This window comes from Pristiophorus japonicus, chromosome 1 (assembly GCF_044704955.1).
Source record: "Pristiophorus japonicus isolate sPriJap1 chromosome 1, sPriJap1.hap1, whole genome shotgun sequence".
NCBI classification, from domain to species: domain Eukaryota; kingdom Metazoa; phylum Chordata; class Chondrichthyes; family Pristiophoridae; genus Pristiophorus; species Pristiophorus japonicus.
In genome coordinates this window covers 194,474,698-194,546,786 of record NC_091977.1, presented here as the reverse complement: position 1 = coordinate 194,546,786, position 72,089 = coordinate 194,474,698, and the positions used below count along the sequence as shown (strand labels likewise).

Here is a 72,089-nt window from a genome sequence, read left to right as displayed (position 1 = left end):
AATATATTTATAGAACATCTTAGGGTTTTCCTTAATTTTACTAGCCAAGAATTTTCGTGCTCTCTCTAATCATTTCTAATATCCTTTTTAATTTTGCCTCTTAATCTGGTGGTCCTCTTCCTTGAAGGGGGATTTGCAGCAGCCATTTCACCTCTTTCTTGGACTCCACAGATCAGTGAATGAGTTGAGCAATGCTGAAAACTAGGCTCAGCAGGTTCAAATGAGAATCCCTTTAAGAGCCTGATGGAAGTGGAATTAAGGATTGAAGGCTGATTGATGAATGGAACTCAGCTGAAATTGGGTAAGTGGAGTGAGTAGCGCCCCTGCAGTGCCCAGCTGAGACCATTAGTGCCTCATTTACCACCCGCCCCTGCTTCACACCTGGGGCGAAAACACCCAATTTGGCACAATTTGCAACCCATCTCACTGGGCGCTAAATTTTCTCTGAGAAAAAAATTACTGATCCAAATGGGGCACTGGCCAATTTCGTCCCCATAGTATCATAGAAGTTTATGGCACAGAAGGAGGCCATTAGGCTCTTCGTATCTGTGACTGAAATTGTTTTCATTGGGGGGGGGAAATAAACTGACAGGTGGCATGACCCAGGTCTTTAAAATTAGAAAAGGAACGAATAATAGTGATCAAACTAATTTGTTTTTATCTTTGACTATGAGACTAGAGGAAATATGTATAAATTGCATAGGAATTAGTTAGTTCTACACAAGGTTCTAAATTTGATAGTGTTACGTCAGACTATTCTTTTAAAAAAGGAGTTGGACGATTAGCTAGAAATGGGATTGAGGGTTATAAAGACATATTTAAAGAAAGACTTATATTTTTCATCCTAAGGATATTCCAAAGCATTTCACAGGCAACGAATTGTAGTTGCTGTTATTTTTGTAGGCAAATGTGGCAGCCAATGTTCACATAGAAATTAAATAAATGACCAGTTAATTGTTGTGAATTTGCGTGGGGTTCTCCTGATTGGCCATCGTAATTTTAGCGTATAGCTTATAGTGGTGAAAATTCCATTTATTTGATTTATCTGGGGTTTTCACTGACCTTCTGCCAAAATTATGTTGGACCATCAGCAGCTACCCCTGAGGAAATTCCTGCAGAATTGTTGAGATGGTGTTGATTGGGGGAATTAATGTTGACTGGGGCACACAGGGTGCTAAATAGTTTATGAAGCACTTGAAGAGGAGCTATTCTTTTACACAGAGTTGTTATGATCCGGATTGCACTGCCTAAAAGGATGGAGGAAGCAGATTCAATAGTAACTTTCAAAATGGAATTTGCTATAAACTTAAAAAGGAAAAATTTGCAGATCTATGGGGTAAAAGCAGACACGTGGCTCTTACAGGAAGTTGGCACAGGCACAATGGCCTCCTTCTGCACTGTACAATTCTATGATTCTATGATAACTGTAGCATTGGTGCAAAATGGGTCACAGTATAGTGTAAATACAGTTAAAATCCAGAATGAAGACACAATCTGAAACTGCAACAAAGCAGAGTGGCACTCCATTCACTCTGCAGTCAGTTGGGGACTAATTTCATATTTATACTACACAAGGTTAGCATTGCTGCAAGGTGAAAACAACTTTGAACTGACACGAAACATGCAGTGTTAATATACCGTAGGCAGCACATTATTCAGGACATGATAATATCTAGAGGAAGCTCATAGTTTTCATTTCTTGGAAATCTTACCTGTGTTTGATTGTCGTTCTCTGACAATTTAAATAAGTTAAGGGGCCTCAACAGTGTAAAATAATTTGTAATTCATGGGCTTGATGGGCTAAATGGCCTTTTGCATTCTGTTCTTAAAAAAGCTAAAGGTGGAAAACATATTAGAGCAGATTTATTGATCCTATGCATACTGGAGGAAGCTGTGCACAAAGGCAATGCAGGTCAGAAAACTAGCAGAACAGTGTTGTAATGCTAGCTCCAACCCTACTCCCTTTGAGTGTGCTTCCCTGCTACGAGTAAGGGCTGGGTGAATTTACACGAATAAACTGACAATTCCCAAATGTTGATGACAGCTGAGATTACAGAACATCCATTGGCTACTAATGCGAAATGTGAAAAATGATAGATTAAAAAAAAATTAAATCATTTCAAACCACCCAAATTCACAAATCCTTCTACGCTCAGAGCACATGTTAAGAATGTATTTAACATATCAGCTATTTTCCTGATTTGCATATGATAGTCTGCCCATCTTTTACACAATGTTTTTGCTCAAAAGTAAAGTTATATAATGCAGAAACTCTTCAGAATAAATTGATGTCAATGTTAATTTATATGACTAATGACAAAATAGCACAATTTATATTTTATCAATGTTTGTCTGTACAGGGATAGATCAGATTCCTTATTACGCTCTACAAGACATATCCTTAATCTAAGTCAGTGAGGCATCCGATCATTACTTGCTGAATAACATCATCTTTTCATTTATAGATTGAAGACATCTGCTACCTAATCCTAATCCTTCTTTATACTGACCCATCAGGTGATGTCTTTAATCCTATCTCTTTTGATATGAACTAATGCATTTTTTTTCTCATTTGGCTGACACTGGTTCAGTTGCTGTAGGTACGTAACTCTTTGCGATTGTCAAAACTACAACAGTTTTCATTTACATTGTGCCTCTAACGTAGTAAAACATCCCAAGTCACTTCACAGGAGTGTTTTTAAACAAAATATGACAGCAAGCCACATAAGGAGATAATAAGACAGAGGACCAAAAGCTTGGTCAAAGAGATGGGTTTTAAGGAGCGTCTTAAAGGAGGAGAGAGGACGAGAGGTTTAGGAAGCAGTTGTGACATAATTGTTCCATTAATTATTTATGATGTGATGCATTAGAATAACATTTTTTTTAAGTGTTACTTTTTTCAAGACTATAGCCATGATTTTAACCCCACATGCCCAACAAGTTTGGGATGTGCGGGGCGGTGAAGGGGCTGGTAGTTACAATCCTTGCTGTGTGATAATCACCTCTTTTACACTGGCCTCAGAATGTGTGCCATTTTAACAGCTGCGCTCTAGCCATCCAGTTAAACCCGCGCCTCAGACAGGCGAGAGGCTCATTGAAATTCAAAGGTCAGGGTCTGATGCAGTCACTTAGACCCAGACTATATTTTAATCAATGGCAACCAAGTTCAGTGCCTGGAGTCTAATTCGCCAATAGCATCAAGCATGAAGGGGAAAGAAGACCCAGTAGACATCCGAAAAGATAAGTTTTTACAAAGGTTTCCTTGTGGGACAGGAATAGCAGAATTGTTGACACCACAATTATCTGACTGCCATTCCCATGCTCTCATAAAGTCATCGGCGCCATGTTCTGGCAGGAGTTGGGCCCGCTTGATGCAAGTGAGGCCTGGGAGTTAATATTTTCCAGGCCTCATGTCGGCAAGCCGGGGTGAGAATGACATTTGGTCCATCGGCCCCATGCTTGTCGCATGCCCTGCGTTAAAAACAGCGCTTATTATTCTTATTTTGGAGTACTGAAATATGATGTCACATAAATAAACAGTGCACTTTTTTCTAATCTAGTCCTCCTCACAACTTATTTTCCTACCCAACTGTATCGTCAGCAAACTTGGATACATTACATTACACTTGGTCCCCTCTTCTAAGTCATTGATATAGATTATAAATAGCTGTGGCCCAACCACTGAGCCTTGCGGTACCCGACTAGTTACAGCTTGCCAATCCAAAAATGACCCGTTTATTCCTACTTTCTGTTTTCTGCCCATTAACCAATCCTCAATCCATGCTAATAGAATCATAGAATCATAGAATAGAATCATAGAATGGTTACAGCACAACGGGAGGCTATTCAGCCCGTAAAGCCCATGCCGGCTCTCTGCAAGAGCACTTCAGCGAGTCCCACTCTCCCATCCTTTCTCTGGAGCCTGGCACATTTTTTTCTTCAGTACTTATCCAATTCCCTTTTGAAAGCCATGATTGAATCTGCCTCCACCACCCTTTCAGGCAGTGCATTCCAGATCCTGACCACTCACTGCGTAAAAAAGGTTTTCTTGATGTCGCCTTTGGTTCTTCTGTCAATCAGCTTAGATTTGTATCCTCTGGTTCTCGATTCTTCCTCTGATGGGAATAGTTTCTCTCTATCTACTCTGTCCAGACCCCTCATGATTTTGAACATCTCTATCAAATCTCCTCTCAATCTTCTCTTCTCGAAGGAGAACATCCCCAGCTTCTATCCACGTAACTGAAGTCCTTCATCCCTGGAACCATTCTTGTAAATCTTTTCTGCACCCTCTCTAAGGCCTTCACATCCTTCCTAAAGTGCGGAGCTCAGATTTGGACACCGTACTCCAGTTGATGCTGAACCAGTGTTTTATAAAGGTTCATCATAACTTCCTTGCTTGGGTATTTGAATTTAGGCCTGAAATGCACGCGTAGATATTGGGGTAGCATTACCACTTTGGGCGTAATTGACAATACGGACGCAAATTGTAGCCACAATTACGGTAGTTTTGGGAAGTGTTTTTTTTTCGAGTTTCTGCTCAAACTCATTTGCATATTGCTGAATGTAAAATCTGCCATGAGCCAGTGCAATTGGGCAGCATTTCAGAATGTAATTTTTTGTTAAATTTTGCTTTAAAAATATTCCTTGATATATTTAAGAGTGGTAACTTGGTGCAGTTTGATTAGTACAGCTGAAAATGTGATTAACACAAAAAATACGCATTTTTAATCAGAGTACCCAGTCCGCCACCTGTGAGTAACCTGATTTTAAATAACTGGAAATGATAAAAAATATATACAGAACTGTTTGCTACTTATATTGGTGTACAGCTCTCAGTTTCTATGTAAATTAAAAAAAATTATATTCAAAAGCTTTTAAAACATACTTATTAGTGAAGGTTGAGGGGTGACCTAATAGAAAAATTATGAAAGGCTTTGATAGAGTAGATACAGAGAGAGTGTTTCCACTTGTGGGGAAAAGCATAACTAGAAGCCATCAATATAAGATAGTCACCAAGAAATCAAATAGGGAATTCAGAAGAAACTTCTTTACCTGGAGAGTGATGAGAATGTGGAACTCGCTACCACAGGGAGTGGTTGAAGTGAGAAGTATTGATGCATTTAAGGGGAGGCTAGACAAGCATATGAGGGAGAAGGGAAAAGAAGGTTATGCTGATAGATTTAGATGAGGAAAGACAGGAGGAGGCTCGAGTGGAGCATAAACGCTGGCATAAACACTCGTGAAGAAACCAGATCAACAGTGGGAAAACATCAGAATATTGCATTCAAGGTGCAGCAGGAGATCTTGACGGAGGTGCGGCAAATGTTTTTGTGGCGGAGGAGCAGCAAGAAATCTTGGCGGAGGTGCGGCGAATGTGGGTACGGGGCCCAGAAGAGCCGAGGGCCCAGGGGCAGCACGGGCCAGCCCACACTGCGATACGTGTGCGCACTACGTCCGTGCAGCAGAGCAAGTCTCCAATCGTCCTGGTTAACCCTTGCCACTGGATAAAGGCCTAGCTCTGTCAAGGTCGTGTGGTGGCTGATGTGCAATGGTCACCACGCGTTAAAAAAATCCACGCACAGGCATCTTCCACCCCCTCAACTGGAGTTCAGGACTGGAACATTGGGTCCTTCATTGAAACATCTGTGAACTCATGTGGAAGCAAGTCATCCTCGTTCGAGGGACCGCCTATGATGATGATAATGATTAGTGTCCTTGTACCTAAAAAAACGCTTAATTTTTTAGAGCCTCCTCGAAGACCCGCAAACGGATGCAATCAGAGGAAACTCGCAAAGGTCATTAATTCTATCGAGGAGTGTGGCCAGTTTTGGGGACGGGGCCAGCTTTGAGTGCAATGTTTTTTAAATCAGCGCAAAAGATCGTGGAAACTAGATTTGCACTGAACGTAATTTTCACTTAAAATTCTGTGATCTTTTGCGCTGGTTTTGCCGATTTTTGGGTGAATTGTGCCAGAAAAACCAACGCAACTGAGTGGAAACTCCAGGCGGTTGTGTTAAATCATGTGCAGCTTTGGAGTGTAATAAATGGCCACTTTATACTGCTGCATGGCTGCCATCAGTACCACTGCCTTTGCCAGGAAATAAGGAGGCACTAATGCTACTCAAGCACAACAGAACTTTCTCAAGAGGTGATATTCACCTGGTTGTCCAGAGACAAATGCAATTGTTTTCTGATAGGTGAACACTGACCATTTTTTCTGGTCATGTGTAGCTTTCTACAAATTTCCCCCAGACATTTGGGTGGGGGGTGCGAGGGGTTGGGGGGGGGGCAGGGAGGTGGTGGTGAGGGGCTAGGGGGCTTGTGGCCAATAATTTGAATTTATATAGAAAAGCAACCCAAGTCACTTCACAGAGATGTGAAGAAAAAGTACACTGAGCCAAAGAAGATATTAGGAGGGTTTATTGAACGCTTGGCCCAAGGGATATGTCTAATGAGAGACCTTAAAATAGGAGATGGAGGCAGAGTGGTTTAGGGAAGGAATTCCAGAGAGTGAAACCTAAGCAGCAGCAGGCATGGCCACCAATTGTGAGTAAGCTGAAGAGGAGTCAAATGAACGGACAGTTTAGGGAGGTTACAGAGAAAAGGAAAGGTGAGGCCATGCTTCTAAATTTGAGGGGATTGATGGTTCCTCCATGGAGACTAATCTTCCATTAATTTACCTGCATCCCCTGGAGTCAGAATTTGTTGAAAAGAACTAAATGTATTTCAGATTGTATTTTTTCTTGTTTTTAAATAAAGGGACTCAGTGTAAAAATTGGATTTGTTTCCAAAACAAGCGGCACCTCAACAGAGTGATCACTCCATGCTGGTCCATGCTGGTGAGAGGGTCATGCCAAATTCAGCACCGGGCATCATTTTCATATAATCGGCGAGCTGCGGACGCTAATTGGCATCCTGACGCAACTCACTAGTGTGCAGGTCTCCAATTTGGGTGGCTGCAACACTGGCAACAGCCCTCAAAGCAAGCACTGGGAAAGAAGCTGAGTGGTTTTTACTGGTTAGCTGAACAAGCTAACCTGCCCACAATTTTTCAAACATTGTTAAGTTCCTCCTGTGTCCTGCATTTGACTGAGGCCAGGCAAATGATCTATATTCTGGCCTTTACCAATGCTCCTCTTGAAGCAGCCATCAGTACGTTTGAAACAGAATAATAGAGAAAGAACTTGCATTTATGTAGTGTCTTATCACACCTCTGAGGACATTTCAAAGTCCTTCACATAGAATGATTTACTTTGAACTGCAGTAGCTGTTGTTATGTTGGTGATGACATGTAGATTGATTCTCCCCTATGGATTGGTTGCTGTATTAGGAAAACTGTCTTTCGATTTCTACCAAATGTATTTTGTAAATGAATTTTTTATGCTTATCTAGGTGAGGGACATCAAGAAAAACATTTACTTAATTTCACTTTTTGCACAAAGTGTCAGCATCAACTACTCCTAGGTCAAGAATTACACAATTTAGATGCAGAGTAAAGTTTAATTTACTTAGTCCCAACAAAGTACATGAACCCATCAAAGACTATCTTCTGCTACACAGTGTGACATTTTCATTTTTTACACTAGCCAACATTGCGTCAGCTCTGAGTCAGGCTGCACATTTGGTGGCAAATTATGAGCAATATTGCATCGAAGAAAATATTACCCATACCATAAATGTTATTACCATTAATAAGGTCACACAGTCTACCAGGTCACCCTGATGGCATCAGTTACAAGGAGTATTCCAGAGTAGTTCCATTGAAAACATCAGGAGGCACCACTTCAAACTAAGCTGAAATCTGCATGAGCCCAGAAAACCACACTCCAAGCTGAAAATTCAGCATTCTGTACTTTTTAAGTAACTTCTGTTCATCGGGTATGAAACTCCGATCACAAATACATTGGGGGGGGGGGGGGGGGGGGGGGGTGGGTGGGTGTAATATCTTCAGAGAGCACACAACACACAACCTGTAAGATGGCTGCAAGTTCCGGAAACTTCTGACCTGTTGGTCAGGTGACCTGCTCTTTATTAAACAGCACTAGCTGCAGTAACGCAGGCGTCCACAGCGTGGAGCTACAAACATTACAGGGGGAATTTTAACCCCAAAAAACGGATGGGTTTTGGTCGGCTGGGAGATTAAAATGTAAAAAATCTGAATCCCGACCTCAACCCGCCCAATTCTGGTATTAACGGAGGCGGGATGGGAGTGCGGGGAGCCAACTCAGTCCCAGGAGGCAGGTTGGCATTTTAAATATGATGATGAGGCAGAGATTTAACCTGCTTGGAAGGTTTACCTGTGGCCTGCCGAGTTTTTCGGGCCTCAGGAATCCCGAGAGATGCAGCGAGGTGTGGGCAGCCTCGGGGAGCACACCTTGTGGGCCAGGAGGAGCAGGAGTGCTTCCTAACCGGCCCCCCAAGCTCTCCCCCTATCAACCCCACCCCCTGGGATCGATTGGCCCCCCCCCCGGTTCAGGGATCAGACCCCAACCCCAAGGATCAGAGCTCCCCCCCCCCACCGCTGCCCCGGAGTCGGGGATTAAAAAACCATGAAGGGAAAACCCACCCCCCGCGGGAGTTCAGCAGTGGCGCTACAGCGTTGCACCCCGATTTCCTGCACCCGGAGATCGTGACGTCATCGCCGTTTACATCGCCCTGCCAGCATCCCGGCCCCAAAATTGGCTTTCGCCCCCTGCAGCTGCCCTGGGCCAAGACACCGACAGCCTCAGGGGATGTGTATTGGGCGGCCGGCTGCTACTGGGGTGAAAATTAAAGCAAGGTGGCCGAGTGTAGAAAAAAACCCTTACCTTTTTGTGGCCGCTACAGATGCGGTTTCTTCGCGGGGTCCTGGCCGCGATCGCTCAGCCTGGCACTCTGGTTGAATGCCAGGCTGATCAAGCGGCTCACCTGTACCCCGGGTTTCAGGTAGGTTCCTTTTTCTTTTGCAGAGTTGGCAGCATGGACCCTTCCCTTTAATTGAGAGAAGAGCCCCTCAGATGCATTCGTTATAATCTACCAAAATTCTCTGGACTCTGGGGAGGTACCAGTGGATTGGAAAGCAGCTAATGTAACGCCTCTGTTTAAAAAAAGGGGGCAGGCAAAAGGCAGGTAAGTCTAGGCTGGTTAGTTTAACATCTGTAGTGGGGGAAAATGCTTGAAACTATCATTAAGGAAGAAATAGCGGGACATCTAGATAGGAATAGTGCAATCAAGCAGACGCAGCATGGATTCATGAAGAGGAAATCATGTTTAACTAATTTACTGGAATTCTTTGAGGATATAACGAGCATGGTGGATAGAGGTGTACCGATGGATGTGGTATATTTAGATTTCCAAAAGGCATTCGATAAGGTGCCACACAAAAGGTTACTGCAGAAGATAAAGGTACGCGGAGTCAGAGGAAATGTATTAGCATGGATCGAGAATTGGCTGGCGAACAGAAAGCAGAGAGTCGGGATAAATGGGTCCTTTTCCGGTTGGAAATCAGTGGTTAGTGGTGTGCCACAGGGATCAGTACTGGGACCACAACTGTTTACAATATACATAGATGACCTAGAAGAGGGGACAGAGTGTAGTGCAACAAAATTTGCAGATGACACTAAGATTAGTGGGAAAGCGGGTTGTGTAGAGGACTCAGAGAGGCTGCAAGGAGATTTGGATAGGTTAAGCGAATGGGCTAAGGTTTGGCAGATGGAATACAATGTCGGAAAGTGTGAGGTCATCCACCTTGGGGAAAAAAAACAGTAAAAGGGAATATTATTTGAATGGGGAGAAATTACAACATGCTGTGGTGCAGAGGGACCTGGGGGTCCTTGTGCATGAATCCCAAAAGATTAGTTTGCAGGTGCAGCAGGTAATCAGGAAGGCGAATGGAATGTTGGCCTTCATTGCGAGAGGGATGGAGTACAAAAGCAGGGAGGTCTTGCTGCAACTGTATAAGGTATTGGTAAGGCCGCACCTGGAGTACTGCGTGCAGTTTTGGTCACCTTACTTAAGGAAGGATATACTAGCTTTGGAAGGGGTACAGAAATGATTCACTAGGCTGATTCCAGAAATGAGGGGGTTACCTTATGATGATAGATTGAGTAGACTGGGTCTTTACTCTTTGGAGTTCAGAAGGATGAGGGGTGATCTTATAGAAACATTTAAAATCATGAAAGGGATAGACAAGATAGAGGCAGAGAGGTTGTTTCCACTGGTGGGGGAGACTAGAACTAGGGGGCACAGCCTCAAAATACAGAGGAGCCAATTTAAAACCGAGTTGAGAAATAATTTCTTCTCTCAGAGGGTTGTGAATCTGTGGAATTCTCTGCCCAAGGAAGTAGTTGAGGCTAGCTCATTGAATGTTTTCAAGTCAAAGATAGATAGATTTTTAACCAATAAGGGAATTAAGGGTTACGGGGAGAAGGCGGGTAAGTGGAGCTGAGTCCACGACCAGATCAGCCATGATCTTATTGAATGGTGGAGCAGGCTCGAGGGGCTAGATGGCCTACTCCTGTTCCTAATTCTTATGTTCTTATGCGGCAGTGCTGTGCAGCCAAGTGTGTAGCGCTTCTGAGATGCCTGCCCCATTACTGCCCCAGGAAATAAGTGGAGCACTTAATTTCGCGCTCCACTTCCTTCCGGGGGTGGTAACCCGAAATTATAGAGCGGGGCGGGACTTCCGCGCCTGGTCCTAAGTTTCATGCCTCCCGGATGTTACCACCCCCAAATGGAGCAATAATGAATTTCACCCCCAAAGTATTTGTTTATTGTCTCTGCCATTTTGTTATTCCCCATTATAATTTCTCCTGTCTCTGCCTCTAAGGGATCCACATTTACTTTTGTTACTCTCTTCCTGTTTGCATATCTGTAGAAGCTTTTACAATCTGCTTTATGACTCTTGCTAGTTTACTCTCATAATCCTTTTTTCATTTTATTATCAATTTCTTCGTCATCCTTTGCTTGAAGAGGTCATGAGGGCGTGACCTTTCAAACTGATTCCAAACAGCAGCAGTTTTACATGTCTTTCAGCGTGGGAGTAGTCAGAAACAGAAAGGCCGGATCCTGTGAAGACTGAGGGAGAGAAGAACGTGGGAATCAGCTGGCTGTAGAGGTGGGGCGATAGCTAGTAGGTATGTGTTGAAGCATGGGAAATTAGGAATGGGAAAGTCAGTACAAGAAAAAAGTATGATAAAAGCAACTGCAAGGGTTGAGAGGAGACAAGAAAAATCTAGAGTTCAATTTTCATCTTTGAAACTAGTAGGGGTCGCAACAATTTATTGCCCATTAAAATGAATGGATGGAAAATTATGAGGACTGTGCACCTAAATTTCTAATACATGCTCCAGTTTGTGAAGCACTGTACCAATAGTGCTAAAGATAGAAATGTATTCTGTAATGATAAAGAACAAATGGAAGACAGTAGAGGAAAAAAACACCAAGTTGAGTCGGAACCAGGGAAGACAGAAGGAGTATAAGATTAACTGAGAGGTAGAAGTGAAGCAGGGAAGCGTGCCTATGAGAGGCCCGGGTGAGGGAAATGGGCAAGTCAGAGACCTCTGAGTGGCAGAGAACTTGAGTCTGGTGAAGGTGCAGAGAGGCCACAGTGGAAGGAAAGTGTCTGCAGAGAGCCCTGAATGGCCAGTAGCAGAGTGAGCAAAGAGAGAGACCAAGGAAACCAGTCTGAGCATCCCTTCAGCTCAAAGAGAACTGTTAAAGAGGCAAAAAGGAGTAAGAGATGAGAAGAAGGAGAAAAACTGAAAGTAAATTATTAGAGGGGAGTGAGAAGCAGCAATAAAGTGAAAAACAGAAGTGAAGGAGGAGAGATTTATTTTGCTATCACTATTAGGAATCTCAGGATTGCTACCAGTGCCACGTGCTAGTCAGAGTAGGAATTGCAGAATAGCTCAGATGAATATGTGGCTTGAGGAGTGGTGCAGAAGGGAGGGATTCAAATTTCTGGGACATTGGAACCGGTTCTGGGGAAGGTGGGACCAGTATAGATCGGACGGTTTGCACCTGGGCAGGACTGAAACCAATGTCCTAGGGGGAGTGTTTGCTAGTTCTGTTGGGGAGGGGTTAAATTAATATGGCAGGGGGATGGGAACCTATGCAGGGAGACAGAGGGAAGTAAAATGGGGGCAGAAGCAAAAGATAGAAAGAAGAAAAGTAGAAGTGGAGGGCAGAGAAACCCAAGACAATAATCAAAAAGGGCCACATTACAGCAACATTCTAAAGGGGCAAAGTGTGTTAAAAAGACAAGCCCGAAGGCTCTGTGCCTCAATGCAAGGAGTATTCGTAATAAGGTGGACAAATTAACTGCCCAGGCAACAATTAACGAATATGATATAATTGGCATCACGGAGACATGGCTCCAGCGTGACCAAGGCTGGGAACATGACATCCAGGGGTATTCAACATTCAGGAAGGATAGAGAGAAAGGAAAAGGAGGTGGGGAAGCGTTGCTGGTTAAAGAGGAAATTAACGCAATAGTAAGGAAGGACATTAGCTTGGATGATGTGGAATCTGTATGGGTGGAGCTGCGAAATACTAAAGGGCAGAAAACGCTAGTGGGAGTTGTGTACAGACCACCAAACAGTAGTAGTAAGGTTGGGGACAGCATCAAACAAGAAATTAGGGATTCGTGCAATAAATGTACAGCAGTTATCATGGGTGACTTTAATCTACATATAGATTGGGCGAACCAAACTGGTAGCAATGCGCTGGAGGAGGATGTCCTGGAGTGTATTAGGGATGGTTTTCCAGACCAATATGTCGAGGAACCAACCAGGGAGCTGGCCATCCTAGACTGGGTGATGTGTAATGAGAAAGGGCTAATTAGCAATCTTGTTGTGCGAGGCCCCTTGGGGAAGAGTGACCATAATATGGTAGAAATCTTTATTAAGATGGAGACTGACACAGTTAATTCAGAGACTAGGGTCCTGAACTTAAGGAAAGGTAACTTCGATGGTATGAGATGTGAATTGGCTAGAATAGACTAGTGAATGATACTTAAAGGGTTGACGGTGGATAGGCAATGGCAAACATTTAAAGATCACATGGATGAACTTCAACAATTGTACATCACTGACTGGAGTAAAAAATAAAACGGGGAAGGTGGCTCAACCGTGGCTAACAAGAGAAATTAAGTATAGTGTTAAATCTAAGGAAGAGGCATATAAATTGGCCAGAAAAAGCAGAAAACCTGAGGACTGGGAGAAATTTAGAATTCAGCAGAGGAAGACAAAGGGTTTAATTAGGAGGGGGAAAATAGAGTATGAGAGGAAGCTTGCTGGGAACATAAAAACTGACTGCAAAAGCTTCTATAGCTATGTGAAGAGAAAAAAATTAGTGAAGACAAACGTAGGTCCCTTGCAGTCAGATTCAGGTGAATTTATAATGGGGAACAAAGAACTGACAGACCAGTTGAACAAATACTTTGGTTCTGTCTTCACTAAGGATGACACAAATAACCTTCCGGAAATACTAGGGGACCGAGGATCTAGTAAGAAGGAGGAACTGAAGGAAATCCTTATTAGGCAGGAAATTGTGTTCGGGAAATTGATGGGATTGAAGGCCGATAAGTTCCCGGGGCCTGATAGTCTGCATCCCAGAGTACTTAAGGAAGTGGCTCTAGAAATAGTGGATGCATTGGTGATCATTTTCCAACAGTCTATTGACTCTGGATCAGTTAATGTAACACCACTTTTTAAGAAAGGAGGGAGAGAGAAAACGGGTAATTATACTGATAATAATTAGCTTGACATTAGTAGTGGGAAAATGTTGGAATCAATTATTAAAGATGAAATAGCAGCACATTTGGAAAGCAGTGTTAGGATTGGTCCAAGTCAGCATGGATTTATGAAAGGGAAATCATGCTTGACAAATCTAGAATTTTTTGAGGATGTAACTAGTAGAGTGGACAAGGGAGAACCAGTGGATGTGGTGTATTTGGACTTTCAAAAGGCTTTTGGCAAGGCCCCACACAAGAGATTGGTGTGCAAAATTAAAGCACATGGTATTGGGGGTAATGTATTGATGTGGATAGAGAACTGGTTGGCAGACAGGAAGCATACAGTCAGGATAAACGGGTCCTTTTCAGAATGGCAGGCAGTGACTCGTGGGTTGCCGCAGGACTCAGTGCTGGGACCCCAGCTATTTACAATATACATTAATGATTTAGATGAAGGAATTGAGTGTAATATCTCCACATTTGCAGATGACACTAAGCTGGGTGGCAGTGTGAGCTGTGAAGAGGATGCTAAAAGGCTGCAGGGTGACTTGGACAGATTAGGTGAGTGGGCAAATGCATGGCAGATGCAGTATTATATGGATAAATGTGAGGTTATCCACTTTGGTGGCAAAAATATGAAGGCAGAATATTATCTGAATGGCGGCAGATTAGGAAAAGGGGAGATGCAATGAGACCTGGGTGTCATGGTACATCAGTCATTGAAAGTTGGCATGCAGGTACAGCAGGCGGTGAAGAAGGCAAATTGTATGTTGGCCTTTATAGCTAGGGGATTTGAGTATTGGAGCAGGGAGGTCTTACTGCAGTTGTACAGGGCCTTGGTGAGGCCTCACCTGGAATATTGTGTTCAGTTTTGGTCTCCTAATCTGAGGAAGGACGTTCTTGCTATTGAGGGAGTGCAGCGAAGGTTCACCAGACTGATTCCTGGGATGGCAGGACTGACATATGAGGAGAAACTGGATCGACTGGGCCTGTATTCACTGGAGTTTAGAAGGATGAGAGGGGATCTCCTGGAAACATATAAAATTCTGACTGAACTGGACAGGTTAGATGCAGGAAGAATGTTCCCGATGTTGGGGAAGTCCAGAACCGGGGGACACAGTCTAATGAAGGGGTAAGCTATTTAGGACTGAGATGAGGAGAAACTTCTTCACTCAGAGAGTTGTTAACCTGTGGAATTCTTGACCCCAGAGAGTTGTTGATGCCAGTTCATTGGATATATTCAAGAGGGAGTTAGATACAGCACTTACGGCTAAAGGGATCAAGGGGTATGGAGAGAAACAGGAAAGGAGTACTGAGGTGAATGATCAGCCATGATCTTATTGAATGGTGTTGCAGGCTCGAAGGGCCAAATGGCCTATTCCTGCACTTATTTTCTTTATTTCTATGGGCCCAAGTTTCCACACGATAAAAAATGGGCGCCCCTCCGAGCTGGGCGCCCGTTTTTCGCGCCACAAAGTGCGCCTAAAAAAACCCTCCGTATTCTCCACCTCCCTGCAGGTCCTCTGGCCCTCGGCGCGGCGCAGCAGGAGCTGTAGGGGGCGGAGCTAGGACCCTGCGCCGAAAACAGTGCCGGGAGCTCTGCACATGCACGCTACAGTGGGCACGCAAGTGCAGTAGCTCCAGGCGCCCGAAACTGTGTGGGAGGGGCCCGAAGCACGCAGCCCCTAGCCCTGGCCGAATGGCCTCACTGGGGCTGCGTGAATAAGGCTCCTCCCACGGCCAGCTCCTGCTTCCTGCCGACTCCCGCTCCTGCTTTCCCCTCGCTCCGCCCCCGGACCCGACCCGACCCGACCTGACCTAGAACTCTGTACTGTTTCTTTTTAAGTTGCCACTTCATGGTGGGAGACACTTCAGTCACATAGACCTTGTCAAAATGGGGGCTGATGGTTTTAGTAACCTCTACGTCTCCAGCTCCGAGATCAAGCACCCTGCCCGTCCTCCAGTGCGTCCCCACCTTGAGCAGCTGAAGGAACTGCTCCTCAGAGAAGACGAGCTGCCGCTCCTGCTTCCGCCCGCCCCCCACCGCCCCCCGACCGGACCCGACTCGACCCGCCTGTCGCTACCGCTCCTGCTTCCCCGCCGCTCCTGCTTCCGCCCCACCCCCCCCCCGACCGGACCGGACCCGACTCGACCCGTCTGCATCTGCCGCTCCCGCTCCCGCTCCCACCCGACTCGACCCGACTCTACTCTCGCCCCCGGACTGGATCCGACCTGACCTCCCTCTCCCCGACCTGACCTCCCTCTCCCCGACCTGACCTCCCTCTCCCCGACCTGACCTCCTTCCCTGACCTGACCTCCCTCCCTCCCCCTCCCTCTCTCCCTCCCTCCCCCTCCCTCTCTCCCTCCCTCCCCTCCCTCTCTCCCTCTCTCCCTCTCTTCCTCCCTCCCCCTCCCTCTCTCCCTCCCTCCCCTCTCTCTCTCCCTCTCTCCCCCTCTCTCTCTCCCTCTCTCCCCCTCTCTCCCTCCCTCCCCCGCCGACCCGAACTGAACCTCTCTCCCCGACCCGACCCAAGGCCACCTACCTCTGGTGCTGGGGACGGGCCCTGCCCGAAATCTCGGGCCCGGCCCGTTCAGCCTTCGGTCCCGTCGGCAAACCGCTTCCTAAAGGCCTGCCTGAAGAACTTTCACACAGGTAGGAAGATGGTTTATTTAATCTTTTCTTTGCTTATAAATGTTTATTCAGGTTGGATTTATTTGTATAATATTTGTATAAGTATAACTAAGGATTTATTGTAGAATTTAATGACTTCCCTTCCCCCCCTCGTTCCCTATGCCTAATTTGTAACCTGCGCCTGATTTTTTTAATGTGTAGAACAGGTTTTTTCAGTTCCACAAAAATCTTCACTTGCTCCATTCTAAGTTAGTTTGGAGTACGTTTTCACTGTGGAAACTTTGAAATCAGGCGTAAGTGGCCGGACACGGCCTCTTTTGAAGAAAAAATTCTGTTCCAAAGTAGAACTGTTCTACCTGACTAGAACTGCAGAAAAAAAAATGTGGAGAATTGCGATTTCTAAAACAGTCCGTTCTCCACCAGTTGCTCCTAAAAATCAGGCACAAATCATGTGGAAACTTGGGCCCAAAGTTTCTATGTATCCTTATCGAGGAGTGTGACAGATTAGGTGTAATGGGACCGAACCTGGAAACAGTTTCAAAACAACTGAATCAGATAGTTTACTTGCACACATACAATAACGTACAGGAAAAGATCATCTGGTCCATCCAGTTGTTCCACACAATTGTGATACAGGTGCGACGTCCAAAGTCCGGAGTTCTGGAATCCGGAATGTTCTGGAATCCGGACACCGGGCCGATCTGTGGCAGGGTCATCTGGAAACCAGAAAATGATCCGAAATCCGGACTCCCCCGCCTCGGCGGTCTAAGCTCCCCTCGCCTCGGCCCGACCACGCATGGCCTTCCCCCGCCGCGGCCCGACCGCTGGCCGCCCGACCTCCCCCCGGCCTCGGCCCGACCCATCTTCCCCTGCCACGGCTCGACCTCTGGCCGCCCGACCTCTTCCGGCCTCGGCCCGCCCAACCTCCCCCAGCCTTGGCCGCGCGATCTCCCCCAGCCTCAGCCTGCGCGACCTCCCCCGGCCTTGGCCCAACCGACCTTCACCGGCCTCGGCCCGACCTCCCCCAGCCTCGGCCCTCGCGACTTCCCCCAGCCTCGGCCTGCGCGACCACCCCCGGCCTTGGCCCAACTGACCTTCACCGGCCTCGGCCCGACCTCCCCCGGCCTCGGCCCGCGCGACCTCCCCCGGCCTTGGCCCAACCGACTTTCACTGGCCTCGGCCCGACCTCCCCCGGCCTCGGCCCTCGTGACCTCCCCCAGCCTCGGCCTGCGCGACCTCCCCCGGCCTCGGCCCGGGCGACCTCCCCCAGCCTCGGCCCGCCCGACCTCTCCCGGCCTCGGCCCGCGCGACCTCCCCCGGCCTTGGCCCAACCGACTTTCACTGGCCTTGGCCCGACCTCCCCCGGCCTCAGCCCTCGCGACCTCCCCCAGCCTCGGCCCAGCCTCCCCCGATCTTCCCGGCTTCAGCCCGACCGACACCCCCAACCCCCCTGACCTCTGGCGGCCCGACCAACCTCCCCTACCTACCTTCCTTGGCCCAGGCAAAGACATTCCGGAATCTGGAAATACCTGGAATCTGGAACAGCCTTGGTCCCGAGTTTTCCGAATTTCGGACATCACACCTGTACCTTGTGTATCGCAATATATACACTCTCTACCCCACTCAAAACCATGTTATGTCCTGGGAGAAGCAAAAAACCAGATAAAAGCCCAGAACAATTTAGGGGGATAAAATCTGGGAAATTCCTCTCCAACTCCCCCATGACGATTGAAACTAGTCCAGATTACTCTGGCCCTGATCATTCTAGGTAGTAACTACTTTAATTTATTGTCAAACTTGGCAATTGGCTTGTGTGAGCCTTGAGCGAAGGTATGTGGGAGGCGTTTGCCTGTAGGCAGGACATCAGCGTTATCACCATAATTTTGTGGGTGATTGCATCTGTGAATTACTCTGTATCATTAAAACTGAATTTTAAACAGGCATGTTGAGCAGAGTTGATATCTGATCGGTGCAAATTACCACTCAGCTAATGGTAATAAATAAAAGCTATTGTGCTTTTAACAACCCTGTTGCCGTGATACAAAGTAATAAAGCAATTAGATGTTCAAGGTTACCACTGCAGAGGATAATCATTGTCTCCAACTCCTTTCTTCTATGCTAACAATACTGGAGAGCTCGTCAAGAAAATGGCAGATTGAAATTTGAGACTATATTCTGAAAAGTTCCCAATTCAATCACAAGGAATGAATTACTTGACCTATAAAGAAAAATAACTTGCATTTATTCGCCTTTAACATTGGATAACTTCCCTAGCCTCTTATAAAGGCTTTTACTGAAGGTAGTGTCTTTCGTTCACACATACATTGTTGTCATTGTCATGGAGATCTTTACATTCAGTTGCAGCCTCATCATCATAGGCAGTCCCTCGGAATCGAGGAAGACTTGCTTCCACTCTTAGCATGAGTTCTTAGGTGGCTGTACAGTCCAATACGAGAACCACAGTCTCTGTCACAGGTCGGACAGATAGGTGTTGAGGGAAAAGTTGGGCGGGGAGCTTGGTTTGCCGCACGCTCCTTTCGCTGCCAGCGCTTGATTTCTGCATGCACTCGGCGATGATACTCGGAGCTCAGCGCCCTCCCGAATGCACTTCCTCCACTTAGGGCGGTCTATGGCCAAGGATACCCAGGTGTCAGTGGAGATGTCGCACTTTATCAGCGAGGCTTTGAGGGTGCCCTTGTAACGTTTCCTCTGCCCACCTTTGGCTCATTTGCCATGGACAAGTTCCGAGTAGAGCGCTTGCTTTGGGAATCTTGTGTCTGGCATGCGAACTATGCGAACTTGTGTCTGCCCAGCGGAGCTGATCAAGTGTGGTCAGTGCTTCAATGATGGGGATGTTGGCCTGGACGAGGACGCTAATGTTTGTGCATCTGTCCTCCCAGGGGATTTGTAGGATCTTGCGGAGACATCGCTGGTGGTATTTCTCCAGCGACTTGAGGTGTCTACTGTACATGGTCCACATCATACAGGAGGGCGGGTATTACTACGGCCTTGTAGACCATGAGCTTGGAGACAGTTTTGAGGGACTGATCTTCAAACACTCTTTTCCTCAGACGGCCGAAGGCTGCACTGGCGCACTGGGAGCGGTGTTAGATCTCATCATCATTGCCTGTCCTTGTTGATAGGAGGCTCCCGAGATAGGGGAAGTGGTCCACGCCGTAGATCTTGATGTTTGAGGGGCAGTGCTGTGCGGCGAGGACAGACTGGTGGAGGACCTTTGTCTTACTAATGTTTAGCGTAAGGCCCATGCTTTCATACGCCTCGGTAAATACGTTGACTATGTCCTGGAGTTCAGCCTCTGTGTGCGCTGACGCAGGCGCCGTCCGCATACTGTAGCTGGACGACAGAGGTTGGGGTGGTCTTGGACCTGGCCTGGAGACGGCGAAGGTTGAACAACTTCTCACTGGTTCTGTAGTTTAGCTCCACTCCAGCGGGGAGCTTATCAACTGTGAGGTGGAGCATGGCAGCGAGGAAGATTGAGAAGAGGGTTGGGGCGATGATGCAGCCCTGCTTGACCCCGGTCCGGACATTAATTAGGTCTGTGATGGATCCGTTGGTAAGGATCACGGCTTGCATGTCGTCGTGGAGCATGTGGAGTAAGGTGACGTACTTTTGGGGGCATCCGAAATGGATGAGAACGCTCCATAGACTCTCGCGGTTGACAGTGTCAAAGGCCTTTGTAAAGTCGAAGAAGGCCATGTATAAGGGCTGGCGCTGTTCCTTGCATTTTTCCTGCAGCTGTCGCGCTGCAAAAATCATGTCCGTTGTGCCCCGGAGAGAACGGAATCTGCACTGCGACTCTGGGAGAAGCTCCTCCACCACGGGGAGAAGACGGTTGAGGAGGACTCTAGCGACGACTTTCCCAGTGGCTGATAGCAGGGAGATTCCTCTGTAGTTGCCGCAGTCGGACTTGTCCCCTTTTTTAAAGATGGTCACGATCACTGCATCTCTAAGATCTCCAAGCATGCTCTCCTCCCTCCAGATGAGAGAGATGAGGTTGTGTATTCGCGCCAGTAGTGCCTCTCCGCCATACGTCAGTGCCTCAGCAGGGATTCCATCTGCTCCCGTATCCTTGTTGTTTTTTCGCTGTCTTATGGCCTTTTCTACCTCATGCAGTGTTGGGGTCTCACTGAGGTGGTGGCGGGTCGCATGCTGCGGGATGGAGTTGAGAACACTCGAGTCAAAGGCAGAGTCTCGATTGAGAAGATCTTCAAAGTGCTCCTTCCAGCGGGCCCTGACTTCCTCGGTGTCCTTGATGAGTGTTTCCCTGTTCTTGGCCAGGAGTGGGGTGGGGCCTTGGGAGTTTGGTCCGTATGTGGCCTTGACTGCGATGAAGAATCCTCGCACATCATGGCTGTTGGCTAGCTGCTGTGTCTCTTGTGCTTTCTCCATCCACCACCTGTTCTTTAGGTCCCGGGTTTTTTGTTGGACCCTAGCCTTTAGCCGTCTGTAATGCTGCTTTGCTGCTCCCGAGTTGGATTGCTTTTTAAGGCTCAGAAATGCCCTGCGCTTGCAGTCTATTAGTTCTTGAATCTCCTGATCATTCTCCTGAAACCAGTCCTGGTGTTTCCTGGTTGAGTGACCGAGCGTCTCCTTGCAGACACTGGTTATGGAGGCCTGGAGGGCAGACCAAGCCTGTGGGCATTCTGCCTCTCTGGGTCATCAAGGCACATCAGGTTAGCTGTGAGGCACTGACTGTAAAGGGCTCTGTTAGCTGGGTCCTTAAGTGCCCCGGTATTGACTTTTTTGCGACACTGCTGCTGCTGCCCCCTTCGCTTTGGGGCTATGTTGATGTCGATGATGGATCGGATTAGGCGGTGGTCCATCCAGCAGTCATCAGCTCCTGTCATGGCATGGTGATGCGCACATCCTTGCGATCCCTGGCTCAGACGAGTCGAGCAGGTGCTAGTGTTTGGAGCGAGGGTGTTGCCACGATGCCTTGTATTTGTCCCTCTGGTGGAAGAAGGTGTTGGTGATGACAAGTTCATGCTCTAGACATTTTGTCAGGAGTTGGGTATCGCTGGAGTTGGCTTTCCCTACCCCCTCTCTGCCAATCACACCTCCCGAGAAGTCTGTGTCCCTGCCAACCCTGGCGTTGAAGTCGCCGAGGAGGATAAGTTTGTGTATATCTAGTATGGCGGCCGTCGGGGTAGCAGCTCCCTAGGGAGCTCCCCTGCTAAACAGCTCCTCGGCCCTCAACCTCCACCCTCCCATTGTCTAAACTTCCCTAAGCCTCAGCCCTAGCCCTAATAGATCCCAATAGGGGGTCTTAAAGACTTAAATCCCCACCCTAACCCCAACCCCACGATTCCCAATATTCGGGCCTACCTCAGGCCTTCCGCCACACCGCACATCGGCGTTTCCCGGCTAGACCTCCTGCTGACTCGACGTGACCTGGACCTCCCGGCTAGACCTCCTGCAGCGGCTGGACGACTCGACGCGACCTGGACCTCCCAGCTGGACCTCCTGCTGACTCGACGCGACCTGGACCTCCCAGCTGGACCTCCTGCTGACTCGACGCGACTTGGGCCTCCTGGCTGGACCTCCTGCAGCGGCTGGACGATTCAGCATAACTTGGACCTCCCAGCTGGACCTCCTGCGGTGATTGGATGGCTGGACCTGGCTATCGGGCCTCCACCTCCTCCCCCATCTCCCCCACCCCGCATCTAGGCCTCTCCTTCTCCACTGATGGCCTGTTCTCCTCTCCTCCTCCAGCATCTGGTGAGTACAATGGCTGTGACCCCCCTGCCCCCCCCCCCCATTCTGAACCCCAGTGCACCACTGGCCCCACCAATGCCAGCCCCCAAATAAGCCTTGGACCACCTACCATCAAAGACGCTACCCAGCGCCGAGCCTGCAGCCAACATAGAAACATAGAAACATAGAAAATAGGTGCAGGAGTAGGCCATTCGACCCTTCTAGCCTGCACCGCCATTCAATGAGTTCATGGCTGAACATTCAACTTCAGTACCCCATTCCTGCTTTCTCGTCATACCCCTTGATCCCCCTAGTAGTAAGGACCTCATCTAACTCCTTTTTGAATACACCTCGCCGTAGGCAATTAGGCCCATATAGCAGTGCCTGGTCTCCAGTCATCCTGGACCCCCTTGCCACTGGACCAAGACCTCGCTCAGCTAAGCCCGTGTGGTAGCCGGCATGCACTGATCACCCCACGTTAAAAGAAATCACGCACAGGTGCAGCCTATAGTAATGCCAACTCTCTCAAATTAATCGTGAGATACATGACTTCTAACAAAAAATTGCCACAACTCACAATCTTGCAAATCAACTGTAAAAAGTCATGATTTTCCTTCAAGATCTCTCGCGCCCTTATAATTCCAGTTTAATGGCATAACATCATATTCAGCAACTTCAGCTTCTTTCAAGCTGCGCAAGTGTCCTACAATTTTGAAAGTCACGGGGAGGGGCTGCCTTGAAACTGCTGCTGAGGGAGTGGACCTAGATTTAAAACCCTTAAATGCTTGGTCTCCCTGCCCCGCCCCCTCCCCCCCCACTCCTCCTCAAAAAGGTCCAGGATCAGGTTGGCGCTGGCCGAGCACGCTCGAGGTGTCGCCTGCTTCATGGCCGGGCCAGGACCAGGACCAGGACCAGGACCAGGACCAGGACCGGGATCAGGATCAGGAGCCAGAGCTGGGACTCCACCCTCTTAAGCTTCTGCAGCTTGGCCACGCAGCTAACGAAGTGACTGAAGCGGATGGTGTTGCAGCTGGTCCTTTGCTGTAACCAAAGGTTTTGGTGAACCCTGGAATCCAACTCAAACCCTGGGAGACACTGAAACAAATGCACCTTATATGCGGTGTGGAGGAAATCTACAGGCCCGAAAAGGGGAACAGCTGTAGGCTCGCTGGAGTGGGGGGGACATGAAGGCTCGGGGGAAAGGGGAGTCACCTGTAGGCTCAGGGAGGGGAGTCACCTGCAGGCTCAGCTGCCGATAGACAGTGCTCTGTCAGACCGCTGTTCGCTAGCACTGAGCCCGGAGCCAGGATCTGCCAAGCATCTTCGCCCTGGAGCTGGATGCGGAGCTTGAGGAGATCATGAACGGCGAGCTGGAACCCAACCTGGTGTTGAAGGTAAACGGATGATCGGGAATGGACTGAGGGGGGGAAACGGGGTCCTAGGGCTGAAAGGTGAGGGGAGCAACCAGGACTAATGATCAGTTTGGGGGGTATGGGATGGATATTGGGGTAGGTTTGAGGGTGTGGGGGCTATGGGACTGTGGGGGGATCTGTGGGGTGGGTGTGGGGTGTGTATTGGGGTAAGTTTGGGAGCTGTGGGGATGTGGAGGGGGGTCTGTGGGTTGGTTTTGGGGGTGTGGAGTGGGTATCAGGATAGGTTTGGTGGTGTGGGGTGTGTATTGGGGTAGGTTTGGGGGCTGTGGGGATGTGGAGGGGGGTATGGGGTGGTTTTGGGGGTGTGGGGTGGGTTTGGGGGTGTGTAGGATGTGGGAGGTCTGTGGGGTAGTTTGTGGGGGTGGTTATTAGGGTAGGTTGGGTGATGTGGGGAGGGTAGGCAATATGAGTTCAGAGAAGTGTGGAGTTAAAAAGGTGCATAATTGATGGCAGAGGCTCCTTGTGAATTGTGCAGGCTTCTCTTCATCCAGTTAATGACATCAAGATGGAACAAGAGGCCGGGGGGAAGGACATGCATCTATATGGATTACGGGCTGTGTATGAGAAACAGACCTTCACTTACCTTGGTCAAATTATGATGTTTTCCTGCACTGTGTAGCAGTTCTTCAGCTGGTAGAGACTGCACTGAGTACCTCAGCATTCACCCTCCATAATATTTGTACCATCTTCTTCTGTGGTTCCCTGTTCTCTGTCCCCAGGAATTTGTACCTACAGGCCCTTACTTCTGTTAGTAACCCATCAACTAATGAAACAGAAAAACTGGGAATCCTTCCTAAGGCTCCCCGATGCAAATTCTTCCTCCATCAGCTTTCCAGTTGCTCCATTCACAGAAGAATGCGTAGCCACGGTGGTGGTAAGACAATGGCTAATGGGTGTACCGTTACCATAATTAATTCGACCCTTCTCAGGAAATGTGCAGGTTAGTGGTGGAATCATGTGGGCAGGAATAAGTCCCACCCTGTTACCAACACACCAATGGACGTATCCCGTCCCCCACTTCCTAACAACTCTCTGTGTAAAAAGATTTATCCGACCTGCCCATTCATTCTGTTGGCTATCCAATGATATTGCAGACAACTTTCAGCCAAAAAAAAAGTCAGAACCAGCACGAAAACTACTAAGAAAATGATTTTTAAAAAATCTATTCCCTTTCAAGCTCCTTTGCTGTGGACATTCAATTTATTGTTCATTCCAGATGGACGAACAGACTGCACTGCGCAATTCCATGCTAAATAGATTGGAAATCATCATTTGGGGCGATGAACATATTATGCAATATCATTTCAGTCTGGCCAGAAAATCTGCACTTGCATTATTACATTACTATCAAAGCCAAAGTCATTATTCAAATATTTATTCATTGAAAAGTAAATTGGTACATTATTGCTTTTTTCATAGATTCAAACTATTTAAGCCTAAAACAAATTCTCAACACATCTCCTTGTAGTTCAAAGTCACATGACTTGATCTTTTTAATAGGCTCAGTAATGCCAATCCCACCATCTCATAAATCATGAGACAAACTCTTAAAAATCATGAGATTTGCTAAGAAATAATGGCCGTGATTTTCTCAAGGAGGCGGGATGGGGGCGGAGGGGTGGTGGGGGGGCACCAAGTGTTACTCTGGAAGAAGAAGTGTTTAAAGTGAGCCATACCTGCAAACATGAGGATTGTGAGATGGAAGCAAACACGTGAGTGAATAGTAGTGTCAGGGACAATCAGACTTCTCGAACTTAGTCTTCTCTCTTTGCAAAGGAAAAGGTAGTGCAAAAGCAGCACCAAAGAACTGCAACTGGAGGAGGAAAACTAACCTGGAATCTTTGAGTGCGTATGAGGTGGGCTTTGCAGCTTGTAGGCACACAAACAGGAGATGGTGTAGGAGACACTGAAGTAGGAGGCAAGATGCCAAGCTAAGTTTTGTAAAGGCAGCACAAGGGTGTCATGTATTCAACCAGCATTGTAACCCATGTATAATCTGACCTAAGTTGTACACTGTGAGAACACTGACCACTAGGTGGTGAACGTGTGGGAGACACTCCTAACCTGGACCTTCAGGTAAAAGGGGAAGCTCCACCCACTTCCATCACTTGAGTGTTAAGGAATAAAGGACAGGTCACAGACTGACCTTCTCTCAAGCATGGGCCTCGTGTGCATTTATACTGTATAGTAAGGACGTATCAATGGCGACGAGAAATTGGGATTTAAACCACACGAGCATGGCCACTAGCAGAACAGACAAGAGGTACTCTGTTAAGGAATGGTTGGGACGGACATTCAACATTGTTAAAGCAGCACACAGTCCTCCAGGCAGACAAGGGCAATCGGGCATGCCCCAACATGTAGTCGAACCCAGAGTGGGAGTTCGACAGAGACAATGGCAAGCTGAACAGCGATTCACGCCATTGCAAGGGACAATGCGGCCAGTAATGGGGCCATCAACACCTGTTAATGGCGCATTCAAGGACAGTCACAGGGGCAGTCAGAGATGATCGACAGGCAAGGGACCTTTTGTTTCCAACAACAGCTCATGTTGGAGGCGTGGAGGCACACACTCAGTCATAGTTTGCAGAGATGAGCAAAATACCTGCAGAAATTGCAGAAATGAATGCTGGGGGAAATCGCTGGAAGCTAAAATTCAGCGAGTTGATGTGGAGCACGTATACAGGTCATACACCAGGACGCCACCGATAATGATGAAAGTGCTCCTCAATGGCATCCCAGTATCAATGGAGCTAGACAGGGGGACCAGCCAATCCCTGATGGGTATCAAACAGTTCGAAAAGTTGTGGGCGTCCAAGGCCAGGAGGCCAAAATTATTGCCGATTGACGCACAGCTACGGACATATACAAAGGAGATCATTCCGGTGCTAGGCAGCGCCATGGTAGTCGTGACCCACAAAGATTCGGAGAACAGGTTGCCACTCTGGGTTGTCCCGGGAGACGGTCCCGCACTACTAGGGAGGAGTTGGCTTGCTGTCATGAATTGGAAATGGGGCGATGTCAATGTAATTTCCTCTGTGGAGCGAGTATCATGCTCACAGATCCTGGACAAATTTGACTCATTATTTCAACCCGGCATTGGCATTTTCATGGGGGCCAAGGTAGTGATTCACTTAAACCCGGACGCCAGGCCAGTACATCACAAGGCCAGAGCGGTGCCATACGTGATGCGGGAAATGATAGAAGGCGAATTGAACCGCCTGCTGAGGGAAGGCATCATCTCGCAGTCGAATTCAGTGACTGGGCGAGCCTGATTGTGCCGGTGCTCAAGGCGGATGGGTCGGTCAGGATATGTAGTGATTACAAGGCCACCATCAATCGGTTGTCACTCCAAGACCAGTACCCGTTACCGAGAGCCGAGGACCTCTTTGCGGCGCTATCCGATGGCAAACTTTTTTCAAAATTGGACCTGACCTCAGCTTACATGACCCAGGAGCTGGCGAGTGAGTCGAAGAAGCTGACCACCATCACGACACACAAGGGGTTGTTCGAGTACAACAGATGTCCGTTCGGAATTCGTTCGGCCGCCGCGATCTTCCAACGAAATATAGAAAGCCTCCTCAAGTCGATTCCAGGGACGGTGGTTTTTCAGTACGGCATCCACATTACGGGTTACGATACTGAAGAACACCTCCACAACCTGGAGGAGGTGCTACGCAGACTGGACCGGGTAGGGCTGCGACTGAAAAAGGCGAAGTGCGTCTTCCTAGCTCCAGAGGTAGAATTCCTGGGGATGAGGGTAGCAGCAGATGGGATCAGCCTATGCCTCCAGACGTCTGTCCCAGGCAGAGAGGGGCTACGGGATGGTAGAAAAGGAGGCGCTCGCATGTGTATATGCGGTAAAGAAAATGCACCAGTACCTGTTTGGCAGGAAATTTGAGCTGGAGACCGATCACAAACCCCTAACGTCCCTTTTGGCTGACAACAAGGCCATAAATGCAAATGCATCGGCCCGCATACAGAGGTGGGCACTCACGTTAGCCTCCTATAATGATACAATTTGGCACAGACCGGGCACCGAAAACTGCGCCAATGCACTCAGCAGGCACCCACTAGCCACCACTGAGGGGGCTACCGAGCATACTGCTGAGATGGTCATGGCTGTTGAAGCTTTCGGAAGCGAAGGCTCACCTGTGACAGCCCATCAGATTAAAGTCTGGACAAATAGAGACCCGCTACTGTCTCTAGTCAAGAAATGTGTCCTGAATGGGGACTGGGCAGCCACGTACAGGGCATGTCCTGAGGAATTTAAACCATTTCACAGGCGCAGGGATGAACTTTCGATTCAGGCCGATTGCCTACTGTGGGGAAACCGCATAGTCATGCCCCAGATGGGCAGAGAAGTGTTCATCAGAGAACTCCACAATGAGCACCCGGGCATTGTCACGATGAAGGCAATTGCCAGGTCACACGTTTGGTGGCCAGGGATAGACGCAGATCTGGAACTTTGTGTTCGCAGGTGCAACATGTGTGCCCAGCTGGGCAATGCGCCCAGGGAAGCCCCCCTTAGCCCCTGGCCATGGCCCGCCAAGCCTTGGTCACGCATCCTTGTGGACTACGCAGATCCTTTCATGGGAAAAATGTTTTTGGTTATAGTAGACGCCTACTCCAAATGGATCGAGTGTGATATTCTAAATTCAAGCACATCCTCTGCCACGGTAGAAAGTCTACGGGCAATGTTCGCCGTCCACGGTCTACCGGACATCTTGGTCAGCGACAATGGCCCGTGCTTCACAAGCACTGAATTCCAGGACTTCATGGCAGGCAATGGAATTAACCATGTCAGAACGGCACCGTTCAAGCCGGCCTCAAACGGCCAGGCAGAACGAGCAGTGCAGATAATGAAACACGGGATGCTCAGAATCCAAGGGGGTTCCCTACAAAGCCGCTTATCACGCTTCCTGTTGGCCTACAGATCCCGACCACACTTGCTCACAAGGGTTCCACCTGCAGAGCTGCTAATGAAAAGGACGCTCAAAACCCGGTTATCCCTTATACACCCCACCATGAAAGAAATTGTCGAGAGCAGCACCAGTCACAATATGACTACCATGACAGGAATGCGAGGGCACGAAGTATTGATGTAAATGACCCTGTTTTTGTCCTCAACTATGCTGCAGGGCCCAAATGGTTCGCAGGCACTGTGATTGCCAAAGAGGGGTATAGGATGCTGAAGTATGGGTGCGTATGATAATTAATGCTGCCCAAGGGCTTGGCATGGGCAGCAGTACATATGAAGCAGGTTGATAGGCATCACTTTGCTGCATGCATACTTTGATCATCTGTTGTATATTCTCAGCTTGGCTTGTCTCAGAAAGTCAGTCATCATTTTTGTTTCTTTTCCCAGGTTCTACAGGTAAGAAAGAAATACTTGCATTTCTATAGTGCCTTTCACATTCACCAGATGTCTCTAAGCACTTTACAGCTAATGAAGTACTTTTTAAGTGTAGTCACTGTTGTAATGTGGGAAACGCGGCAGCCAATTTGCGCACGGCAAACTCCCACAAACAGCAATGTGATAATGACCAGATAATCTGTTTTTGTTAAGTTGATTGAGGGATAAATATTGGCCAGGACACCGGGGATAACTCCCTGCTCTTCTTCAAAATAGTGCCATTGGATCTTTTACATCCACCAGAGAAAACAGACAGGGCCGTGGTTTAACTTCTCATCTGAAAGACAGCACCTCTGACAGTGCAGTACTCCCTCAGCATTGCACTGGAGTATCAACCTAGATTTACATGCTCAAATTCCTGGAGTGGGACTTGAACCCACAACTTTCCAACTCAAAAGCAAGTGTGCTACCCACTGAGCCACAGCTGCTGTCTGAAAGGTATTGCACACAACACAATTGACCCTGGGCACCATCTCCTGCCAAGCATGCTGTACTTAGATGCGTTGATAGCGACATTGCCGCCCTAAACGAGACCCGGCGGGCAGGGGAAGGCCAGCTCAAGGAACAAGGTGGAGGTTACACCTTCTTCTGGAAAGGGAAACCAAAGGAAAAACACCACCTCCACGGAGTCGGTTTCGCCATCAAAAATGAGCTGGTCGACTACCTCAAAGACTCCCCCTGCAGGGTCAACGAACGCCGCATGACTCTTCAACTCGCCCTATCCCGGAATCAATGCGCCACAGTCATCAGTGTGTACGCCCCAACACTCGATGCAACAGATGAGACCAAAGAGGGTTTTTACTCCAACCTCAAAAAATCCCTGTCCCACGTCCTCGCGGACGACAAACTGATCCTCCTCGGTGACTTCAACGCCAGGATCGGCAAGGACACAGCCCTCTGGGGAGGCAGAGAGGGAGTAGGGAAAGCCAACTCCAACGGTACCCTACTCCTGACAAAATGTCTGGAACATGAACTTGTCATCACCAACACCTTGTTCAGCCCGAGGGCCAAATACAAGGCATCGTGGCAACATCCTCTCTCCAAACACTGCACCTGTCATCATCCGAGCCAGGGATTGCAAGGATGTGCGCATCACCCGTGCCTTGACAGGAGCTGACGACTGCTGGATGGACCACCGCCTAATCCGATCCATCATTGACATTAACATAGTCCCAAAGCAGAGGAGGCAGCAGAAGCAGTGCCACAACAAAATCAATGCTAAGGCATTTAAAGACCCAGCTAGGAAAGCCCTATATAGTCAGCGTCTCTCAGCTAAACTGGCGTGCCTTGATGACCCGAGACGCAGAATGCCCACAGCGCCTGATCTGCCCTCCAGGCCTGCATAACCAGTGCCTTTGAAGAGACGCTCGGTCACTCAACTAGGAAACACCAGGGCTGGTTTGGTGAGAATGACCAGGAGATTCAAGAGCTAATAGATCGCAAGCACAGGGCATTTTTTAGTCTTAAACAACAACCCAACTCGGGAGCAGCAAAGCAGCATTACAGATGGCTTAAAGCTGAGGTCCAACAAAAAACCCGGGACCTAAAGAACAGGTGGTCGATGGAGAAAGCACAGGAGATACAGCAGCTGGCCGACAGCCATGATGTGCGAGGATTCTTCAAGCCTACCAATGGTCCAAATACCCAAGGTGCCACCCCACTGCTGGCCAAGAACGTGGAAACACTCATCAAGGACACTGAGGCAGTCAGGGCCTGCTGGAAGGAGCACTTCGAAGATTTCCTCAATCGAGACTCTGCCTTTCAATTGAGTGTTCTCGACTCCATTCCGCAGCACCACCTCAGTAAAACCCCAGCACTGCACGAGGTAGAAAAAGCCATAAGACAGCTTAAGAACAACAAGGCTACAGGAGCGGCTGGAATCCCCGCTGAGGCACTGAAGTATAAGAACATAGGAACATAAGAAATAGAAACAGGAGTAGGCCATAAGGCCCCTCAAGCCTGCTCTGCCATTCAATAAGATCATGGCTGATCTGATCATGGACTCAGCTCCACCTCCCTGCTCACTCCCCATAACCCCTTATCTCCTTATCGTTTAAGAAACTGTCTATTTCTGTCTTAAATTTATTCAATGTCCCAGCTTCCACAGCTCTCTGAGGCAGCGAATGCCACAGATTTACAACCCTCTGAGAGAAGAAATTTCTCCTCATCTCTGTTTTAAGTGGGCGACCCCTTATTCTAAGATCATGCCCTCTAGTTCTAGTCTCCCCCATCAGTGGAAACATCCTCTCTGCATCCACCTTGTCAAGCCCCCTCATAATCTTATACGTTTCGATAAGATCACCTCTCATTCTTCTGAATTCCAATGAGTAGAGGCCCAACCTACTCAACCTTTCTCTATAAGTCAACCCCCTCATCTCCGGAATCAACCTAGTGAACCTTCTCTGAACTGCCTCCATAGCAAGTATATCCTTTCGGAAATATGGAAACCAAAACTGCACGCAGTATTCCAGGTGTGGCCTCACCTGTATAGCTGTAGCAAGACTGCCCTGCTTTTATACTCCATCCCCTTTGCAATAAAGGCCAAGATTCCATTGGCCTTCCTGACCATTTGCTGTACCTGCATACTATCCTTTTGTGTTTCATGCACAAGTATCCCCAGGTCCCGCTGTACTGTAGCACTTTGCAAACTTTCTCCATTTAAATAATAATTTGTTCTTTGATTTTTACTGCCAAAATGCATGACCTCGCACTTTCCATTATACTCCATCTGCCAAATTTTTGCCCACTCACTTAGCCTATCTATGTCCTTTTGCAGATTTTTTGTGTCCTCCTCACACATTGCTTTTCCTTCCATCTTTGTATCATCAGCAAATTTGGCTACGTTACACTCAGTCCCTTCTTCCAAGTCGTTAATAGAGATTGTAAATAGTTGGGGTCCCAGCACTGATCCCTGCCGTACCCCACTAGTTACTAGTTGCCAACCAGAGATGAACCATTTATCCTGACTCTCTGTTGTCTGTAAGTTAGCCAATCCTCTATCCATGCTAATATATTACCCCCAACCCCGTGAACTTTTGTCTTGTGCAGTAACCTTTTATGTGGCATCTTGTCAAATGCCTTCTGGAAGTCCAAATACACCACATCCACTGGTTCCCCTTTATCCATCCTGTTCGTTACATCCTCAAAGAATTCCAGCAAATTTGTCAAACATGACTTCCCTTTCATAAATCCATGCTGACTCTGCCTGACCGAATTTTGCTTTTCCAAATGTCCTGCTACTGCTTCTTTAATAATGGACTCCAACAATTTCCCAAATACAGATGCTAGGATATCTGGTCTATAGTTTCCTGCTTTTTGTCTGCCTCCTTTTTTAAGTAGTGGCGTCACATTTGCAGTTTTCCAATCTGCTGGGACCTCCCTAGAATCTAGGGAATTTTGGTAAATTACAACCAATGCATCCACAATCCCTGCCGCTACTTCTCTCAAGACCCTAGGATGCAAGCCATCAGGTCCAGAGGATTTATCTGCCTTTAGTCCGATTATCTTACTGAGTACCACCCCCTTAGTGATAGTGATTGTGTTAAGTTCCTCTCCCCCCATAGCCCCTTAATTATCCACTGTTGTAATATTGTTAGTGTCCTCTACCGTAAAGACTGATACAAAATATTTGTTCAGAGTTTCTGCCATCTCCATGTTCCCCATTACTAATTCCCCAGTCTCGTCCTCTAAGGGACCAATATTTACTTTAGCCACTCTTTTCTTTTTTATATACGGTGGGGAGGCACTGTTGGTGCGAATGCATGACCTCATCTCTCTCATCTGGAGGGAGGAAAGCATGCCGGGAGATCTCAGAGATGAGGTGCAGTCATTGTGACCATCTTTAAAAAAGGGGACAAGTCTGACTGCGGCAACTACAGAGGAATCTCCCTGTTATCAGCCACTGGGAAAGTCGTCGCTAGAGTCCTCCTCAACTGTCTTCTCCCTGTGGCTGAGGAGCTCCTCTCAGAGTCACAGTGCTGATTTCGTCCCCTACGGGGAACAACGGACATGATTTTTACAGCGCGACAGCTGCAGGAAAATTGCAGGGAACAGCACCACATGGCCATCTTCGACCTTATAAAGGCCTTTGATACTGTCAACCGCGAGGGACTATGGAGCGTCCTCTTCCGTTTCGGATGCCCCCAAAAATTTGTCACCATCCTCTGTGTTGTGTATCTGTAAAGCATGCACTCCCATGTTCCGCCACCAGGGAGCTCATCCCCTGAAGTTCCAAGGGATCCCAGTATCTGGAGTGTCTTATTAAAGACTGAGGTCACTGTTACTTTAACCTCCATGTGTGCAGCCTCAGCTGTGTTAGGAACACAATAACTGGTGACGAGAATACGTATCCAACGCAAAGATGCAGCAAACTGTGGGCATCCTGGAGAAGTTCTCGGAGGGTGAGGACTGGGAAGCCTATGTCGAACGGCTAGACCAGTACTTTGTAGTCAACAAGCTGGACGGAGAAGGAAGCGCTGCAAAAAGGAGAGCGGTCCTCCTCACAGTCTGCGGGGCACCGACCTACAGCCTCATGAAGAATCTTCTGGCTCCGGTGAAACCCACAGATAAGTCATATGAGGAGCTGTGTGCACTGGTTCAGGAGCATCTTAATCCGAGGGAGAGCGTGCTGATGGCGAGGTATTGGTGGCACACATGCCAGTGATCTGAAGGTCAGGAAGTGGCGAGCTACGTTGCCGAGCTAAGGCGACTTGCAGGTCAATGTGAGTTTGATGGCTACCTGGAGCAAATGCTCAGAGACTTTTTTGTACTGGGCATTGGCCACGAGACCATCCTACGAAAACTTTTGACTGTAGAGACACCGACCCTCAGTAAGGCCACTGCGATAGCACAGGCGTTTATGTCCACCAGTGATAACACCAAACAAATCTCTCAGCACACAAATGCTAGCAATGTTCATAAATTAACTGGAACTGTGTTTGCGAGCAGAAATGTACAGGGCAGAACCCATGAGTCTGCAACTGCCAGCAGGCCCCAGGTGACCCAGATGGCTCAGAGTCCCCAACAAAGGATGAATGCAAGGCAATTCACACCTTGTTGGCATTGTGGAGGCTTCCATTCAGCCTATTCATGCCGCTTCAAAGGGTATGTTTGCGGGAGCTGTGGAACAATGGGGCACCTCCAATGAGCTTGCAAATGAGCTGCAAGCTCTGCAAAACCTGCTAACCACCATGTGGCAGAGGAAGATCGGTCCATAGTGGATCAAAGCAATCTCAGAGAGAGAAGTCAGATGCTGAAGTACACGGGGTGCACACATTTTCGACGAAATGTCCACCTATAATGTTAAATGTAAAATTGAATGGCCTACCCATAGCCATGGAACTGGACACTGGCGCTAGCCAATCCATCATGAGTAAAAAGATGTTTGAGAGACTGTGGTGCAACAAGGCATTCAGATCAGCCCTGAGCCCCATCCACACGAAACTGAGAACGTACACCAAAGAGCTTATCACTGTCCTGGGCAGCGCCATGGTCAAGGTCACCTATGAGGGCACGGTGCATGAACTGGATTGTCCCAGGCAATGGCCCCACATTGCTTGGAAGGAGCTGGCTGGGCAAAATCCGCTGGAACTGGGATGACATCCGAGCGCTATCACATGTCGATGAGGCCTCATTTACCCAGGTTCTTAACAAATTTCCTTTCCTTTTTGAGCCAGGCATTGGAAACTTTTCCGGGGCGAAGGTGCGGATCCACTTGGTCCCAGAGGCACGACCCATTCACCACAAGGCGCGAGTGGTACCTCACATGATGAGGGAGAGAGTGGAAATCGAGCTGGACAGGCTGCAATGCGAGGGCATCATCTCCCCAGTGGAATTCAGTGAGTGGGCCAGCCCGATTGTTCCAGTACTCAAAAGTGATGGCACGGTCAGGATTTGCAGCGATTATAAAGTAACTATTAATCGTTTCTCGCTACAGGACCAATACCCGCCACCTAAAGCAGACGACCTATTTATAACGCTGGCAGGAGGCAAGATGTTCACCAAGCTCGACCTTACTTCGGCCTACATGACGCAGGAGCTGGAGGAGTCTACGAAGGGCTTCACCTGCATCAACACGCACAAGGGACTGTTCATCTACAACAGATGCCCGGTTGGAATTCGGTCGGCTGCAGCGATCTTCCAGAGAAACATGGAGAGCCTACTTAAGTCGGTACCACACACGGTGGTCTTTCAGGACGACATATTGGTCACGGGTTGGGACACCACCAAGCACCTACAAAACCTGGAGGATGTCCCCCAGCCACTGGATCGCGTAGGGCTGTGGCCGAAGAGGTCGAAATGCATCTTCATGGCAACAGAAGTGGAGTTTTTGGGAAAAAGATCGCGGCGGACGGCTTTCGGCCCACAGACGCCAAGACAGAAGCTATCAGGAACGCGCCCAGGCCACAGAACGTCACAGAGCTACAGTTGTTCCTGGGACTCCTCAACTATTTTGGTAACTTCCTACCGGGGTTAAGCTCCCTTTTAGAGCCCCTACATGTGTTATTGCGCAAAGGAGTGTCTTATTAAAGACTGAGGTCACTGTTACTTTAACCTCCCTGTGTGCAGCCTCATCTGTGTTAGGAACACAATACTCTGCCTGCTCCACGACGACAGCTGGCCGTGATCCTTCCCAACAGATCCACTACAGAGCTAATCCATATCTGGACCAGGGTCAAACAGGACTGCGTCATTGTTCCAACCCTCTTCTCAATCTTCCTCACTGCCATGCTCCACCTCAAAGTCAACAAGCTCCCTGCTGGAGTGGAACCTAACTACAGAACCAGTGGGAACTTGATCAACCATCGTTGTCTCCAGGCTAGATCCAAGACCACTCCAACCTCTGTCATTGAGCTACAGTACACAGACGACGCCTGCGTCTGCACTCATACAGAGGCTGAACTCCAAGTTATACTCAACATATTTACTGAGGCATACGAAAGCATGGGCCTCACGCTAAACATCTGTAAGACAAAGGTGCTCCACCAGCCTGTCCTCGCCGCATAGCACTGCCCCTCATCATCAAGGTCCACTGCGCGACCCTGGACAATGTGGACCATTTCCCATACCTCGGGAACCTCTTATCAACAAGAGCAGACATTGACGACGAGATTCAACACCGCCTCCAGTGCACCAGTGCAGCCTTCGGCCGCTTGAGGAAAAGAGTATTTGAAGACCAGGCCCTCAAATCTGCCACCAAGCTCATGGTCTACAGGGCTGTAGTAATACCCGCCCTTCTGTATGACTCAAACATGGACCATGTACAGTAGACATCTCAAGTCGCTGGAGAAATGCCATCAACGATGTCTCCGCAAGATCCTACAAATCCCCTGAGAGGACAGATGCACCAATGTTAGCGTCCTCGACCAGGCCAACATCCCCAGCATCGAAGCACTGACCACACTTGATCAGCTCCACTGGGCAGACCACATTGTTCGCATGCCAGACACGAGACTCCCAAAACAAGCGCTCTGCTCGGAACTCCTTCACGGCAAACGAGCAAAAGGTGGGCAGAGGAAACATTACAAGGACCCTCAAGGCCTCCCTGATAAAGTGCAATATCCCCACTGACACCTGGGAGTCTCTGGCCAAAGACCGCCCTAAGTGGAGGAAGTGCATCCGGGAGAGTGCTGAGCACCTCATTGCCGAGAGCATGCAGAAATCAAGCGCAGGCAGCGGAAAGAGCGTGCAGCAAACCTGTCCCACCCACCCTTTCCCAACGACTATCTGTTCCACCTGTGACAGGGACTGTGGTTTTCGTATTGGACTGTTCAGCCACCTTAGGACTCATGTTAGAGTGGAAGCAAGTCTTCCTTGATTTCCGAGGGACTGCCTTTGATGATGATGATATGACTGCAGTCCATGAGGGAGAGGGCTCTGAAGTGCCAAAATGAAATCCTGCCTCTTCATACAGCAGCATCTCCACTTTTCTATGCAACAAAAAGAGCAGTCAGATGGTACACTGCAACGTAAATGCTCATGGACTCCGTTTGAATCATTTACAATTGTGCTGTCATGTTTTTATGTTGCCAGTAGTTCTTTAGTCTACAAAGGCTTTGCAAAGGCAGCAAACATTTTCCCCCATGGGTGACCAATTGCATTTAAATGAGAACATCCCTTTAAATCTTGGCTGCAGCCAGTTAAGAGCTGCAGCTGCACCAGATATTACATCTCCTTTTGATCAGCTTCCAGAAGGAGGCTTAAATCCTGGATACGAGTTCACTGCATATTTAATTACAACAAACGCTGGAAAATCCGATCGGGTTGGCTATTCTTATCTTGAGTGAGTGCAAAGCATCCTGTGTACTCGTCCCAGTACCTGAGCTTTGCAGATAGAAAAATATATCCAAGTGTAGAGATAAATCGGAAAACTGCAAATACTGAAAATCTGAAATGAAGACAGAAAATGCTGGAAATATATCACAGCAAGTCCTGAAAAGGGGTGGATGTTTCATGTGAGGACCAGAAATATTAACCTGTCTTTTCTCTTTTCAGATGGGTATGGACAGTTCAAACCATTTCAAATGCAATTCAGTGCAATCTTCTTCCCCATAAGGTATGATGGAATCATTAATCAGTGAAACTTATTTCACCGATTCAAAGACCATGACCCAGAATGATCTCTTAGCCGCTCCCGCTCTGCAACTGGCACTTTGCAGGGAGTGCAGCAGAAACCATATTTCAGTTCGTAAATGTGCTTCTCACTATTTCAAGCAAAGGTATGGTGCCAGAGCGGGAGTAGTTCCGAGGAAGCCTTGGACCTCTATTAGCCTTCTCTCCTTATCTCAAAGTTGCAAACAAAGATAAATAAGTTTTGGTAAGATTAAATTTTGGTAAGAAAAATAAGGAGGTCACATATTACCTGGAAAATAAGAATCTAAATGGGGTAGAAAAGCAAAAGAATCTGAGAGTACAAATACACAAATCACTAAAAGTAGCAATGTAGGTTAATAAGGCCATAAAAAAACAAGCACTAGTGTTTGGGCTGACATTCAGCTGCACCAGAAAGCTGGCACAGCTATGATTTTTTAATTGTTACTCACCGCTGGAACTCTTGGTGCGGTGAGCAGATCTATTTTCAGGACTTTGAATTTTTTTCAAAGTCCTGCAGGAAATGGATCATAATGGGGAAAGTTAAAGGGGAAAGATTCAATCATTTTTTAACTTTAGCCCCTGGGCCACCAGGGAGGGTTTCGGCCGGGCCAAGAGAGGGTGCCAGGCTGCCCGTTGGTGGGCCGGCCGAATCTGGGTGCAGTATTTTGCCAGCTGATTGGCAAGTTGGCAGGCAAAAATGTTTCCACTGCGACTGCGGCAGTAGACCCTCCCCTTTAAGGGCCGCCGTGCTGCTGGGCCACACATAGTTTTCAGAGGGGGCACTGGCAGAAAATCCTGCTGGGGGCATCGCGCGGCGGGAGATTGACGGATCGAGGTGAAATGGCTAGGTAAGTATTTATTTTATTTTAAATTGGTGGTGCATCTACTTGGGCGGGACGGGGTCCAGGCTGAGAAATCCCCGACCTGAATTTTGATCGGGTCGGCCTGTTGAGCCCAAAGCGGCGGTCATTCCATTTTTAGGAATGGCCGCCGCAAATGGGCATTAACGGGTCTCTTTGAGACCCGAACTTTCGGCCCCTTTATTTCTAGAGGGATAGAATTGAAAAGTATTCTAAACTTGTATCAAACCTTGGTTAGACTAGACTTGGAGTACTGTGTGTAGTTCTGGTCGCCATATTATAAAAAAGATATAGGGCTAGATTTTCCACTTTTGAGCAGATCGGCCAAAAATGGGCGTTATTTCCGCATGGGTGGTAAATATTGGTTTTCAGATCGCCAGATTCTTGCTCATTTTCAAAACCCTTAGTTTCCATTTTTAAAAATGGGCATTACCGCAAGTGATCTGAAATGGGCGTTAGCGTTAAATCTCTCTGACCTTCTGCCGTAAAATGTCGCCGTCCTTAGCAACAGCATGGCAACGCTGTTTCCCCATGACTCAGGAGGTCAGGGATCATCATTACATGCGCAAAAGAGGAGACAGAGAGAGAGGGAGCAGAGAGGAAGTGAAGGCATGTGTGGGTGTGGTGTGGGTGCTTGTTTGGCTGCTTTGGGAGGTAGGAGGGACAGTTTTGAGCTTTATACAAAATTGTGAGAAAAAAGTTAGCTGTTACCAGACAGATATTTTGTCTAATTTGGTGCCTATAATGGAGGGAGTGGAGAAGGCGACCCGGCATGCTGTGGAGACTGATGCTGGCGAGAGCAGTGAGCTGGGAGAGGAACACATAAGAGGACGAAAGAGAGCGAGGAGGTTCTCGGACGAGGCAGATGCCTCCCTCATGCAGGTGGTCGAGTCATGCTGGGGTCAATTGACATAGGGAAGGCGTGGGAAACCCAACCCAAAGGCCTACCAGAAAATATGGGCCGAGATAGCCGAGGTGGTCTCATTGGCGACCAACGTGGTGTGTAAGGGCAACCAATGCCGCAAGCGATGGAACAACCTTGTCAGATCCGCCAGAGTAAGTATTACATTTATTTACATGTACTTATGTATTTATATAATTTGATTTGTAAGTGTCATGAGTGACTATAATCAAATGTGAGATCTTTCACTTTTACCGGGAATGTTGTACTCAAAGCCTGCGGTTATAGTGTACGTCTTTAGGTAAAGAATGATAATTTTCAGTATAATCATGATTACATCTGTCGGTTATGTGTTGTATCAGTCTCTGTGACAGTACCTAGCAATGATATCACACAATGATCTCATGTCATGTCGTGCTGTTGTTACCTTTTACAGAAGCAGCTTTCGAGGAATAGGGCCGAGTGGAGGCGAATGGGTGGGGGGGGCCACCAGTCATCAGCCACCTCACCGATATCGAGGAGTGGGTGCTGGAACTCGTGGGGACCCCCCCCCCCGGTCAGCCACGCAAGCAGCTGCAGAACCTGAAGTGATGCCACGTGAGTAAAGTATACACCACTGCGTGATGTAAAGTCAATAGATGCCACACCTACTCATATCCGAACAATAATACGTTAAGTATCGAATAACTCCACGAGGCTAAGTATGGTGAGTTAGTTCAGGCATGACCTTACTCCAGTTTATTTATTCTCAAAGTGAGGATTCAACATGGCTGCCAACATTATATACACGGCTTGCACGTGTATGCCAGTGACCATTCGGACTCTGACAGTCATGCCCTCCGGTGGCAGGTAAAACCCAGTTAACATACATAACATAATTCCCCCCAAAGTCCTTGGTACCGGTTGTATTTACAAGTTGAGACGGTCCGGGGCCTTCTGCTCCCTGGTTGATCTTCTCAGTTCGAACCCAAGCTTGGGTGAGTTAGTAGGACCATTGCTGCATTGTGGAGCAGTCGGTCTGACAGGACTGTCGGGGATGATAGGTTCGTCTTCGTGAATGACACAAGGGTCAACTGATGATTGGATTTGTGTTGGTTGGTCGATGATGTCATCTTCAATTTGTTCTGGGTGGTCTGTGAATCGCAGTTTGGTTTGGTCGATGTGCCTCTTGCACATTTGGCCATTTAACAGTTTGACTACAAACACCCTGTTCCCCTCCTTGGCCAAAACCATGACAGCAACCCACTTTGGACCATGGCCATAATTCAGGACAAACACAGGGTCATGAACAGCAATGTCACATGATACGGCCGCGCGATCATGGTACCATTGCTGCCGTTGCCTTCTGGTTTCGACATGATCATTGAGATCCGGGTGTACAAGGGAGAGCCTGGTTTTGAGGCCTCTCTTCATTAACAGCTTGGCAGGAGGGACCCCGGTGAGCGAGTGGGGTCTCGTCCGGTAACTGAGCAGAATGCGGGACAAGCGGGTCTGTAGGGAGCCGTGATTCACGCGTTTTAGGCTCTGCTTAATGGTTTGGACAGCCCACTCCGCTTGACCGTTAGATGCAGGTTTGAAAGGGGCAGACCTGACATGCTTGATGCAATTACGGGTCATAAACTTATGGAATTCCGAACAGGTGAAACACGGTCCGTTGTCGCTGACAAAGACGTCGAGCAGGCCATGGCTGGTGAACATGGCCCGGAGGCTTTCAATGGTGGCTGTGGACGTGCTGGATGACATGATTACGCATTCAATCCATTTGGAGTAAGCGTCCACTACTACTAAAAACATTTTCCGAGAAAGAGGTCTGCAAAGTCTATGTGGATCCTTGACCACGGTTTGGATGGCCATGACCACAGATTCAGTGGAACCTCCGCAGGTGCGTTACTCAGTTGCATGCAAGTGTTGCACTGATGCACGCATGACTCCAAGTCCGAGTCAATGCCGGGCCACCAAACGTGAGACCTGGCAATGGCCTTCATCGTGACAATGCCTGGGTGGGTACTGTGTAAATCTCGCACAAAAGTTTCCCTGCCTTTTTTTGGCATAACAACACGATTACCCCATAACAGACAATCAGACTGAATAGAAAATTCATCTTTGCGGCGGCTATAAGGCTCAATTTCATCCTGCATTTCCCTGGGAATGGCAGACCAATTTCCATTTAAGACATACCTTATTATGCTTGACAGTATAGGATCCTGGCTGGTCCAGGTCCTAATTTAGCGAGCCGTGATGGGTGACTCCTCGGTCCCGAAGGCATCAATGACCAGCAGCAAGTCTGCGGGCTGCAGCATTTCTACCCCGGTTGTATACAATGGTAGCTGGCTAAGCGCATCAGTGCAGTTTTCAGTGCCTGGTCTGTGGCAGATGACATAATCATAAGCTGATAATATCAGTGCCCATCTTTGGATGCGGGACTAGGCATTGGTGTTTATACTTTTACTCTCAGAAAACAATGAAATGAGCGGCTTGTGGTCTGTTTCAAGCTCAAACCGAAGCCCAAACAGGTATGGGTACATTTTCCTAACCCCATATATGCATGCTAACGCCTCTTTCTCTACCAAACTATAGGTTCTTTCAGCCTTAGACAGACTGGTGGCCGCGTATACAACTGGTTGGAGTTTGTCTGATACCGACCCCATATGATGAGGCGTCGCAGGCCAGCACTAACCACTTACATGGGTCATAGTGTACCAGTAATTTATTGGAACAAAGCAGGTTCTTGGCCTTCTCAAAGGCTCTGTCTTGAGATTTGCCCCAAACCCAGTCGTTACCCTTTCTCAGCAACATGTGCAAGGGCTCTAGCAATGTGCTCAAACTAGGTAGAAAGTTACCAAAATAGTTAAGGAGACCCAGGAACGAACGCAGCTCCATTACTCTCTGGGGTCTGGGTGCATTCTTGATGGCCTCTGTCTTTGAGTCCATAGGCCTGATGCCGCCTGCTGCAATCTTTCTCCCCAGGAATTCGACTTCTGGTGCCATGAAAACGCACTTGGAGCGTTTTAGCCTGAGTCTCACTCTGTCCAGACGACATAAAACCTCTTCTAGGTTGTGCAGATGTTCAGTGGCGTCGCGACCGATGATCAGGATGTCATCTAGGAACACGACGGTTCTCGGGATGGACTTCAGCAAAGTCTCCATGTTTCTCTGAAATATGACTGCCGCCAAGCGAATTCCAAAAGGGCACCTGTGGTATATAAACAGTCCTTTGTGTGTGTTGATGCATGTCAGTTTTTTTGAAGATTCGATCAGCTCCTGTGCCATGTAAGCCGAGGTCAGGTCCAATTTGGTGAACGACTTCCCCCCCGCTAGCATTGCAAACAGGTCATCAGCCTTGGGTAACGGGTACTGATCCTGTATCAAGACTAGGTTGATCGTTACCTTGTTGTCACCGCAGATCCTGACCATGCCATCGCTTTTCAACACTGGGACAATTGGACTGGCCCATTCGTTGAACTCGACTGGTGATATGATTCCTTCCCGTTTGTTGTGTATGTGATAACTGTTAGACTGAGTACTGTTTAACTCCAAGAGATATGACCTTGGCTCTGCTTTATTAAGGCCCAAAATGACTAATATACAAAATGGCTGGCCCTTTATACTTGGACTGCACACACGTGCATACAGCCCAATGGCCTCCAACAGTGACGCCATTTAGTTGTTAGTGACTCAAAAAGTACATACATGACAATACCCCCCCCTCTGAGAGATTAACACAGTCTTTTTCAAATAGAGACGGTCCGGTGTTTTACGCTCCCGAGTTGACCATCTCAGTTCAACTCCAGCCTTGGGTGAGTGTTCAGAGTCTGTTGTGACTGGTGGCTGGGTGACTGATCTGGTGGGAGTGGCAATGACCATGTCAGGGATTGGAAGTCCATTTTCATTGAAGATGTCAGTGATTGAAAGTCCCGATTCACCGATGACCACTGAGTGCTCTGATGACTGGGGGTAGGTTGGTTGCTCGTCGATTGTCTCTTCCTCCCACTGTTCCGGTTTGTCTGTGTGCCGCAGCTTTGTCTGATCCACATGTTTCCTGAATGTTTGCTCATTTTGAGCTTGATAATAAATACTCTGTTGCCCTCCTTGGCCATGACAGTACCAGCAATCCACTTGGGACCCTGACTATAATTCAGAACATATACAGGATCATTTACAGAAATATCGCGTGACACAGCTGCGCGATCGTGATACCCTTGCTGACTTTGTCTTCTATATTCAACATGATTATTCAAGTCAGGGTGTACAAGAGATAGCTTGGTCTTAAGACCTCTCTTCATCATTAGTTCAGCAGGCAAGAGCCCGGTAAACATGTGTGGTCTTGTCCTGTAATTAAGCAGTATGCATGACAGGCGGGTCTGCAGTGACCCTTGGGTGACTCGCTTCATACTCTGCTTTATGATTTGGACAGCACGTTCTGCTTGCCCATTGGATGCAGGTTTGAACGGTGCTGACCTTACATGTTTGATACCATTGAGTTTCATGAACTCTTGAAACTCCTGACTGGTGAAGCACGATCCGTTGTCGCTAACAACAATGTCAGGCAGACCATGTGTCGTGAACATGACACTGAGATTCTCAATGGTAGCTGTGGATGTACTGGATGACATGATTATACACGCTATCCACTTCGAATATGCATCCACCACAACTAAAAACATCTTCCCCAGGAAGGGACCTGCAAAGTCTATGTGGATCCTGGACCATGGTTTGGACAGCCAAGACCACAGACTCAGCAGCTATTCCGCTGGTGCTTTGCTGAGCTGCATGCAAGTGTTGCACTGATACACACATGATTCCAGCTCAGAGTCTATTCCCGGCCACCATACATGAGACCTAGCGATGGCTTTCATCATTACAATGCCGGGATGTGTGCTATGTAGCTCACGTACAAATTTCCCTCTCCCTTTCTTGGGCATAACAACACGATTGCCCCACAGTAACAATCCGACTGAATAGACAGTTCGCCTTTGCGATGAATGTAAGGTTTGGTCTCGCACATTTCCTTGGGTATGGCACACCAATCATCTTTGAGGATGCAACTTTTCACCACCGATAAAATCGGGTCCTGGCTGGTCCAGGTCTTACAATGGTTCCTTCACTCTCAAAAGCATCCATAACTAACAATAGGTCCGCCGGTTGTGGCGTTTCCACCTCCGGTGTGGGCAACGGCATACGGCTTAAAGCATCGGCACAATTCTCGGTGCCAAGTCTATAGCGAATTACATAATCATGAGTGGATAATCTCAGCGCCCACCTCTGGATGCGAAATGAAGCATTGGTATTGATACCTTTGTTTTCAGAGAACAGTGAAATGAGCGGCTTGTGATCTGTAGCCAGTTCAAACCGAAAACCAAACAGGTACTGATGCATCTTTTTAAACCCATACACACAGGCTAGTGCTTCTTTCTCTACCATGCTGTCAGCTCTTTCTGCTTTGGACAAACTTTTTGAAGCACACGCGACTGGTTGAAGTTTACCCGTCTCATTAGCTTGTTGGAGTACGCAACCAATTCCATATGACGAAGTACCACAGGCCAATACTAAACATTTACATGGGTCATAATGTACCAGCAGCTTATTAGAGCAAAGCAGATTAGTGGCTTTCTCAAAAGCTGTCTTGAGACGCACCCCACACCCAGTTGTCGCCTTTTCTTAGCAGCATGTGCAGTGGTTCTAATAAGGTGTTCAATATGGGTAGGAAGTATCCGAAGTAGTTGAGTAGACCCAGGAACGAACGCAGCTCTGTCACATTCTGCGGCTTGGGTGCATTCTTGATGGCCTTGGTTTTCGCGTCCGTGGGCCTGATGCCGTCAGCAGCAATTTTCCTCCCCAGGAATTCGACTTCCGGTGCCATGAAGACGCACTTCGAACGTTTCAGTCTGAGTCCCACTTTGTCCAGACGATGTAGAACCTCTTCCAGGTTGTGCAGATGTTCCTCAGAGTCACGACCTGTGATCAGGATGTCATCTTGGAAGATGACGGTTCTGGGAACGGACTTCAGTAGACTTTCCATGTTCCTCTGAAATATTGCTGCAGCCGAGTGAATTCCAAAAGAGCATCTGTGATAAATCAACAGTCCTTTATGCGTGTTAATGCACGTAAGTCTCTTCGATGTCTTGACCAGCTCCTGTGTCATGTAGGCCGACATCAAGTCCAGTTTGGTGAACGACTTCCCCCCCCCCCTCCGGCTAGCGTTGCAAACAGGTCATCAGCCTTTGGTAACGGATACTGATCCTGTTTTGAAACCCTGTTGATTGTAGCCTTGTAGTCTCCACAGATTCTGACTGTGCCATCACTTTTCAGCACAGGAACCATGGGGCTGGCCCATTCATTAAATTCAACCGGTGATATGATCCCTTCACGCTGGAGTCTGTCCAGTTCAATTTCGACCTTTTCCCTCATCATATACGGAACTGCCCGAGCTTTATGATGGACGGGTCTTGCATCCGAGTCCACGTGGATCTGCACCTTGGCTCACGTGAAGTTGCCGATGCCTGGTTCAAACAGGGGAACTTGCTCAGTACTTGGGCACATGTATCTTTCTCCAATGACAACACCTTGATGTTGTTCCAATCGCAACTGATTTTTTTAAAGCCAGTTCCTGCCGAGCAGCATTGGGCCATTGTCTGGGACAATCCATAGTGGTAACTCGTGAACCGCACCATCATACGACACTTTAATTGTGGCACTGCCAATCACCGTTATGAGTTCTTTGGTGTACGTCAGCAACTTTGAATTGACTGGACTTAGCCTGGGCCTCACAGCCTTAGTATCCCACAGCTTGTCGAATGCTCTCTGGCTCATTATCGATTGACTTGCCCCCGTGTCCCGTTTCATCGATACCAGCACCCCATTAAATTTCACGTTGATCATTATCGGTTTGCTCTTAGTTAGGAACGAGTACAGTCCATACACTTCCTCCTCTGGTATCTGGGATTGTGAATCCGGATCCATGCTCATCTGACCATCATCCTCCACATGGTGTGTCGCAGCACGCTTGCTCATCTGCGGACACTTGCACTGGAGATGCCCCACTCTCAGACAGCCGTTGCAACTATATTGCTTAAATCGGCACTGCTGGTGCCAGTGATTTCCCCCACAACGCCAACACAGAGAAATCGGATGCATTCCCACTGGCAGACTTTGGGCAGCCACAGGTTTCATGTACACAGTCGGGTAGACCCGACTATGTGCCGCTCTGCCAAATGCTGAATCAATCATATTTACAGTACTTGCTGAGTTTTGATTTTTCACTGATATCTGCTTTAGATTTCTCTCCGTCATCATGCATGACTGAGCGATCATGATGGCCCTGTTCAAGTCCAGCGTCTCCACTGCCAGTAGTTTACGCAGGATCACCTCGTGGTTGATGCCGATTACAAAGAAGCCCCGCAGCATGTCTGCCAACACAGCCCCGAATTTACACCGTCCCGCTAGACGCCTCAGGTCGGTAACAAATTCCGCCGCATTCTGGCCCTCTGAGTGAACGCGCGTGTAAAATCTGTATCTGGAGATGATGATGCCTTCGTCTGGCTTAAGGTGGTCCTGTACCAGTGTCCACAATTCTTCAAACATCTTCTTTGTTGGACTCGCAGGCAGGAGTAGCTTATTTATCAGACCATAAATTTTTGGACCGCAGTCCGTGAGGAACACCACCCGGCACCGATCTGCGTCGCCGACCTTCTTGATTTTGTTGGCCACGAAGAACTGGCTCAAACGGCTCACAAAGTCTGCCCAATCTTCTCCTTCCACAAATTGCTCCAACAATCCAATTGTGCTCATTTTTGCATACAAAGATTCTTGTTGCCTCGTCGTCAAATGTTGTGTATGGAATAGCTGTTAGACTGCGTACTGTTTAATTCCAAGAGGTATGATCGTGGCTCTGCTTTATTAAGGTCCAAAATGACTAATATACAAAATGGCTGGCCTTTTATACTTGGGCTGCACACACGTGCGTGCAGCCCAATGGCCTCCAACAGTGACGCCATCTACTGGCTAGTGATTCCAAAAGTACATACATGACACCGTTGAAGTCTGTCCAGTTCGATCTCGACCTTCTCCCTCATCATGTATGGAACCCCCCCCCGAGCCTTGTCATGGACAGGTCTTGCATCTGGGCCTAGGTGGATCTGCACCTTGGCTCCCATGAAGTTGCTGATGCCTGGTTTGAACAACGAGAGAAACTTGCTCAGCACTTGAGCACACGAAGCGTCATCCACTGATGATAAGACTTTAATATTGTTCCAGTTCCATTTAAGTTTGTCAAGCCAACTCCTGCCGAACAGAGTTGGGCCATTGCCTGGAACGATCCATAACGATAAATCATGCACAGCTCCATCGTATGACCTTTACTGCCGCACTGCCAATGACTGGTATGAGCTCTTTGGTGTAGGTACGCAGCTTCGCATTGATTGGGCTCAGTTTGGGTCTTTTTGCCTTAGTGTCCCACGGCTTTTCGAAAGCCCTCTGGCTCATTAGTGACTGACTCGCACCCGTGTCCAATTCCATGGATACTGGAACCCCATTTAATTTTACCCAGCATTATCGGAGGACTTTTGGTAAAAGAATGTACCACATACACTTCTTCATCCTGTACCTTGGGTTGAGTTGTCTCTGCCGCTTGATCCACGCTGGATCGATAATCATCAGCCATGTGGTGTGTCGCAGCACGCTTGCTCGGTTGCGGACACTTTGGCTGAAGGTGCCCCATTGTTGCACAGCCTTTGCACACGTATTGCTTGAATTGGCATTGATGGGCCCGATGATAACCCCCGCAATGCCAACAAGGCAAGATTTGATTCACCCCCGATGGCGGATTTTGAGCAGTTACAGGTCGTACGAATTTGGACGAGTAGGCCCTGCCATGTGCAGCTTTGCCTGCCGACGATATTATTTTATGCACAGTACTTGCTGGTGAGTTTCGATGCTGGGAAGATATCTGTTTTGAGTTTTCATCCGTGGACATGCATGCTGGACGATCGTGATTGCCCTGCTCAGGTCTAGAGATTCAGCAGCCAGCAACTTTCGAAGGATGACCTCGTGGCCAATGCCAAACACGAAAAAGTCCCACAGCATTTCCTCCAATGCAGCTCCAAAGTTGCACGGCCAGTGAGTCGTCTCAGGTCGGCGACAAATTCCGCCACGTCCTGGCCCTTGGAGCGATGGTGCTTTCCTTCGGTATAAAGTGGTTCCGAACCAGCGTACACAATTCATTATAAGTATTATCTGTTGGTCGAGTCGGTGAGAGTAGATTCTTGATAAGACCATAAATTTTTGACCCACAAACGGTGAGGAGAACCGCCCTGCGCTTAATTGCGTTATCGGTTCCTTCCAATCCGTTGGCTACGAAGTCCTGGTCGAGGTGATCAGTGAAATCCTCCCAGTCTTCCACTTCCACGAATCTCTCCAAAATTCCAACAGACATGGTTGCATGAAAGTTCGCATTTTTAACTTGTCGCCAATTGTTAAGTATCGAATAACTCCACGAGGCTAAGTACGGTGAGCTCGTTCAGGCATGATTTTGATAGTGCTGATGCTTTTGTCGTGCATATGCTGTGTGTAGCGCTGGACTCACCTTGTGACCCTTGCACCCTCTTCTCCTCTAATAACCTCATTTGTGTTTTGCAGCTTAGCCAGCAGCACGTCCCCAGGCAAGACCACCGAGGCCAGAAGGTGGGGGCGCGGTGCCGGACTCGCCAAATGATCCTACATCTGGTGCTGAGGAGCACCGATTCTCGCCCATCAATCTGCTGGATGACAGCACGGACTTTGAGCAGCCTGCATCACCACGCTCCAGAAGGCATTCGACCCCAAGGCCATCTAGTGCTCCTCCGGCCATTCCCACCTCCACTCTGGAGGTACCGGGCTCAATCACCTCACCACAGGGCACCCAAGTTGTCCCCAGGATGGCGCCAAACCCGCAAAGGTTGCGTAGACGTAGCAGGTCTGGTCCACGAGTGCTCGATGAGAGCGGTGACATGGTAGAGTTGTCCAGAAGGATTGTTGAAATAGGTGACCAGATCCTCCAACATTGGGGGGCATATCCCGACAGCTGGCCAGCATCTCCGGCACCATGACGGAGTACGTTCCGCGGATGGCGGAGGCCCTGGAGGTGATAGCCAGGAACACTGGTGGCACAGGCCCCCCAGTGATCCCGGAGCGCGGCACTCCACCCCTAGGTTCTGCACCCCCAGTGCCAATGACACATGAGAGGCAGGAGCAATATCTTGCTTCTGGATCCAAGAATATTCCCAACTTGGTATCCCCGCTCCTGTATCCGTGCAACCACTGGCTCTGCCTTCATGCCCCCCCAATGAGGCACCGCCTGAGGAGCGTCTCGGCCAGGCGGCGTGGAGTGAGGAGGGGAAGGGGTAGAGGTGGGGAGAAGAAGGGGGGGAGGAAGGAAACATAGAAGCATAGAAAATAGGTGCAGGAGCAGGCCATTCGGCCCTTCGAGCCTGCACCACCATTCAATATGATCATGGCTGATCATGCAACTTCAGTCCCCCACTCCTGCCTTCTCCCCATACCCCCTGATCCCTTTAGCCGTAAATTCCCTTTTGAATATATCCAACGAATTGGACTCAACAACTTTCTGTGGTAGAGAATTCCACAGGTTCACCACTCTCTGAGTGAAGCAGTTTCTCCTCATCTCGGTCCTATATGGCTTACCCCTTATCCTTAGACTGTGACTCCTGGTTCTGGACTTTCCCAACATCGGGAACATTCTTCCTGCATCTAACCTGTCCAATCCCGTCAGAATTTTATATGCTTCTATGAGATCCCCTCTCATTCTTCAAAATTCCAGTGAATATAAGCCTAGTTGATCCAGTCTTTCCTCATATGTCAGTCCTGCCATCCCGGGAATCAGTCTGGTGTTGCACTCCCTCAATAGCAAGAATGTCCTTCCTCAGATTAAGAGACCAAAACTGCACACAATACTCAAGGTGTGGTCTCACCAAGGCCCTGTACAACTGCAGCAAGACCTCCCTGCTCCTATACTCAAATTCTCTCGCTATGAAGGCCAACATGCCATTTGCTTTCTTTACTGCCTGTTGTACCTGCATGCCTACGTTCAATGACTGATGTACTATGACACCCAGGTCTTGCTGCACCTTCCCTTTTACTAATCTGTCACCATTCAGATAATTGCCTTCCTGTTTTTGCCACCAAAGTGGATAACCTCACACTTATCCACATTATACTGCATCTGCCATGCATTTGCCCTCTCACCTAACCTGTCCAAGTCACCCTGCAGCCTCTTAGCATCCTCCTCACAGCTCACATTGCCACCCAGCTTAGTGTCATCTGCAAACTTGGAGATATTACATTCAATTCCTTTGTCTAAATCATTAATATATATTGTAAAAAGCTGGGGTCCCAGCACTGAACCTTGCGGTACCCCACTAGTCACTGCCTGCCATTCTGAAAAGGACCCGTTTATTCCCAGTCTTTGCTTCCTGTCTGCCAACCAGTTCTCTATCCACATCAATACATTACCCCCAATCCCATGTGCCTTAATTTTTCACACTAATCTTTTGTGTGGGATCTTGTCAAAAGCCTTTTGAAAGTCCAAATACACCACATCCACTGGTTCTCCCTTGTTGTTTCTACTAGCTCCATCCTCAAAAAATTCTAGAAGATTTGTCAAGCATGATTTCTCTTTCATAAATCCATGCTGACTTGGACCGATCCTGTCACTGCTTTCCAAATGCGCTGCTATTACATCTTTAATTATTGATTCCAGCATTTTCCCCACTACTGATGTCAGGCTAACCAGTCTATAATTCCCTGTTTTCTCTCTCCCTCCTTTTTTAAAAAGTGGGGTTACATAAGCTACCCTCCAATCCATAGAATCTGATCCAGAGTCCATGGAATGTTGGAAAATGATCACCAATACATCTACTATTTCTAGGGCCACTTTCTTAAGTACTCTGTGATGCAGACTATCAGGCCCTGGGGATTTATCGGCCTTCAATCCCATCAATTTCCCTAATGCCATTTCCTGACTAATAAGGATTTTCCTCAGTTCCCTCCATTCCTCCTTCGTGCTAGACCCTCGGTCCCCTAGTATTTTCGGGAGGTGAGGTGCATGTCCGCAGGTGATGGCTTTGTTACATCTCCATCTCGGTGTATGCAATTTGTTGTAATGTATGGGGGGAAGGGGCCACCCTGTTGGTTTGCATCTGTGTTCTGTGTTGCTGGACATGTTGACCATTTGAATGATGTCAATGTGCTAAAATGTGTTGTGGGGTGGGGAGGGGTTGGGGTGTTTTTGATCATTATACTTATGATTTCAGACCAATGGTCGTATTAAATGTTTTTTATTTAACATAACCTTGTTGCGCATTATCGCAGATAGCTGGACCGTTACACACTGGTGATTCCTTAACACGAAAGGGTATAATTAAACTTAACTTGAATCAACTTAAACTTTAATTGGCACCAAGGTGATGTAAACCATTGATGTCTAAGCTGCACACACAGCTGTGTGTCAGCTTTGTCACTAACAGCAACGTTCTTTCAGGCAAAGCGCTCATTTATGAGCTGCTGATGTAAGAGTCTTGCAGCTATGTAGCCAACATGGGCCCTTTCCTGAGGTCTGGAGTTGGGTGTGGGCATGGTTTCATAGTCAGCCTGATTGTCCAGCCCGAGGTCAGCATCCAGCTCCTCGTCCTCCTCTTCCTCTCCCTCCTGAGGTGCACCACCAGTCCCTTCTGGCAATTCTTGCCCCCTCCTGATAGCCAAGTTGTGCAGCATGGAGCACACGACCACAAATTGAGCTACCTGATCAGGGTTGTATTGTAGCTCCCCTCCTGAGTGCTCCAGGCATCTAAAGCACTGCTTAAGCACACCAATGGTTTTCTGGACCACATTGCGTGTGGCTCTGCGGCTCTCGTTGTATCGCTTCTTGGCCTCTGTGTGGATGTCATGTGGGGGGGGGGGGCGGGGGCGGTCATCAGCCAGATGGCTAGGCCATATCGTTTGTCACCAAGCATCCAGCATTGATCTTGTGGCTGACTGGTAAACATGTCAGATACAGCGCTCTCACGCAGGATGTGAGCCTCATTGATGCTGTCTGGAAATTTGGCATTCACTGCCATAATTATCTGGTTGTGGTCGACAATGAGTTGGACCTTCAAGGTGTAAAATCTTTTTCGGTTGCGAAAAACCTCTGCGTCCAGAGAAGGTGCCCGCATGGTGATGTGCTCCCTGCACCTTGGGGAATCCTAGAGCCCTGTCAGTCTAAGTCTCCATGGTCATGGGGAAACTGATAAAGTCCATCCTACATTCGTACAGGGCTTCAGTGACGTGTCTAATGCAGCAATGTGTGGCATGCTGAGATATAGCGCAAATGTCGATCGCAGAGGCCTGAAAGGAACCGGATGCATAGAACAACAGTGCCACGGTGACCTTGACCTCGATGGACAGTGAGGTCCTGAAGGTGCTGGCAGGCTGCAGATCTGCCCTGATGAGTTGGCATATCTCACTGATAACCACTTTGTGGAAGCGCAGTTTCCGAAAGCAGGTATTCTTGGATAAGTCGAAGTAAGACCGCTTCTCCCTGTAAGTGCGGGGGGTGTATGGTCTGGTCCTCCTCATCAGTCTGGCACATCTTAGATTGGGCACATAATGCTGTGGAGTAGACGTTATGCCATTTGAACTCTGCAGCATCTTCGTTGTCCTCAAGGTCGGCTGAGAAATGGCTGGCCCCATTCCAATAACTATAAGTATAATGCTGATTGTTCACAAGCAATAAATTTCCCCACTAAGACACCTAAAGTAAAATCCAATCGGCTACAGTACGATAAGATGTCTGTTCAGATGGTCACATCACCTGAGAAGAACTCCAGAGTAAATCCAAACTCCCCCGAAGTTGAAGCAGCCTTTTCAATGAAACGACCTGCAATTTACAAAATGGCATCCACACTGCTGTGATTAGTTCAGATGAGTTCAACTTTTTCATAGTGGTTTTTTCGGCGAGTGAGATTGTGGGCAATATGTGTGTGAGGTGCTGAAAGTGATGCTGGGCGATATACTAGGCATTAGTTTCGGCAAATGTGATGTTTACGACAAAAAAAAGTAGGCGGTCGGTATTATTGAATCTTGGTGTTAATAACGTGCTGAAAGTAACGCTGGCCGATATTATGGGCGTTGGGTTCGCCCATTCTGATGTTTCCGCCCCAAAAAAATGAGCATGCGGTATTATCTTTTATCGGCGTTACGTACATGCCGAAAGTAACGCTCGCCGATAAGTGACCGAGAAATGGGCGTCAGTTTCATTTTGTGGCTAAATGGGCGATATATGGGCGTTACACTTCATTTCAGCGTTAATTGGACGGTATGCATGCAAAAATAATGGAAAATCTAGATAGAGATATGGTGAGGGTGCAAAAAAGATTTACAAGGATCATACCAGAACTGAGAGGTTATACCTATCAAGAAAGGATGAATAGAATGGGTTAGGGGTGACCTAATAGAGGTCTATAAAAGTATGAAAGGTTTTGCTAGATTAGACACGGCCGGAATTTTCACTGGTAAGAATGGGTGGGTTGGAGGTATAAAAATGTAAAACTCGACCCCAACCCACCTCCAACCCAGGGCCACTTTTGACTTTCAGTCAGGTGGGATGGTGGGGGCGAGATGCGATCCCACTGCCAGGAGGTGGGTTGTCAATTTAAATATGGTAGTGAAGCCTGACGCCTCTACTTTGACCTGCTTTGTAGATTTTACTGCAGGCAGCCGGGGATGCTGGTGCTCAGAATTCCTGATAGTTGTGAGGCGGCCTCAGCCTTGGGAAGCAATCTTTGTGGGCCGGGAGGAGCAGGAGTGCTTTCTCCCAGCCCCCCAAGCTCCTCCACCATCAGCCCGCAACCCCGGGGTGGGTATTGGACCACCCCCGGGGACCGCAATTCCCCCCTGGGGACAAGGATTGGTTCCCTCCTGGATTGTGACTCAGCCCTGAGGGATTGACCGCCCTCCCCCCCCACCCCCCGCACCCCGCTGCCGGAGGATCGGACCACCCCCGCTTTGCCCAGGCTTAGACCCATCATCTTGGGCCCAGCACTGACCTGGTCTTGGGACCTCCTGGTTCGAGTTCACCGCCGGACTGAAAGCTGTTAAACAGGCTGGCTTCTGGGTGGGGAACCCGCCCTTTCTGTTGCATACAAGCTGTGGAGTTAAAAATCCACAGCGTACCGGGAAACCCGAACTTGTGTGTTTCCCACTGTCTCCTGGGTCCCCCCACACCATGTGGGTGGACCCAGGAAAATCCAGCTAAGTGTTTCCGCTTGTGGGGAGCAGCAAAACTAGAGGCCATCAATATAAGATAGTCACCAAGAAATCAAATATGGAATTCAATAGAAACGACTTTACCCAGAGAGTGGTTGGAATGTGAAACTCGCTATCACAAGGATTGGTTCAGACGAATAGTATAAAAAAGAAAGACTAGCATGTATATAGAACCTTTCACGACCACCGGACGTCTCAAAGCGCTTTACAATAAAGTACTTTTGGAGTGTAGTCACTGTTGTAATGTAGGAAATGCGCCAGCCAATTTGCATACAGCAAGCTCCCACAAGCAGCAATGTGATAATGACCAGATAATCTGGTTTTGTTGCGTTGATTGAGGGATAAATATTGGCCAGGACATGAGGAACAACTTCACTGCTGAGAGACCACCTGAGAGAGCAGATGGGGCCTCGGTTTAATGTCTCATCTGAAAAACAGCACCTCTAACAGTGCAGCACTCCCTCACCACTGCACTGAAGTGTCAACCTAGATTTATGTGCTCAAGCCCCTTTTCTTTAACAAATTCTTGCTAAGCCCATTTATTCAGGGGGCTGAAAGTGACATGGCTGGTTCTGGGAGCGGTTCTCCCAGTATTAGGCAAGTGCTGTGTCATGTATGTACATGCTATTTGTAGCCACCAGATGGTGTCATTGTTGGAGGCCAATGAGCAGCACGCACATGGTGCTGCTCTGGTCTAAAAGGCCAGCCATTTTGTGCGTCAGGCACTTTGGGCCATAATAAAGCAGAGCCAAGGGTATACCTTGTTCAGTTAAACAGTACTCAGTTTGTACCTTTATTGCATACATAACATTTGGCGAAGAGAATACAAGAACCTTTGTTTGCAAAATGAGCACGATTGGATTTTTAGAGCGATTCATGGAGGGAGAAGATTGGGCAGACTTTGTGAGCTGTTTGAACCAGTACTTTGTGGCCAACAAAATGAAGGGGGTCGACGATGCAGATCGGCGCCGGGCCGTGTTCCTCACTGTGTGCGGTTCAAAGATCTACGGTCTGATAAAAAATCTACTCATGCCTTGTGATCCAACAGAGAAAAGGTACGAGGAGTTGTGTACGGGAGCACCTCAAGCCAGATGACGGCATCATCATCTTCAGATACAGGTTTTATTCACACGTTCGATCGGAGGGCCAGAGCGTGGCAAAATTCGTTGCCGACCTGAGACGTCTAGCGGGACCTTGCAATTTTGGGACAGTGTTGGCAGACATGCTGCGGGACTTCTTTGTTATCGATATCAACCACGAGGTGATCCTGTGCAAACTTCTGGTGATGGAGGAGTTGGATTTAAAAAGGGCCATCCAGATCGCTCAATCATGTATGATGATGGTCAGGAGCTTGAAGCAAATATCGGTGAAGAACCGAACCTCGGCAAGTACTGTAAATGAGATTGATTCGCCGTTCGGCAGAGCGGCACATGGCAAGGCCTATCCGGCTGCGTTTGCGAAACCTGTGGCTGCCCAAAGTCCGCCAACGGGAATGTGTCAAACTTCTCCGTGTTGGCGTTGTGGGGGAAATCATCTGATTTAAGCAATATAGTTGCAAAGGTTTTCTAAGAGTGGGGCATCTCCAGCGCAAGTGTCCGCAGATGAGCAAGTGAGCTGCAACACACCGCGTGGACAATGAGAGTCAGACTAGCGTGGATCCGAGATGCCAGCGGAGGAAGTGTATGGACTGTACTCTTTCATAACCAAGAGTAAACAAATTTTGATTAACGTGAAGTTTAACGGGATACTGGTATCGATGGAACTGGACACGGGGGCGAGTCAATCGATCATGGAACGAGAGGGTATTTAATAAGCTGTGGGATACTAAGACTGTGAGGCCCAGGCTGAGCCCTGTTAACGCCAAACTGCGCACGTACACCAAAGAACTGATAAAGGTGAGTGACAGTGCACAAATTAATGTGTCGTATAACGGTGCGGTTTACGAGTTACCGCTGTGGATTGTTCTAGGCAATGGCCCAACGCTGCTCGGCAGGAGCCGGTTGGAGAAAATCAGATGCGACTGGAACGACATAAAGGCGTTGTTGGCGGAGGAAAATACATGTGCCCAAGTATTGAGCAAGTTCCCCTCGCTGTTCGAACTGGATATCAGCAACTTCACGGGAGCCAAGGTGCAGATCCACGTGGACTCAGATGCAAGACCCGTCCATCATAAAGCTCGGGCAGTGACGTATATGATGAGGGTGAAGGTCGAAATTGAACTGGACAGACTCCAGCGTGAAGGGATCATATCACCGGTCGAATTTAATGAATGGACCAGCCCCATTGTTCCTGTGCTGAAAAGTGATGGCACAGTCAGAATCTGTGGAGACTACAAGGCTACGATCAACAGGGTTTCAAAACAAGATCAGTACCCGTTACCGAAGGCTGATGACTTGTTTGTGATGCTAGCCGGAGGGAAGTCGTTCACAAAATTGGACTTGACGTTGGCCTATACGACGCAGGAGTTGGTTGAGACGCCGAAGAGACTTACGTGCATTAACACGCACAAAGGACTGTTTATTTACCACAGGTGCCAGTTTGGAATTCGCTCGGCTGCAGCAATATTCCAGAGGAATATGGAAAGTCTACTGAAGTCCGTTCCCAGAACTGTCGTGTTCCAAGATGACATCCTGATCACCGGTCGTGACTCCAAGGAACATCTGAACAACCTGGAAGAGGTTCTACTGCATTTGGACAGAGTGGGACTCAGACTTAAATGCTCGAAGTGCGTCTTCATGGCAGCAGAGGTCAAATTCCTCAGGAGGAAAATCACCGCTGATGGCATCAGACCTACTGACGTGAAAACCAAAGCCATCAAGAATACACCCAAGCCGTAGAACGTGATGGAGCTGCGTTCGTTCCTGGGTCTACTCAACTACTTTGGTAACTTCCTACCTAAATTAAGCACCTTACTTGAACCACTGCACATACTATTGAGAAAAGGTAACAACTGGGTGTGGGGCGCATTGCAAGACAGAGCTTTCGAGAAAGCCACCAATCTGCTTTGCTCGAACAAGCTGCTGGTACATTATGACCCATGTAAACGTTTAGTTTTGGCCTGTGACGCATCGTCATATGGAATTGGTTGCGTGTTACAACAAGCCAATGAGTCGGGGAAACATCAACCTGTCGCGTATGCATCCAAAAGTTTGTCTAAAGCAGAAAGAGCCTATAGTATGGTAGAAAAAGAAGCTTTAGCGTGTGTGCATGGTGTTAAAAAAATGCACCAATACCTTTTCAGTCTGAGGTTTGAATTAGAGACCGATCACAAGCCACTCATTTCGTTGTTTTCCGAGAACAAAGGTATCAATACCAATGCTTCATCCCGCATCCAAAGGTTGGCATTGACATTATCTGCCTATGATTATGTCATTCGCCACAGACCTGGCACAGAGAATTGTGCCGATGCTTTGAGCCGGTTGCCGTTGCCCACACCGGAGGTGGAAACGCCACAACCGGCAGATTTAATGTTAATCATGGATGCTTTTGCGAGTGAAGGTAGCCCTGTCATGGCTCAACAAGTTAAGACTTGGACCAGCCAGGACCCAATATTATCGGTGGTAAAGGGTTGCATCCTCAAAGGGGATTGGTCTGCCATACCTAAGCAAATGTGCGAGGAAGCCAAACCGCACATTCGTCGCAAGGACGAACTGTCTATTCAAGCAGATTATATATTGTGGGGCAATCGAGTTGTAATACCTAAGAAAGGGAGAGAGAAGTTTGTGCGTGAGTTACACAGCACACATCCTGGTATAGTGATGATGAAGGCCATCGCCAGGTCCCACGTATGGTGGCCAGGAATTGATTCTGAGCTGGAAGCATGCGTACATCAGTGCAACACCTGCATGCAGCTCAGCAAAGCACCAGCGGAATCACTGTTGAATCTGTGGTCATGATCACCCAAACCTTGGTCCAGGATCCATTTAGATTTTGCAGGTCCCTTCCTGGGCAAGATGTTTTTAGTGGTGGTGGATGCTTATTCGAAGTGGATAGAATGCATAATCATGTCATTCAGTGCGTCCACAGCAACCATAGAGAATCTCAATGTCATGTTCGCGACACATGGTCTACCTGCCATAGTGGTGAGCGACAATGGGTTGTGCTTCACCAGTCAGGAGTTTCAGGAGTTTGTAAAACTTAATGGCATAAAACATGTAAGGTCAGCACCGTTAAAGCTTACATCCAATGGGCAAGCAGAACGTGCAGTACAAATTATCAAGCAAAGCATGTGGAAAGTTACCCGAGGGTCACTGCAAACCCACTTGTCTTGCATACTGCTGAGTTACAGGACAAGATCCCACACACTCACAGGGGTCTCGCCTGTTGAACTCATGATGAAAAGAGGTTTTAAGACCAAGTTATCTCTTGTACTCCTGGATTTAAGTAATCATGTTGAATACAGAAGACAGAGTCAAGAAGGGTACCATGATCGCGCAACTGTGTCACGTGAGATTTCTGTTAATGATCCTGTATATGTGTTGAATTATGGTTAGGCTCCCAAATGGATCGCTGGTACGGTCATGGCCAAGGAGTATTTGTTATTAAGCTCAAGAATGGGCAAACTTGTAAGAAACACTTGGATCAAACAAAGCTGAGGCACACGGATGAGCCAGAGCAGTCGGACGAAGAAACCGTCGACGACCAACCAACCTACCAGCAGCCTTCAGTGGACTCAAGGGGCATCAGTGAACCCGGAATTTCCATCACGGACTTGTTCAATAAAAATGGACTTGCAATTCCTGACATGGCCACTGCCACCCCCAACAAGTTAGCTATCCAGCCAGCAGCCACAACAGACCCCGCACATTCACCCAAGGCCGAAATCGAACTGAGACGGTCAACCCGGGAGCGTAAAGTACCGGACCGTCTCAACCTGTGAAAGACGCTGATAAGATCTCAGAGGAGGGTATTGTCATGTATGTACATGCTGTTTGTAGCCACCAGATGGTATAATTGTTGGAATGGTGCTGCTCTGGTATAAAAGGCCAGCCATTTTGTGAGTCAGGCACTTTGGGCCGTAATAAAGCAAAAGAAGGATGTACCTTGTTCAGTTAAACAGTACTCAGTTTGTACCTTTATTGCATACATAACATTTCTGATAGTTTGGGGAAAGCAGGGTGCTAGAGAGGTGCTCGCTGTGACCTTTCTTGCACCCTTCTGCCTTGTGCAGATTAGGTGGCCTTCCACTGACCCTACAAATCATAGTGGAGTCAGTCCTGGAGGGCACTGATGGGTGCAATCTTAGTGCAACCTCCGGGATTGCAAACTGCAGATTTTTGAGGCCACACTTTTTAATGTTATTTTCTCTACACTTGCATTTGCCAAGAATGTGATATCCTTAACCAAGATATTGATTAGAGACTACTGCAGGACTTCGTTTCATGGAAGTCTTTTAAATGGATATTTTCTCCTCCTGGTTTGATCATCATTATAATCATCATGGCCCTGGTAGTGTACAACTATCTGAAGTGGCGATAAATGCGCAAAGTGAATTCTTAAACAATGATTCAAATGAAGAGGATAATTCAAATACATTCAAAAGTAATCTCATACTTGGGAAGACATGTTCATATGTTAATTCATTTTCCTAATCCCTGCTGAGACCTTCCAAATTGGGTCTTCATTTGCAGCTGGGAGTAGCTCTGCTGACATTAGCAGCAAGACTTCTCAATGAATGGCTGCACCAGAATTTCTACAGTTTGGCATGTGGGCCAGTCACAGGCGCTGATTAGCAGCCATTTGCTCTGGGAAAATTTGGAACCAAGTCAGTACTGTAGTACTTTAGAAAGTGGAGAATCTCCATGGTGAGGATAAAGACAAAGTAAATGCAAATATCTATTACAAGGTAAAAAGGTTCTTTACAATTTTAGACAATAGATCGATGAAGGAGTACTCAATCTTAAAAGGAGCACCTGCCTACCTACTCTTTTACATATGATTCCTGCACTACTTGCGCCACTGTTCTCCATGAAGACCATCTAACCAGGGTTGAATACTGGAGGTGTGAGGATTGGTGACAATTCTGCAGTTTATTCTAAAATACCAGAATATACATCCATCCTCACAGCTCCATTATTTGACAGTCAACAGACTATTTATTATAGACCCCAACACTGCACGAGGTAGAAAAAGCCATAAGACAGCTTAAAAACAACAAGGCTACGGGTGCGGACAGAATCCTTGCTGTGGCATTGAAGTATGGCGAAGAGGCACTGCTGGCGCAAATACATGACCTCATCTCCCTCATCTGGAGAGAGGAGAGCATGCCGTGAGATCTCAGAGATGCAGTTATCGTGACCATCTTTAAAAAAGGGGACAAGTCCAACTGAGGCAACTACAGAGGAATCTCTCTACTATCAGCCACTGGGAAAATCGTCGCTCGAGTCCTCTTCAACTGTCCTCTTCCCGTGGCCAAGGAGCTCCTCTCGGAGTCCCAGTGCAGAATTCGTCCCCTACGGGGCACAACGAACATGAATTTTGCAGCGCGACAGCTGCAGGAAAAATGCAGGGAACAACGCCAGCCCTTATACATGACCTTCTTCGACCTTATAAAGGCCTTTGACACTATCAACTGTGAGGGTCTATGGAGCATCCTCCTCCGTTTTGGATGCCCCAAAAATTCGTCACCATCCTCCGCCTGCTCCACGATGCCATGCAGGCCGTGATCCTTACCAACGGATCCATCACAGACCGAATCCACGTTCGAACCGGGGTCAAACAGGGCTGTGTCATTGCCCCAACCCTCTTTTCAATCTCTCTCGCCACCGTGCTCCACCTCACAATCAACAAGCTCCCCGCTGGAGTGAAACTAAACTACAGAATCAGTGGGAACCTGTTCAACCTGCGCCATCTCCAGGCCAGGTCCAAGACCATCCCAACCGACAGTACGTGGATGACGCCTGTGTCTATGCACATACAGAGGCTAAACATCCGTAAGACAAAGGTCCTCCACCAGCCTGTCCTCACCGCACAGCACTGCCCCCCAGTCATCAAGATCCATGGCACGACCCTGGACACTGTGGACCACTTGCCATATCTCGGGAGCCTCCTATCAACAAGAGCAGGCATCGACGACGAGATCCAACACTGCCTCCATGCGCCAGTGCAGCCTTCGGCTGCCTGAGGAAAAGACCAGGCCCTCAAAACTGCCACCAAGCTCATGGTCTACAGGGCTGTAGTAATAGAGTCGAGGAGGTGGACTGGGATGTCGGAGAGGCCGACAAGAGGCCCAGCGTCGAGTCGGGAGGCCAGCAGGGAGTTGAGGAGGCAGAGCAGGATGTCGGAGAGGCCTACAAGAGGCCCAGCGTCGAGTCAGGAGGCCAGCAGGGAGTCGAGGAGGCGGAGCGGGACGTCGAGGAGGCCTACAAGAGGCCCAGCGTCGAGTTGGGAGGCCAGCTGATGCAGCTGCAGCAGGGAGGCAAAAAAGAAGTAGAAAGAAATCAAAAGATAACGTCACAGCCAAGGGGGTAAGTGATTGGCTGGTGATTAGTGAGTAGTTTTTCTTTTTCTTTATCAGTAAGTAACCTACTAGCATTGTTGTTGCCAAATTAAGTTAATCTAAGGGTTAAGTCATGGCAGGAGAGCTCGGACACATGTTATGCTCCTCCTGTACTATGTGGGAAGTCAGGGACCCTTCCAGTGCCCTGACGACTACATGTGCTGGAAGTGCATCCGCCTGCAGCACCTGACAGACCGCGTTGTGGCACTGGAGCTGCAGGTGGATTCACTCTGGAGCATCCACGATGCTGAATAGTACGTTTAGTGAGTTGGCCATACCGCAGGTAAAGGGTACACAGCCACATAGGGATGGGTGACCAACAGAAAGAGCAGTGGAAAGAAGGTAGTGCCGGGGTCTCCTGTGGTCATCCCCCTGCAAAATAGATACACCGCTTTGGGTACTGTTGAGGGGGATGACTCATCAGGGGAGAGCAGCAGCAGCCAAGTTCATGGCACTGTGGGTGGCTCTGCTGCACAGGAGGGCAGGAAAAAGAATGGCAGAGTTATAGTGATAGTGGATTCTATTGTAAGAGGAATAGATAGGCGTTTCTGCGGCCACAACCAAGACTCCAGGATGGTATGTTGCCTCCCTGGTGCAAGGGTCAAGGATGTCTTGGAGCGGGCGCAGGGCATTTTGAAGGGGGAGGGTGAACAGCCAGTTGTCATGGTACATACAGGTACCAACGAAAAAGGAAAAAAACGGGATGAGGTCCAACAAGACGAATTTAGGGAGCTAGGAGCTAAATTAAAAAGTAGGACCTCAAAAGTAGTAATGTCAGGATTGCTACCAGTGCCACGTGCTAGTCAGAGTAGGAATTGCAGGATAGCTCAGATGAATACGTGGCTTGAGGAGTGGTGCAGAAGGGAGGGATTCAAATTCCTGGGACATTGGAACCGGTTCTGGGGGAGGTGGGACCAGTACAAACCGGACGGTCTGCACCTGGGCAGGACCGGAACCAATGTCCTAGGGGGAGTGTTTGCTAGTGTTGTTGGGGAGGGGATAAACAAATATGACAGGGGGATGGGAACATATACAGGGAGAAAGAGGGAAGTAGAATGGGGACAGAAGCAAAATATAGAAAGAAGAAAAGTAAAAGTGGAGGGCAGAGAAACCCAAAGCAAAAATCAAAAAGGGCCAAATTACAGCAAAATTCCAAAGGGGTTAAAAAGACAAGCTTGAAGACTCTGTGCCTCCATGAGAAGAGTAATTGGAATAAGGTGGACGAATTAACTGCGCAGCTAGCAGTTAACAGATATGAAGCAATTGGCAGCACAGAGACATGGTTTCAGGGTGACCAAGGCTGGAACTCAACATCCAGAGGTATTCAACATTTAGGAAGGATAGACAGAATGGAAAAGGAGCTGGGGTGGCATTGCTGGTTAAAGAGGAAATTAATGCAATAGTAAGGAAGGACATTAGTTTGGATGATGTAGAAACTGTATGGGTGGAGCTGCAGAATACCAAAGGGCAGAAAACACTAGTGGGAGTTGTAAACAGACCACCAAACAGTAGCAGTGAGGTTGGGGACAGCATCAAACAAGGAATTAGGGATGCGTGCAATAAAGGTACAGCAGTTACCATGGGCGACTTTAATCAACATATTGATTGGGCTAACCAAACTGGGAGCAATGCGGTGGAGTAGGATTTCCTGGTGTGTATTAGGAATGGTTTTCTCGACCAATATGTCGAGGTGCCAACTAGAGGGCTGGCCATCCTAGACTGGGTGATATGTTATGAGAAAGGACTAATTAGCAATCTTGTTGTGCGAGGCCCCTTGGGGAAAAGTGACCATAATATGGTAGAATTCAGATGGAGAGTGACACAGTTAATTCAGAGACTAGGGTCCTGAAATTAAGGAAAGGTAACTTCGATGGTATGAGACGTAAATTGGCTAGAATAAACTGGCAAATGATACTTAAAGGGTTAACAGTGGATAGGCAATGGCAAACATTTAAAGATCACATGGATGAACTTGAACAATTGTACATCCCTGTCTGGAGTAAAAATAAAAGGGGAAGGTGGCTCAACTGTGGCTAACAAGGGAAATTAACGATAGTGTTAAATCCAAGGAAGAGGCATATAAATTGGCCAGAAAAAGCAGCAAACCTGAGGACTGGGAGAATTTTGTAATACAGCAGAGGAGGACAGGTTTAATTAGGAGGGGGAAAATAGAGTATGAGAGGAAGCTTGCTGGAAACATAAAAATTAACTGCAGAAGCTTCTATAGATATGTGAAGAGAAAAAGATTAGTGAAAACAAACGTAGGTCCCTTGCAGTCAGATTCAGGTGAATTTATAATGGGGAACAAAAAAATGGCGGCCAGTTAAACAAATACTTTGGTTCTGTCTTCATGAAGGAAGACACAAATAACCTTCCGGAAATACTAAGGGACCGAGGGTCTCGTGAGAAGGAGGAACTGAAGGAAATCCTTATTAGGCAGGAAATTGTGTTAGGGAAATTGATGCGATTGAAGGCCGATAAATCCCCGGGGCCTGATAGTCTGCATCCCAGAGTACTTAAGGAAGGAACCCTCGAAATAGTGGATGCATTGGTGATCATTTTCCAACAGTCTATCGACTCTGGATCAGTTCCTATGGACTGGAGGGTAGCTAATGTAACACCACCTTTTAAGAAAGGAGGGAGAGAGAAAATGGGTAATTATAGATCGGTTAGCCTGACATTAGTAGTGGGGAAATGTTGGAATCAATTATTAAAGATGAAATAGCAGCACATTTGGAAAGCAGTGACAGGATCGGTCCAAGTCAGCATGGATTTATGAAAGAGAAATCCTGCTTGACAAATTTTCTAGAATTTTTTGAGGATGTAACTGGTAGAGTGGACAAGGGAGAACCAGTGGATGTGGTGTATTTGGACTTTCAAAAGGCTTTTGACAAGGTCCCACACAAGAGATTGGTGTGCAAAATTAAAGCACATGGTATTGGGGGTAATGTACTGACGTGGATAGAGAACTGGTTGACAGATAGGTAGCAGAGAGTCGGGATAAATGGGTCCTTTTCAGAATGGCAGGCAGTGACTAGTGGGGTACCGCAGGACTCAGTGCTGGGACTCCAGCTATTTACAATATACATTAATGATTTGGATGAGGGAATTGAGTATAATATCTGCACGTTTGCAGATGACACTAAGCTGAGTGGCAGTGTGAGCTGTGAGGAGGATGCTAAAAGGTTGCAGGGTGACTTGGACAGGTTAGGTGAGAGGGCAAATACATTATAATGTGGATAAATGTGAGGTTATCCACTTTGGTGGCAAAAACACGAAGGCAGAATATTATCTGAATGGTGGTAGATTAGGAAAAGGAAAGGTGCAGTGAGACCTGGGTGTCATGGTACATCAATCATTGAAAGTTGGCATGCAGGTACAGCAAGCGGTGAAGAAGGCAAATAGTATGTTGGCCTTCATAGCTAGGGGATTTGAGTATCGGAGCAGAGAGGTCTTACTGCAGTTGTACAGGGCCTTAGTGAGGCCTCACCTGGAATATTGTGTTCAGTTTTGGTCTCCTAATCTGAGGAAGGACATTCTTGCTATTGAGGGAGTGCAGCGAAGGTTCACCAGACTGATTCCCGGGATGGCAGGACTGACATATGAGGAGAGAGTGGATCGGCTGGGCCTGCATTCACTGGAGTTTAGAAGGATGAGAGGGGATCTCATAAAAACATATAAAATTCTGACAGGACTGGACAGGTTAGATGCAGGAAGAATGTTCCCGATGTTGGGGAAGTCAGAACCAGAGGACACAGTCTAAAGATAAGGGGTAAGCCATTTAGCATTGAGATGAGGAGAACCTTCTTCACTCAGAGAGTTGTTAACCTGTGGAATTCCCTACCGCAGAGAGCTGTTGATGCCACTTCATTGGTTATATTCAAGAGGGAGTTAGATATGGCCCTTACGGCTAAAGGGATCAAGGGGTATGGAGAGAAAGCAGGAAAGGGGTACTGAGGTGAACGATCAGCCATGATCTTATTGAATGGTGGTGCAGGCTCAAAGGGCCGAATGACCTACTCCTGCACCTATTTTCTATGTTTCTATGTTTCTGTATGGCTCAGAGACATGGACCATGTACAGCAGACACCTCAACCTGCTGGAGAAATATTACCAACGATGTCTCTGCAAGATTCTACAAATCCTGTGGGAGGACAGGTGCACCAACATCAGCGTCCTCATCCAGGCTAACATCCCCAGCATTGAAGCACTGACCACACTCAATCAGCTCCGCCGGGCAGGCCATATAGTTCGCATGCCACACACGATGTTCCCAAAGCAAGTGCTCTACTCGGAGCTCCTTCACGGCAAACGAGCCAAAGGTGGGCAGCGGAAACGTTACAAGGACACCCTCAAAGCCTCCCTGATAAAGTGCGACATCCCCACTGACACCTGGGAGTTCCTGGCCCAAGACCGCCCTAAGTGGAGGAAGTGCATCCGAGAGGACGCTGAGCACCTCGAGTCCCAACGCCGAGAGCGTGCAGAAATCAAACGCAGGCAGCGGAAAGAGCGTGCGGCAAACCAGTCCCACTCACCCCTTCCCTCAACGACTATCTGTCCCACCTGTGACAGAGTCTGTGGCTGTCGTATTGGTCTGTTCAGCCACCAAAGAACTCACTTCAGGAGTGGAAGTAAGTCTTCCTCGATTCCGAGAGACTGCCTATGATGATGATGATGATGATATTATTGCTTCCCTTATGAGACTAAATAGGTGGACTACAGTCCATTTTAGTGTAGACTGCATATTGTCTGTGGAAGGAGTGAGCTTGATGGGCTCTGCTTTCTTACATTCTTGTGATATTTTACAAATATTAATATCTATTGGAACATGTTGTAGCTTGCAAACGATGGTAAAAACATGTGCCAAGAATCAAAGTGGAGGTTAGTTCTGTGTCCAACATGAAAAGTTTTTATAGCACCATACCAAGAGTAAAATTGAACCAAATGGTCTGGAAAAAATGTTAAAATTGTTGGTTGCATGGATGGAATTTCAGTGATCATTTCATAATCCCATTTTTCTCTGCTGTTGTACAGATGTGGAAAATAAACTTCACATGTTAATTAATAAAATATAAAGCACCTGTATTAATTTTTCCATAAACTAGTCGTTTGAGGCTTTTCAATCACTGAAAGGGAATTTGAATATTTAACTATAAAGCCGAGATCAAAATAAGCTTTATAATTCTGAACTGTTCACATCAATACTAATCTCTTTGACTCTCACTCCTCAGTAGGGTGACAGCTGCAGGACATTAAACATCATCTGGACAAAACTATAGAAGCTTTTTTTTCATTCATGTACTTTAATCAAGATATTTATTTCCAAAGCCAGACATACTTGGGATTTAATCTTTTCTGTCTACAAATTTAAAGGAAAATGCTTTTACTTAACTGTCATTATAAACCAATGACAATTTAATAAAAGGATACATTTTTCCCATCATTAACAACATCGTAGCACTAAATGCTAAGAATGCAGGTGCGGTCTGGTATCTCCATTGCTATGGCAGAAAAGGGGGATTTACAATTTAACTCGCACACCCAAGGGATTGGACAATGAATTACACTCTTTCTGCCCCAGATTGCCAGCTACACACCACTACTACAGGCACTTGAGGCCTATTGCAGCAATTTCCCACCGTCCTCCAGGCAAGCTCCTTAATAGCGGTGGGAATCCCATTGACGATCCATCCCTCAAATTATTTAAATAAGGCTGAACTGTGGAACGTATTCACGGCCTGTATCGCAGTCACGGTGTGGCCGATGTTAGGGTAGTGCAGGAAAATCCTGCCCCTTTCCTTGACAGAGCAAAATTGACGCAAAATCCAATTTAGCAATAAGTCAACAAGAATGCAAAACTAAAAAATAATTTCAGTGTCCGACAATTTACTCCTCCCTCTTTTAAGGATCATCGCCAAAAAATGCTTGTTCCGACATCAAAAATAATAATTTGTGTAAGTGTGATGGTTGCAATTTAAATTGAGAGTCACTTTAATACAGAATTGAAGAGTTGAGAAAAGCTGCGAATCCTTTCTGGCCATTCAGGTGCTTATCATTTTTTAAATTGGTTTTCAGTGCTCAGTCATTTTTTATGGTTTGTCTCCACCTCCTATTTCATGTACTTACAGCCAGCAAATCTGAACAGAAGAATATCTCCAAAACATCCTAAGCTTTTATTTCATAATACTTCCACTGATAGTTGTAAAATAGGTTGGGCAGTTCAATAGAAAATCTTCCATATTCTTCCACTGTCACAGCACTATCTTCCTCAGACTTCACTTTCTTTTACAATTTATAACCTTTTAAAACCCAAGCAGGGCATCACTTAAACAATACAGCCCAGAAATTCTGGGAGTATCATTCCACTGCTGAAGGTGTGATGGTGCAGAACATTCACCCACCCATCTGCCTTGCTCCTGACCCCATCCCAAATCACAGAGACAAGATCTTTTGGCCTATGCTACCAATAGCACGACTGGATTATCAGTCATGTGGGCAGCTAGATTTTGAAGTGGTACCTTGCCTGTCCAATGGGGGATGGGGGATGGGGGAATGAGGGAGGAGGATGGGGGATGAGGAAAGGGGTGTACACTGGCCAATTTTGACTAACGTACCAAAGTACAAACTTGAAGCACCAGCTGCTTTGTCGATGATGTGCTGCTTATAACAGTAATCAATGCCTCTGACATCGATTGTCATTTGGTTAAGGCACTGAGAAACCAATATTGATAAAGGCGATAGCACAACGCAGTGAGGTAGATATCATATCCTCCTTAGGAATTTGTCGCAGAGGCCAGCAAAGGACACAAACATGATGGAAACAGGGTCTAAAGGCAAAAGAAACTGGTGAAAACGTGTTCTAGGGGCAAAAAAACATGGTTAAAACAGATCCTGGGGCAAAAGATCTGGCGAAAATGGATTCTGGGGCAATAAACCTGCTGGAATCATTTTCTATGGGCAATAAACCTGCTGGAAACAGATTCTAGGGCAAAAAATCTGGTGGCAGCAAGTTCCAGCGGCAAGAAAAACTGGTGAAGACAAATTCTGGTGCAAAAAACCCGGTGAAAACGTATCGCGGAAAAATTATGGTGAAAACCATTTCTACTCCAAATTCCAAACATAGATTTAAAGTAATTGGTAGAAGGATTAAAGGGGAGCTGAGGAGAACCTTTTTCACCCAGAATGTGGTGGGGGTCTGGAACTTGCTGCCTGAAAGGGTGGTAGAGACAGAAACCCTCATCACATTTAAAAAGTACTTGGATATGCACTTGAAAGGCTACGGAGCAAGAACTGGGAAGTGCGATAAGGCTGGATAGTTCTTTTTCGTTCGACGCAGACAGGATGGGCCGAATGGACTCCTTCTGTGCCGTTCACTTCTATGGGGCTCAAGTTTCGGCCTGAGTTGCTCCTATTTTTTTTGAGCAACTAGTTTAGAATGGAGCATCTTAGAAATAGCAATTCTTGGCATTTCGTTTGCTCCAGTTCTAGTGAGTTAGAATAGTTTCAGTTTAGAACAGATTTTTTTTCAAAAGGAAGCGTGTCCAGATACTTACGCCTGTTTTGCAAGTTTAGGCAGCGAAAACTTACTCCAAACTAACTTAGAATGGAGTAAGTGTAGATGTTAGTACGCTCAGAAAAACCTTGCCTACACTTATAAATCAGGCATAGGGAATGGTGGGGGGGTAGGGGAAGGGGGGTTTACAAGCATTAAACACTTCACTTTTACAAATAAAGAGCCATCATCAATAATAAATGATAAATAAATCAATAAATCAACCAATAAATCAATCAAAAAACATTAAAAATTAAAAATAAAAAAAATAATTAAAAAAATCAATCAATCAATAAAAAATTAAGTTTCTACTCACCTACTGCAGCACCGGAAGCCCTCCAACACCGTGCCAGTGTCTCTCTCTCTGTCTCTGTCAGTGTCTCTGTGTTTCTGACAGCGAGGGGTGGGAGGGTGGAGGGGGGAGGGGAGAGGAGGGGGGAGAGGAGGGGCGAGGGAGGGAGGGAGAGGGGAGAGGAGAGGAAGGGGGGGAGAGGGGGGGGGAAGAGGGGGAGGGGGAGGGAGAGGAGGGGCGAGGGAGGGAGAGGAGGGGGAGGTGGAGGGAGAAGAGGGGGAAGGGGGGAGAGGAGGGGTACGGGAGGGAGAAGAGGGGGAGGGAGGGAGGGAGGGAGAGGGAGGGGAGAGAAGGGGAAGGGGGGAGAGGCTGAACGGGCCGGGCCGAGCCGGGCCTCTGCTGCCGACACTTCGGGCGAGGCCCACCACCAGTGAGATGCCGGGCAGGCGGGCCCCGCCAACGACGGGGAGGGGGGAAAGGCTGAACGGGAGGGCGAGGGGAGAGGCTGAACGGGCCAGGCCGGGCCGCCGCTGACACTTACGCCTGTTTTGCAAGTTTAGGCAGCGAAAACTTACTCCAAACTAACTTAGAATGGAGTAAGTGTAGATGTTAGTACGCTCAGAAAAACCTTGCCTACACTTATAAATCAGGCATAGGGAATGGTGGGGGGGTAGGGGAAGGGGGGTTTACAAGCATTAAACACTTCACTTTTACAAATAAAGAGCCATCATCAATAATAAATGATAAATAAATCAATAAATCAACCAATAAATCAATCAAAAAACATTAAAAATTAAAAATAAAAAAAATAACCCCCCTTCCCCTACCCCCCCGCCAACGAGATGCCGGGCGGACAGATCCTGCCAACGATGGAGAGGGAGGGGGGGGAAGAAGGGGGGCAGAAGAGGGAGGGGGGGAGAAGAGGGGGAATGGAGGGGAGGAAGGCTGAACGGGAGGAAGGGAGGGGTGAACTGAACAGGAGGGGCGGGGGGAAGCTGAACGGGAGGGAGGGAGGTCCGAGTCCCGATCTTTGCCCAGGGAGCCCATTCAGCCAGGGCTAGGGTCGGGCCCCTCCCACGCAACCTCGGGGGGCGAGGAGCTACTGCACATGCGCGCAGACTCCAGCGTGCATGTGCAGAGGTCCCGGCACTGTTTTCAGCGCTGGGACCTGGCTCTGCCCCCGACCCCTTGTGCTGCGCCACGCCTGAGACGTCCTGAGGAGACCGAAGAATCACAAGATAAGATTTCGGCGCCCTTTTTATTCCAGAAAGTCGGCGCACCTTATGGAGATGCACCATTTTTCCAGAGGACGGAAACTTGGGCCCTATGGCCCCAAGTTTCCACATGATGTGTGCCTGATTTTTAGGAGCAACTGGTGGAGAACGGAGTATCTTAGAAATCGCAATTCTCCAAATTTTCTTTTCTGCAGTTCTAGTCAGTTAGAACAGTTTCACTTTGGAACAGAATTTTTTCTTCAAAAGGGGGCGTGTCCGGCCACTGACGCCTGATTTCAAAGTTTCCACAGTGAAAACGTACTCCAAACTAACTTAGAATGGAGCAAGTGAAGATTTTTGTAGAATTGAAAAAACCTTGTCTACACATTAAAAAATCAGGTGCAGGTTACAAATTAGGCGTCCAGACCGAGGTGGGGGGGGGAGGGGGAGGGGGGGGGGAAGGGAAGTCATTAAATTCTACAATAAATCCTTATTTATACTTGTACAAATATTATACAAATAAATCCAACCTGAATAAACATTTATAAGCAAAGAAAAGATTAAATAAACCATCTTCCTACCTGTGTGAAAGTGCTTCAGGCAGGTTCAGTCAGCTCAGCGGTGTGGCGTCGTTCCCGCGAACAGGAGGGAAGGAGGGAGGGAGGGGCAGTCGGGCAGTAAGCAGGCATTTGTGCAGCCTTCCATTTGAGGTGGAAACCTTAAAGTCAGCTCAGCGGTGTGGCGTCGTTCCCGCGAACGGGAGGGAGGGAGGGCCCGACCGACCGCAGCGGGGGGGAGGCAGGGAGGAGGAGGCAGCCGTTCCCGACGGCAGAGGCGGGTGGGGGAGGAAGGAGACAGTGAGAAGGCTGCAGGAAGCCTCAGAAGTTGAGCAGCCATTCCCGCCGGCAGCGGGGGGAGGCCGTCGGGAAACGGCTGCCTCAACTTCTGAGGCTTCCTGCAGCCTTCTCACTGC

The 72,089-nt window shown here is 47.8% G+C and overlaps 1 pseudogene; it reads right to left on the bottom strand.

Annotated features, from left to right (window-relative positions):
• Window positions 1–22,943: 22,943 nt before the first annotated feature.
• Window positions 22,944–46,844, bottom strand: LOC139259835 (uncharacterized; annotated as a pseudogene).
• Window positions 46,845–72,089: the final 25,245 nt, after the last annotated feature.